The sequence below is a fragment of the Choloepus didactylus genome, assembly GCF_015220235.1.
Source record: "Choloepus didactylus isolate mChoDid1 chromosome 25 unlocalized genomic scaffold, mChoDid1.pri SUPER_25_unloc1, whole genome shotgun sequence".
Taxonomy (NCBI): domain Eukaryota; kingdom Metazoa; phylum Chordata; class Mammalia; order Pilosa; family Megalonychidae; genus Choloepus; species Choloepus didactylus.
Window position 1 is genome coordinate 8,367,385 of NW_023637606.1, and position 72,089 is coordinate 8,439,473.

The window sequence follows — 72,089 nt, forward strand, 5'->3', positions numbered from 1 at the left end:
ATATGAGAACATTTTCATTACAGCTGAAAAGAAATTTTAAAAATCCCATACCCTTCCCTTATATGCCCCTATTATTGAGGTTTACCATTGGTATAGTGCCTTTGTTGCAATTAATGAAAGAATATTACAATTTTACTGTTAACTGTAGACCTTAGTTTGTATTTTTCCCCTACCTTTCCATTTTTAACACCTAGTAATGATGACATACATTTAACCTAGTTTGCATAACAACTTTCTTAATGTGTACAATTAACCACTGCCATCACTACTCTAGGTTTTGCTGTTGTACAGTCCCTGTTTACATCCTTTAGCTTTCATTCTGGTGACTTACATGACCATAGCCTTCCTCTTTCAACCATACTCATACTCAGCTTTGTTCATTATACTTACAATATTGTGATACCATCACTCACTTTTGTGTTATCTATTTCTGAACATTTACAATCAAATTATAAAACATTTGTTACTCCTCAAGCATCAATTTCAAAATCCCTACCCTCTTTCTATCTCCTGATAACTTTACTCTCAAATTTAATTCTCAGGGCTTGCTCGTTACAGTTAATTTATATTAGTGAGACCATACAATATTTGTCCTTCTATTTCTGGCATATTTCACTAAACATAATATCCTAAACATTCATCCACATTGTTGCATATATTATGATTTCATCCTATCTTACAGCTGCATAATATTCCTTTGTTTGTGTTTACCACAATTTGTTTAACCACTTGTCAGTTGATAGACATTTGAACTATTTTCATCTATTGGCAATCACAAATAAAACTGCTATAAACATTGGTGTAAAATGTCTATTTGTGTCCCAGCATTCAGGTTTTCTGAGTATATACCTAGTAATGGAATTGCTGGATCATATAGCAATTCTATACTCAGTTTCCCAAGGAACTGCCAAACTGCCTTTCAGAGCAGCTGCACCATTCTACATTCCCTTCAACAGAGAATAATTGTTCTTATTTCTCTACATCCTCTCCAGCACTTATAGTTTTCTGTGTGTGTGTGTGTTTTGTTAATGGCCTTTCTAGTAGGTGTGAGATTGTATTTCATTGTGGTTTTGATTTGAATCTCCCTAATAGCTAGTGAAGTTGAGCATCTTTATATATATAAATATATACATATATATGTGTATATATATATTTATATACATATATATTAGTCATTTGTATTTCCTCTTTGTAAAAATAATCCATTTATTGTGCCCATTTTTTAACTGGATGTTTGTTTTTGATTTATTGACATACTATGGATATTAAACCCTTATTGGTTATGCAGTTTCTGAATATTTTCTCCCAGTGAATACATTGCTCTTTTATATTATTGACAATTGATGCACTTAAGTAATTAATTTTAAGACGATTCTATTTATCTGATTCTGCTTTCATTGCTTGCACTTTGGGTTTAAGGTCTAGGAAACCACCTCCTATTTATGATCCTAGCTCTAATGTTTAGGTCTTGAATCCATTTTGAGTTAATTGTGTGTAAGTTGTGAGATAGAGATCTTCTTTCATTCTTTTGGATATGTATATCCAGTTCTCCCAGCACAATTTGTTGAAAAGGTTGTTCTATTCCCATTGATTGCAGTTGGCCACCTTGTCAAAAATCATTTGTCCATAGATATGAGAGTCTATTTCTTAACTCTCAATTTAATAATATTTGTTTGTATGTCTATCTTTAGACTAGTACCATGCTGTTTTGATAACTATAGCTTTGTAATAAGCTTTAGAGTCAGGACATGTGAGACCTCCAACTACATTTTTCTTTCTTAAATTATTTAGTTATTTGTGGCCCCCTTCCCTTCCAAATAAATTTGATTATTGTTTTTTTTTCTATTTCTGCAAAGTAAGTTCTTGAGATTGTAATTCGTATTATATTGAATCTATAAAACATTTTGGGTAGAATTGACATCTTAAATATATTTAGTCTTCCAATCCTTGAACATGGTATGGCCTTCCATTTGTTTAGGTCTTCCTTGATTTCTTTTAACAATGTTTTGCAATTTTCTGCACATATTTCCTTTATGTTCTCAGTAAATTTATTCCTGAAGTTTGATTCTTTTGGTCACCATTGTAAATTGTTTTTTTTTTTCTCTTGATTTCCCCCTCATTACAAATGTATAGAAACACTATCAACTTTTACATCTTGATCTCATATTCTGAAACTTTGCTGAACTCATTTAATAGTTCTAGTAGGTCTATTGTATATTTTTGAGACTTTTTACATGTAGAATTATGTCATCAGCAAACAGTGAAAATTTACTTCTTCCTTTACAGCTTGGATGCCTTTTATTTCTTTTACTTGCCTAATTGCTCTACTTAGAACTTCCAGCACAATATTGAATAACAATGGTGACAGTTAGAATCCTTGTCTAGTTGCAGCTCTTAAAGGGAACGCTTTTGGTCTTTCTATTTTGAGTATGCTATTAGCTGTGGGTTTTTCATATATGCCCTTTTTCATGCTGAGGAAGTATCCTTCTATTCCTTTTTCAAAGTGATTTATCAAGAAATGATGCTGAAGTTTGTCAAATGCCTTTTCTGCATTAATCAAGATAATCATGTTTCTTCCTCTTTGATAGATTGATATGGTGTATTACATTAATTTATTTTCTTGTATTGAACTCCTCTTGCATACCTGGAATAAAACCCTCTTGGTCACTGGGTATAATTCTTTTCATCTACTGCTGAACTTTATTTGCAAGTATTTTTTGAGGATCTGTGCATGTATATTCATTAGAGACACTGTTCACTGTTCTGTAATTTTCTTTTCTTATACCTTTATCTGGCTTTGTTATTAGGTGATGTCAGCTTCATAAAATGAGTTAGGTAGCTTTCCTTCCTCTTCAGTTTTTTTAAAGAGTTTGAACAGGATTGGTACTCATTCTTCCTGGAATGCTTGGTAGAATTCACATGTGAATCTATCTAGCCCTGGACTTTTCTTTCTTGGGAGGGTTTTGATGACTGGTTCAATCTTTTTACTTGTGATTGGTTTGCTGAGGTCTTCTGTTTCTTCCTGAGTCATTTGTTTCTAGGAAGCTGTCCATTTCATCTAAATTTTCTACTTTGTTGGCATATCATTGTTCATAGTATCTTCTTATATATTTTGTTTCTGTGGGGTAAGTAATAATGTCACCCCTCCCATTTCTTATTTTATTTATTTGCATCCTCTCTCTTTTTTTCTTTGTTAGCCCAGCTAAGGGTCCATAGATTTTATTGATATTCTCAAAGAACCAAGTTCTGGCTTTGTTGATACTCTTGTTCATCCAGGTGTGAAGTTAAATCCTTTGTTTTTGATCTTTCTTCTTTTTTAATATGGCATTTAGGACAGTAAATTTACTTATCAGCACTGCTTTCACTGCATTCCATAAGTTTTTTTTTTTTTTTATGATAAAACATTTTTAATAAATTCAATCTATCATAGACATACAAATTTTTACATTCTTACATAATGAACTTAACTTTACTATTGCAATGATTTAAATATATGTGCCATAAAAGGAAAGAACAGTTATAAACATACTCTGAATTTTTTCTTGCACAATAATATTTAAAAAGAGACTTCCACAACCTATTAATCCTTAAGAAATAAGAGCCTAAGTACGGAACATAATAAAATAAATATCAACAACCTGGAGGCCTGAAGAAGAATATATAATACCAAATGTCATAAATTCAGTGTATTAATAATCTGCTATTTCAGTGTTAAACTTCAACTGAATACAGTAAGGTTTGTTGCTACTATATATAAGCTTCCAATTAGGGCACCTGCCATTCCTATGAGAAGGACCTGGATTTTTTTTTTTTTTTAAAGGGTACATGCCCTGTAAAACTCTTTTTTCTTTCATTCTTATTTCACTGCAGATATCATCAGTTTTATATCTCTAAGTTTTTGTATGGTGGTATATAAATATTTTTGAACATATTTCCTGAATATAGTTCAAATGTTTCTCCATGATACTTCGATAAGTTAATAAATGTATATGATACTTTAATTAAAGATATGATACTTTAACAAGGAAACAGGCAAAATCAAATCAAGATGGATGGCAAAGAACTAACCATAATATAACGTAAAGAACTAAATATAAGATAAGAAGTTATGTAATAACTTCTAAGAAAAAAATTATACTGAAGGGACAGTGACTAAGAGCAGATCTTGGCCAAGTCACTTAACTTCTCTGAGCCTCACTCTTTTCACGTGTAAAATTTAAATAGTATCTGTTCTCTCAAGGTCACAAGGCTGTTGCGAGGATCAAATGAGATGATTTTAAAACATCTGACAAACTGTGAAGCACTGTACAAAAAAAATGGTATTACCATAAGTCAAAGTATCTCAAGTTTCTGATATTCTCTTTGTCTAATAAATGATGTCATGGCCTGCTCCTTTGCATTCACTTGAAAACTCCTTCAGTTGTGATCAATTCAATAGCTATGGAATGAATGGTGTAAAATTTTATGCAAAAATAAAAACATCTCTAGACTTTAGCTTCCAGAATTTTTATAAACTACAGTTGGCTGTAAGTGGGGAACCACACTGCTTGATGTGGCTCAGGGTTCCTCTTGACACTTCTTAAAGATAAAGAGGGAGTAGATTTCTCAGACACTCCTGGCCTTTCCTCAGTCTCTCTCACTGTCTGCTATCATGTAGCACACAGGCTGATCCATTTAAAGAACCATTAAACGTAATAAGAAAGAACCATAATAGCAGAAAGAGCTTTAAGAATATAAAGAAACATTGCTGAGGTCAGTCATAGGTACATTAGTCAGTTTGGCACAAATGTGAAATGGTTCAAAAATCCCTTCCAGTTTGTCCTTTTATTAGTCCTCAAGCCCTTCTTACACATGTAAATGGTTCTAGGCCAGCTTCTTCCAAACTGTGTTCTGAAGAACACTGGGTTAGGTGAGATGTTTACAGGTGAAAAACACATCTGAGTTAAATAAGTTTGGAATATGTGGAGTAAAATAAGTTTATGTACTGCAAACTTTCTCAGAATATTTGATGTACTGACTACACATTCTAAAGGGGAATGCAGTGTGTTGTTAGTTTGGACACTGAATCCCTTTTTTCCTACACAAAATTATCTAGAGGTGCTAACAGCACTTGGAAATGCTGTTTTAGCTAATTTCTCCCTGATCCTAAACACTCCAGGGCTAAGTCTGGTTAGTTACCCTTTTAATCTCTGAAGAAATAGAATCATTTTCTATTTTAACAGATGCCCCTTTTTAATTTTCTGTTCAAAATAGCTACTTACAAGGTCAACCACCAAGATAATTTCCAGGATTCCATTCCCTGAGCATCTCTCCCAAAGCAACAAAGAACTCAGTTCTTCTGCTTCATAATTAGGAGTTCAAAGAAGTTATTCTCAAGTTAATGAGAATTATAATCTTCATAAGGAAATCCCTACATTCTTCCCTCAAACATTAAAAATACAAAGATATAATTCTAGATCTTAGGACCTAGAATCACAATTATTTTGAGAAGATGGGAGCATTTTATCACAACACCACTGCAATTATTATTATCAATAATAATTATTATAATTAGTAACAGCAGTAGTATTGGCTAACACTTAATGTGCACCTTAATCCTCATATATACTCTATGAGGTAGGAATTACTATTATACCCATTTTAAAGATAAGAACACTGAAGTTTAGAGAGATTAACTGACTTGCCAAAAGTCACACAAAGTAGTAAGAGCAGAATCTTAAACTCCTATCTGGTCCATCACCCCAAGCTCTTAACCACTAGTTAATGCCATCTTACATTTCAGTAATAAAATAAAAGCATTTAGCTTACACTCTGGTTGTTAATGGGAAAATTAGTGTACTTATAGAAATCCAATGTGATGGAAATTTGGTTTTGGGTTTCCTTTTGAGCAAACTCCTATTTTCTTAAAGAAGATACTTGAGGTACAAAAGCAGAGAGAGAAAAACAGACTGCTATTTACCAATGAGAGGTTAAGATATGGGGAGGGTTTTAGAAATCTGCATCCAAGGTGAAGACATTATCTGTGGTTTCTGCCATAACGGCAAAACGTTGATACTCTGCAACTCGTTTCTCAAAGAAATTTGTTTTCCCCTCTAAAGAAATGTTTTCCATAAAATCAAAGGGATTTTCTGCCTGAAACACCTTTGAGAATCCGAGTTCCACAAGTAATCTATTGGCTACAAACTCAATGTACTGTTTCATCAAAACACAATTCATTCCAATGAGGCCAACTGGCAAGGCTTCTGTTAAAAACTCCTGCTCAATCTCTACAGCATTAATAATGATCTCCTTGACCCTTTCTTCTGAAGGTTTATTTACTAAGTATTGAAACATCAGGCAAGCAAAGTCACAGTGAAGCCCTTCATCTCTGCTGATGAGTTCATTGGAAAAAGTGAGTCCAGGCATAAGACCTCTCTTCTTTAACCAGAATATAGCAGCAAAAGATCCCGAGAAAAAAATACCCTCTACAGCAGCAAAGGCCACAACCCTTTCCCCAAAAGTAGATTTTCTATCTGCTATCCATCGCAAGGCCCAATCTGCTTTTTTCTTAACGTATGGCATTGTTTCTATTGCATTAAATAAAAATTCCCTTTTCTTGGGATCTCTGATGTAAGTGTCTATTAGCAAACTGTACATCTCTGAGTGAACATTCTCGATGAGAATTTGAAAGCCATAGAAACAGCGAGCCTCTGGAACCTGTACCTCCTGGCTAAAGCGCTCCACCAAGTTTTCGTTTACAATTCCATCACTGGCTGCAAAAAAGGCTAAGATGTGAGAGATAAAATACTTCTCTTCTGATTTAAGCTTGTTCCAGTGAGGGAGATCCTTTGATAAGTCAACCATACATTTATCCACAGTGTACAATCAGTTGTTCATGGTATCATAAAGTTGTACATTTATCACCACAATCAGCACTTGAACATACTGATTACTCTTCTGCTGTCCAGAAGGATGCCTGTGCCTGTTTATACATTTTCCAAATATTGGGGTACTGGATTGGAAAGATGACAAAACGGCGAGAACTCTTTCTTAGGAGCGGCTCTTCACTTGACTTCGCCTCATTTTCACTGGTATCAATGTCTCCGCCCATCACCATACCTCTCCAAAGCAAGTGTGCATCATAATATCCAGGGACAGGGCAGATGAGGCTAAGGCAAGGCAAGCTCATCATGCTCGAGCCCGGCCGCTTCCGGCCTTTCCGGGTCGCCCATCGCGCAGACTCCGCCAGAACTACAGCATCTGAGGTAACCAAGCGCCGCCGCGGGCCTCCTAACACAACTCAGCTGGGCGCCGGGTGTCCTACCCCTGCAGGCCCCGCCTCTCGCCTCTCCATAAGTTTTTATATGTCATGTTCTTGTTTTTATTTGACTCAAGATATTTACTGATTTCTATTGGAATTTTCTTCTGTGACCCATTGAATGTTTTAGTGTGTGTTATTTAGCATCCAAATATTTGTGAATTTTCCAGGACACCACCTGTTATTGATTCCCAGCTCCACTCCATGACCATAGAAGAAAGTGTTTTGTATAATTTCAATTTTTTAAAATTTAGTAAAACCTGGTATGTGTTCCAACAGGTAATCTATACTGAAGAATGATCCATGAGCACTTGAGAAAAATTCAAAAAATTTCTCAATGAGGGAAAGGTGCCTTGAATTGCAAAAAAAAAAAAAAAAAAAAAAATCTAAAAAAGAAATACAAAATGGGAAGACTTGCACTCCCTGCCTTTAAAACTTACTGTAAAGCCACAGTAGTCAAAACAACATGCTACTACCATAAAGATAGATATATTGATCAATGGAATTGAATTGAGAATTTGGAGATAGGCTCCCAGTTCTGCAGATGACTGAACTTTGATAAGGCCCCCAAAACCACTGAACTGGCACGTACCTGTTTCTTCAACAAATGGGTCTGGGAGAGCTGGATATCCATACCCAAAAGAATGAAAGAGGATCCCTACCTCACACCCTACACAAAAACTAACTCAAAATGGATTAAAGGCCTTAATACAAGAGATAGCACCATAAAACTCCTAGAACATAATGTAGGGAATCATCTTCAAGAACTTGTATTAGGAGGTTTCTTCTGAGACTTTACACCCAAAACACAAGCAATGAAAGAAAAAAATAGATAAATGGGAACTCCTCAAAACTGAAAGCTTCTGTACCTCAAAGGAATTTGTCAAAAAATGAAGAGGCAGCCAAATCAATGAGAAAAATATTTGGAAACCATGTATCTGACAAAAGACCGGTATCTTGCATATATAAAGAAATCCTACAACTCAATGACAATAGTATAAACAGCCCAATTATAAAATGGGCAAAAGATATGAAAAGACATTATACTGAAGAGGAAATGCAAATGGCCAAAAACAGATGAAAAATTTTTCATCTTCACTAGCTATTAGGGAGATACAAATTAAGACCCCAATGAGACCTCATCTCACACCAATTAGGATGGCTGTCATTAAGCAAACAAGAAGCTACAAATGCTGGAGGTGATGTGGAGAGTTTGGAACTCATTCATTGTTGGTGGGACTGTGTAATGGTATTGCCACTCTGGAGGACAGTCTGGCAATTCCTTAGAAAACTAGATACTGAGTTACCCTTTGATCCAGCAATTTCACTTCTCAGTATGTACCCAGAAGATCTGAAAGCCATGACATGAACAGATATTTGCACACCAACATTCATGGCAATGTTATTCACAATTGCCAAGAAATGGAAATAGTCCAAATGCCCCTCAACAGATGAGTGGATAAACATAATATAGTACATATACATGATGGAATACTATGTGGCAGTAAGAAGGAAAAAGGTTGTGAAACATATGACATGGATGAACCTTAAAGACATATGCTGAGTGAAATAAGCCAGACACCAAAAGAGAGATATTGTATGTTATCAGTAATATGAACTCCATGAAAATGTAGAATAAATATTTTATATTGTTGAATTTAGGGGACCTAGAGATAGACAACTAATGAAGGAGGAACAATAATCTAATATGAACAGATAAGCTATTGAGGGAAATCTCAATGTGGGAATGCTCAAGAATGATTACAGTTTGCAATTTTTCTTGGGGTTGGGTAGGAGCATGTTGGAAGCAATGTAATTATTCTAGGTTATTTCTTTTTCTTATTCCTTTGTTTTTTATGATTTGTTAATTTTCTTGGGATATGGTAGGGGCATGTTGGAAGTAATACAGCTATTTTAGGTTATCTGTTTTTCTTATTCCTTTGTTTTGTTTTGTTTGAATTGCTTTTTTGAAATTTTTGACAAATTATAAAAAAAAAGCTATTGCATAGAAAAGGTAAATATATAAAAAAAATACTCAATGAGGCAGTGTCCCAGTACCAATATATAACCCTTGGTGATCTTGCTCTGGAAGATATGGAATGCTTAGATAAAACACATGTTCAGTTACCCTCCAGCCCAGCAATTGTATAGTCAGACAACAGTACAATCATTTAATACTATAATATGAGTAGTAAATTTGTCAGATTAAAAAATTAGACACATAAAAGACAGTGATACAAATATTTAAATTTAACCTAGTTAAAATTCTGCAAAAATTAAGCAGTTAATAAAAGAGTGGTATATGGGAAAATGAATCCAGTGCAAACTGGACTATAGTTGATAGTATTATTTTAATATTTTGTCATCAATATTGACAAATGCACCACCCAAGTTCAAGGAGTCAGTAACAAGGGGAGCAAGAGGTATAGCATGTTTTGGGATTTTGTGGGGGGAGTAATGAAAATGTTCTAAAATTGATTGTGGTGATGAATCCACAACTAAGTGATGATATTTTAGCCATTGACTGTGTATTTTGGATGAATTGTATGGTGTGTGAATGTATCTCAATAAGATTCCATTATAACAAAGCCAATGATCAAGTGTTCTCTGTTAATGTTTTGACAGCATTGGGTGACTCTAAGAAAGCACTAAATAATATAGGAATGAAAATACAGGAGTAAAGAAGCAACATGACAGAAAACACTACTTCATCACATTACCAGGTTATTTCACTATTTTCAGAACAGTAAGGCAATTATGAAAGCATCAGGAGAGAATTAATGAAAACCTCAAGATATACAAGGTTATATTTCCTCCACCTCCACATGTTTTTCAGAACTCAGTAATTCCTATGGGGACTCAAAAAGACTACTTTCCCAGAGCCAGGCTACCTCCAGTGATTCTCCCTCTGGACATCACAACTATGTCAGTTTTATCTCCTCTAAAGGTTTACCAGATCCTTCCATAATGCTTTTTAGCACTAAATTTACATTCACTGTTATATTAATACTCTTAAAAAGCATCGACCTTCAAAGTGATGGAGCTGTGAAAAACATGCATTTTCTATAATACTGTAGAAAACTGTTTCCCTTAAGGAAACCCCTTAATTTAAGTTCTGCCTCTTAGGAAAACCTTCTTGGGTTCAAAACCCAGCAAAACACAAACCAGCTATGCAAACTCAGACAACATCCTTAACTTATAAATGGCTCAGTTTCCTTATGTCAAACATGGGCTAATTTTATAGTTCATGATGTTTTTCAGAGACCTAAATTAATTAAGATGTTTTAATGTTTGAGCACAATGTTGACACATGATAAATGTTTTATATAAGTGTATGAGCATCATTAATATTTTTATTATTTTTATTGTTACATAAGATATTCTTCAAGAACAATCATGTTAGCTGAAGAAAATTAGAGTACTGGAGCCACATTCATCCTCTTGGGCTTCTCAGAGTACCCCACCCTCCAGGATACTCTCCTCCTGTTATTTGTGACCATGGTGGGGAATTTGGGCATGATCATTATTATCAATTCCAAATTCCACATGCCCCCATGAACTTTTTTCTCAGCCAGTTGTCCTTTGCTGATTTCTGTTATTCCACTATAGTTACACCCAAAATCTTGGACAACTTGGTTATGCAATACAGGACCATCTCCTTCACTGGGTGCATCATGCAGTTCTTCTTAGCTTCTATATTTGCAGTGGCAGAAACATTCATGTTAGCAGTGATGTCCTATGACTTTTGTGGCTGTAGCCCTCTGCTCTACACACTTGTTATGTCCCCAAAGCTCTGTTCATCCTTAGTGACTGGACCCTATATATGGGGTATAGTCTCTTCCCTGATAGTGACCTATTTTCTCCTAAAATTTTCTTTTTGTGGGTCTCACATCATAAACAATTTTGTCTGTGAGCACTCTGTCATTGTCTCTGCCTCTTGTTCTGAACCCTACATTAGTCAAATGTTTTGTTTTGTCATTTCCATATTCAATGAAGTGAGTAGCCTTGGAATCATCCTCACTTCTTATATTTTCATTTTTGTTACTGTCATAAGAATGACTTCTGTTGGTGGGGAACAAAAAGCTTTCTCCACCTGTGCCTTCCATGTGACAGCCATCACCATTTTCCATGGGACTTTCCTGCTCCACTATTGTGCACCAATTCCAAAAACTCAGGACTCATTGCCAGAGTAGGCTCTATGTAATATATGATGGTGATCCCCATGCTGAAACCTTTGATCTACAACCTCAGGAACAAAGATACAAAGGAGATTTTCAAGAAGTTAATAAATCAAACATTAAAATGGTGTTGAGATTTCTTTATTTCCAAAGGAGTATGATTTATTATGTTTAGGATTATTCAACATTTCTGTTCCAGTCTGGATGCATTATGGCCCCCAAAACACCATTAAATTTGATGCAAACTTGTGGGGGCAGATTGATTATTTTTGATTAGAGTGTGGCCTTTTGATTGGATGTTTCCATGGCCACCCAACTGTGGGTGATGACTTTCATTGGATAATTTCCATGGAGTTGTCATCCCACCCATTCATGCTGGGTCTGAATTAAATAACTGGAGCCATATAAATTTGCTGACAAGCAGAAGGAACTCAGTGCAGCTGTGAGTAACTTTTTGGAGAGCAACTGAGAATGATATTTTGAAGAGGAGCTGCAGCTAAGAGAAGACAAAACACCCCAAGAGCAATATTTTGGGGAGCACCATTTTAAAAGGCAGCCTGGGAGCAAGCAGATGCCAAGCCATGTGACTTCCCAGCTATCAGAGGTTTTCTGGATGCCAATGGCCAAACTTCAGTGAAGGTACCCCATTGTTATGCCTCACCTTGGACATTTTATGGCCTTAAGAATGTAACATGGTAACCCAATAAGCCCTCTTTATAAAATCCAATCCATTTATGGTATTTTGCATAATGGCAGCATTAGCAAACTGGAAAAGTTTCCAATAGAAATGATGAATCAACATATTTTATTCATTTCATCTGGACAGATTTTAAAATCTATTGTAACAGACTGGATGTGTGATCATTTAATTTCTAAGTTCAATGTTTAATAAATTAAATTTGAATCACATGTGAAGTAATACAAGTATAGTGGAGCGAATAATGCCTCCCCCCAAAAAATATCTTGTACATGAGAATATCAGATTGTGAACTTTTTATAAAATAGGGCCTTTTAAGATGTAATTAAGATAAGAATCCAGATATCATAATGTATCATTATGATAGCTGGAAAGGACACACAGACCCATAGGAAAGAAGGCCTCGTGCAGATGGAGACAGAGATGAGTGTTAGGCTGCCACAAACGAAAGAACAGCAGGAGCAAGCAGAACATGGAAGAGGCAAAGAAGCCTTCAACTCTAGAACATTTGGAGAGAGTGCAGTCCTGCTGGCAACTTTATTTTGTACTTCAGCCTTCAGGACTGTGAAAGAATAAATTTTTGGTGTTTGAAGTCACAAAGTATGTGATAATTTGTTGGGGCTGCTCTAGGAAACTAATACAGCAAGTAAATATCAGACCACAGAACCCAAATCTCTTGGCTCATTTATTGTCATGATAAATGATGTTTTTTTTTTTTTTTTTTTTTTTTTTTAAGAGAAGATATTGATGCTTTATTCTCAGACTCAGAGATCTGGGCACTTGGAAATAGATTTCAGTTACAGCATATGGATTCTAGGTTAAATACAGGTATATATACATACACACAAACACATAAAAATAAACATAAATATGCACATAGTTTTTCTTTCTTAACAGAGTAAGAACTGGTCATGTTGGGCCCGAAATATTCAATATAGTCCCGTCTGAAAATAGGAGAATGAACTAGATGACTTTTTTTTCAGTACTCCCAGCTCTAAATTCTGATTTAAAGTATGCATTAGTTCTTAAAGAGGGCAAAATCCTGTTATTAAATAGCTAATAGAAACTTTTCAGATAAAGAATATGAATGCTTGCTAGAAGAATTAGAACTGTTTGTTAAAAAGCTCATAAATCAAAGAACCATAAACCCAAATGCGTGCTAGAGTTTTTAAAAATATTTTTGATTGTTGCTTCATCATGTTCAAGTTTTAAGCAAAGATTTCAAATATTGACTTGTACTTAATGTTTACCCTACTATGTTAACAATTCAATTTTGCATACGAAAGACTTATACCTACCAAGCAGACCTCAAATTTATTCAACACTGTTCTTCTAGGTCTCAGGCATTGGAGATGGGAGACTGCTGTACCCATATTCTGTAGGGATGTTTTTCATGTCCTTTTACATAAAGGGAAAATAGATCTTCACAGCATCCTATGTGTTGCTTTTCTTTTTTTTTTTTTTTTTTTTTTTAAATATATACATATATTTTTATTTTTATTTTTATTTTTTTTTTAATCATCATTTTATTGAGATATATTCACATACCACGCAGTCATACAAAACAAATTGTACTTTCGATTGTTTACAGTACCATTACATAGTTGTACATTCATCACCTAAATCAATCCCTGACACCTTCATTAGCACACACACAAAAATAACAAGATTAATAATTAGAGTGAAAAAGAGCAATTGAAGTAAAAAAGAACACTAGGTACCTTTGTCTGTTTGTTTGCTTCCCCTACTTTTCTACACATCGATCCATAAACTAGACAAAGTGGAGTTTGGTCCTTATGGCATTCCCAATCCCACTGTCACCCCTCATAAGCTACATTTTTATACAACTGTCTTCGAGATTCATGGGTTCTGGGTTGTAGTTTAATAGTTTCAGGTTTCCACCACCAGCTACCCCAATTCTTTAGAACCTAAAAAAGGTTGTCTAAAGTGTGCGTAAGAGTGCCCACCAGAGTGATCTCTCGGCTCGTTTTGGAATCTCTCTGCCACTGAAGCTTATTTCATTTCCTTTCACATCCCCCTTTTGGTCAAGAAGATGTTCTCCATCCCACGATGCCGGGTCTACATTCCTCCCCGGGAGTCATATTCCACGTTGCCAGGGAGATTCACTTCCCTGGGTGTCTGATCCCACGTAGGGGGGAGGGCAGTGATTTCACCTTTCAAGTTGGCTTAGCCAGAGAGAGAGGGCCACATCTGAGCAACAAAGAGGCATTCAGGAGGAGACTCTTAGGCACAAATACAGGGAGGCCTAGCCTCTCCTTTGCAGCAACCGTCTTCCCAAGGGTAAAACTTATGGTAGAGGGCTCAACCCATCAAACCACCAGTCCCCTATGTCTGTGGTCATGTTAGCAACCATGGAGGTGGGGTAGGCGAATACCCCTGCATTCTCCACAGGCTCCTCAAGGGGGCACTACATCGTTGTTTTTTTTTTTTTTTTTTTTCCTTGTTTGTCTTTTTTCTTTTTTTTTTTTTAACTTTCCCTTCTTTTTTCAAATCAACTGTATGAAAAAAAAAGTTAAAAAGAAAACAAACATACAATAAAAGAACATTTCAAAGAGACCATAGCAAGGGAGTAAGAAAAAGACAACTAACCTAAGATAACTGCTTAACTTCCAACATGTTCCTACTTTACCCCAAGAAAGTTACATACTATAGCAACATTTCAGTGAACTTGTTCATACTACATCCATCAGAAATTAACAGACCATAGTCATTTCTGGGCATCCCCAGAACGTTAAATAGCTTATCTGTTCTTCTTGGATTATTGTTCCCCCTTCCTTAATTGCTCTCTACTGCTAGTTCCCCTACATTCTACATTATAAACCATTTGTTTTACATTTTTCAAAGCTCACATTAGTGGTAGCATATAATATTTCTCTTTTTGTGCCTGGCTTATTTCGCTCAGCATTATGTCTTCAAGGTTCATCCATGTTGTCATATGTTTCACCAGATCATTCCTTCTTACTGCCGCGTAGTATTCCATCGTGTGTATATACCACATTTTATTTATCCACTCATCTGTTGATGGACATTTGGGTTGTTTCCATCTCTTGGCAATTGTGAATAATGCTGCTATGAACATTGGCGTGCAGATATCTGTTCGTGTCACTGCTTTCCGATCTTCCGGGTATATCCCGAGAAGTGCAATCGCTGGATCGAATGGTAGCTCTATCTCTAGTTTTCTAAGGAACTGCCAGACTGACTTCCAGAGTGGCTGAACCATTATACAGTCCCACCAACAATGAATAAGAGTTCCAATTTCTCCACATCCCCTCCAGCATTTGTAGTTTCCTGTTTGTTTAATGGCAGCCATTCTAACCGGTGTTAGATGGTATCTCATTGTGGTCTTAATTTGCATCTCTCAAATAGCTAGTGAAGCTGAACATTTTTTCATGTGTTTCTTGGCCATTTGTATTTCCTCTTCAGAGAACTGTCTTTTCATATCTTTTGCCCATTTTATAATTGGGCTGTCTGTACTATTGTCATTGAGTTGTAGGATTTCTTTGTATATGCAAGATATCAGTCTTTTGTCAGATACATGGTTTCCAAAAATTTTTTCCCATTGAGTTGGCTGCCTCTTTACCTTTTTGAGAAATTCCTTTGAGGTGCAGAAACTTCTAAGCTTGAGGAGTTCCCATTTATCTATTTTCTCTTTTGTTGCTTGTGCTTTGGGTGTAAAGTCTAGGAAGTGGCCTCCTAATACAAGGTCTTGAAGATGTTTTCCTACATTATCTTCTAGGAGTTTAATGGTACTTTCTTTTATATTGAGATCTTTGGTCCATTTTGAGTTAATTTTTGTGTAGGGGGTGAGGTAGGGGTCCTCTTTCATTCTTTTGGATATGGATATCCAACTCTCCCAGCCCCATTTGTTGAAAAGACCATTATGGCTCAGTTCGGTGACTTTGGGGGCCTTATCAAAGATCAGTCAGCCATAGATCTGAGGGTCTATCTCTGAATTCTCAATTCGATTCCATTGATCTATATGTCTATCTTTGTGCCAGTACCATGCTGTTTTGGCAACTGTGGCTTTATAATAAGCTTCAAAGTCAGGGAGTGTAAGTCCTCCCACTTCGTTTTTCTTTTTTAAAGTGTCTTTAGCAATTCGAGGCATCTTCCCTTTCCAAATAAATTTGATAACTAGCTTTTCCAAGTCTGCAAAGTAGGTTGTTGGAATTTTGATTGGGATTGCATTGAATCTGTAGATGAGTTTGGGTAGAATTGACATCTTAATGACATTTAGCCTTCCTATCCATGAACATGGAATATTTTTCCATCTTTTAAGGTCCCCTTCTATTTCTTTTAGTAGAGTTATGTAGTTTTCTTTGTATAGGTCTTTTACATCTTTGGTTAAGTTTATTCCTAGGTATTTGATAATGATGTTTTAAACATTCTTCCACCCCATTTAAGCCATGAGAATGTCTGGACTATTTCTGGACTCTCAGTTATGTTCCTTTTATCTATTTGTCTATCAATACCCCAGTGCCATTTGGTTTTGAATACTGATTACTGATTTAAAAAGTCACTCTCTTCCATTACATTAGTGGTCAGTAAGTGATTGGATAGATAGTTCCTTAAATGCCTGGAACATTAGTCTTTCCAGATGATTTTCATGTGTGTCGATGCATGCCTTCAACACAGCCAGGCTTAACTTAGCCTAAATATCAGCCTGAGAAGAGAGGTCAGTGCCCTCTCAGGTCTTTCCCGAGCATCACCCAGGCTTGGACATGCACATGGCTGTCTATATTCCTATAAACATGTATGAGCTTTTCTAAACCTCTCTTGACCCAGCTGTCTCCCAAGATTTTATGTGGTCTATTACTTTCCAACTGTAATCTATTTCCATAGGTAGCGGTGGCTAATACATTTGAATTTGAATGTTTTCATTCTGTGGATAACCACCTCAACACTGTAAAAATCCTAGGAGAGGAGGTATCAAGGCAATATACAAAATGTGGGTTGTTTTTTTTAATGGGGATTTATTATGCTACAAATTTACAGTTCTAAGTCCATGAAAATTTAAAATTAAGGTATTAAGAGGTAGATACCTTTCCTGAGGAAAAAGCTGATGGCATCCAGCACACCTCTGTCAGCTGGAAAGGAATGTGGCTGGTGCCTTCTGGTCCTTTGCTCCCAGGTTTCATTGCTTTCAGCTTCTGATTCCAATGGCTTTTCCCTTAAGCATCTGTGGGTTCTCACTTAGCTTATCCAGGGCAAACACTGGGTTTCATCTTTTAGCTTAGCAATTCCAAATGTCTGGGTATGTGTCAGCTCTTAGCTATTTTAAGGACTCCAGTAAACTAAATAAGACCCACCTTGAAAGATCAGGGTCACATCTCCATGAAAATAATCTAATCCAAAGTCCTGACCCAAATAGTTCTTCCCTCAAAAGATTGGATTAAAGAGCATGGCTTCTCAGGGAGACATAATAGATCCAAACCAGCACATTCCACCATCTGGACCCCAAAAAGTCTTGCTCTTTCAATATGCAAAATGCATTCATTACATCACAATATCACAAAAGTTTACATCAATTCAGTAGCAATATTAAGTACAAAGTCTTGTCAAAAACAGTTATAGGCATGTTCTATCTTAAGGCAAAGTTCTCCTCTGGCAGGGACCTGTGAAACTCAGAAAAAGTTATCTGCTTCCAATATACAAAGGAAGGACAATCGTAGGATATTCTGGTTGCCTAGGGAGAAATTGAAAGGAAAACAGGGGTCATGTGACCCAAACATTTCCTAAAATCCCTAGGGCAAACTCCATTAGATTTCAAAGTCTGAGAGTCATTTATAGAATGATGTTTTATCCTCAGAGCCTGAGAGAGCAGCAGTCCTGCTCTTTCCAAAGTCTTACACAGTGGCTATGTCCTTTCCAAACATTGGGTTGATTGCTCCAATATATCCACAGATTGTGAAAACCACCTTGTTCTTGGCCCAAACCTCTTAAAGCATCAGGATGCCACCTGGACTCTGTCATCTCCAGGGCAAAGTCTCTCCCCTCCCTGAGCACTGGGGTGGTGGCCAGGCTCTCCCCAATACCTGGAGAATGTGCTCCACCCTCTTCGAACTCTGGGGCAAACTCAGATGCATGGGTAGGCCCACTCTCCTGGACTGAGGTGTCTTAACACCAGGCCTTGACTTCCTTCCATGGTTCTGCCTTCTTTGAAGATTTTTTCTTTCAATCTGTCCCTTTTCTGTAACTTTTAGTCAAGACTGGCAGTGGTTACATTTATTAAGATCTCACAAAAAATTTGTTGACTTGGCATGCAGCATATAGGGGTCAAAACCATTCAGACAATAGGACTTTCCACAAATCCTTGCTGGATAACTCCATCTCCAATACTGTCTTATGCTGAAATGGCTGGCTGGTTCCAGGTTTTGTTAAATCCTTACATGGGACCCTATCCTCTGGGGTATCACTTCTGGAAGACCAGAATTTTCCAGACCATCAATTTCTGGTTTATTTGTACCTATATTTCAGTTCTCAGCTTATTTCTTTCTTCTTGCATTTTACTATAAGATATAAGGAGAGGCCAGGCTGAATTTTCCACATTTAGTTTGGAAATCTCTTCAGCTATGTATCCCAGCTCATCACTTTCCAATTCTGCCTTCCTTCCAACACCAGGACTCAATTTTGCCAAATCTTCTGCCATTTTAAAACAAGGATCACTTTTCTTCCAGTTGGCAATGGCACATTCAGCATTTCTGTCTAAGGTCTCATTGGAAGTATCTTTAGAGTCCATGTTTCTACCAATAATCTCTTCAACACAATATTGGACTTTTCTATCCTGCTCCTGGCAATTCTTCCAAAATCTTTTTATTATCCATTTAAAAAGCCATTCCCACATGTTTGGTATTTTCAAACTCAAGAGCACCCAACTTCTCTAGTATCAATATCTATTCCAGTTTACTAAAGCTGCTGAAAATGCAATATGCCAGAAATGGATTGGCTTTTGCAATGGAGGTTTATTAATTCAAAATTTCATAGTTCTAAGGCAATGAAAATGTCCAAATTAGGGTATCAAGAGGTAGATAACTTCTCTGAGGAAAAGGCCAATGGTTTCTGGAACACCTCTGCCAGCTGGGAATGCATGTGGATGGCATCTGCTGGTCCTTTTCTCCTAGGCTGTGTTGCTTTCAGCTTCTGATTCCATGGCTTTCTCCTTAAGCATCTGTAGCCTCTCACTTAGCTTCTCTGTGACAGATTCCAGGCTTCATTTCCTGGCTTAGCATGTCCAGATATCTGAGTCTGTGTTGACTCTATGGTCTGTGTTGGCTCTGAGCTCTCTTAGGGTCTCCAGTAAACTAATTAAGACCCACATTGAAAGGGTAGGGTCATATATCAATGGAAAAAAATCTAATGAAAAGATCCCACCCACAGTAGGCAAGATTGGATTAAAAGAACATGACTTTTCTGGGGGACATAATAGATTCAAACCAGTGCATCCTCCTTGCTGGAAGTTTTCATTAGCATTCAGAATTCCAAAGAAAGTTTATTTTGGCAGATTTTTCCACTATACTCCTTGCTATTGTGGAGGGATGGACCTTTCAATTCCCTACTTTGCCATTTTTCTTGCATCATTCTTTAAGAAGGAACAATGCAAAAAAATGAAAAAATTCATGTAAAAGAGAAATTTTCAGTAGGCAAAGAAGATACAAGAGCAAGAAAACTGAATCAAGACATTAAGAAAATGGTTCAGGGAATGGAGTAACCACAAAAGACTTGTGGCTTCAAGTTTCCTCCTTCACACTAATAGTCTGGCAGTTCCATCAGTTGAGAGGACCCTATCTGAAGCTCAATGAAATGGGAGTTTGGGTGACACAGCCCATTGATAACAGCCTTCTGGAGCTCATAGTGACAGGAACAAGAGCAGAAAGTGGACATAGAGAGGCAAATGTAAAACAATAAGCATAATAGGTATTAAAAAATGTACTGAATTTATAGGTGAATTAAAATCTATCGTTCTATTCTTCTAATTATTTAGCACCCTGATAAATATACAGAAGATCTTAAATACTGCATGTTCTGTTTGCTAATGCTACTGTTATGCAAAGTACCAGAAATGGATTGGCTTTTATAAAGGGGGTTTATTTGGTTGTACAGTTACAATCTTAAGACCATAAAGTGTCCAAGGTAAGGCATTAACAATCAGGTACCTTCACTAAAGGATGGCCAATGGCATCCAGAAAGCCTCTGTTAGCTGGAAAGGCACATGACTGGCATCTGTCCAGAGTTCAGCTTACAAAATGGATTTCTCCACAATGTCAGTGTCTGCTTCCAATGGCCATCTTCAAAGTGTGTCTCTCAGCTGAAGCTTCCTCACTGCATATAGGCCTATGTGGCTTTTTTTAAAGTACTCCAGTGATTCAGTTAACACCCATGCTGAAAGGGTGGGTAATATTTCCATGGAAATTTTACATCAAATGTTTCACTCACAGTTCATTGAGTTACATCTCCATGGAAATAATCTGAAGGTTCCAACCTAATAAAAACTCATATATCTGCCCCCACAAGATTACATCAAAGATAATGTGTTTTGGGGGCCATAATACATCCAAACTGTCACACTGCATCTCACCATCTAGGTAAAACCAAGTGATTTTTCTGAACTTTCCTTTTTAAAAAAATATCAATTATCAGTTGTTCTTATACTTCAGTGATCATTAGTGTCACCCAAATTCTTTCTTTAACGTAGACATTATTGGATCCAATTGCTAGGAATTCTTATGCAGGAAATCTTACTTAGACCTGGAAATCTTCATAACTCAGAACTTCAGTCAATTCTGGTATAGATGATGTAGGGACTACCCCTTGAGATATCCTTCTTTAGCTTAGTTTTATTAATTTCAGAGATCATTTTAATGATATACAAATAAAGCCTGGTAGTCAATTTCATGTTTCAAATTTTCTTTGTGTTTTCAAGAAAGTTCTAGTCATTAAAAAGAGTATTAGATACCCAGAATTTGCCTTAATTACTTGATTTGAGACTTGTGAGGAATGAGTTGCTAGTGATTCTCCAGAGTTTGAGCCCCAAGGACTATAGAGTTAGGTATAAGATGCATGATGCCCCAGTTATACTCAGCTTACAGAGAAACAGGAGGCAGTGGCTCATTTCTCTGTAGCATGAAAGTTGCTTCAGATTTTCTTAGAAACAGTGAAAATATGATTTTCCTGATAGAGTAACTGGGGTCTTTAATTTTCCTTTTATGTTAAGTTACTGTAATTACTATCCAAAACTGGACCAAATCATATTAAATAAGAAGTTGATACTTTGGAAATGATTGGCTTTATTATCTGCTAACAATCATTTCACAAAAATATAATAAACTTGCCATCTAGAAATGGATATTTATCTGTATCCTATTCATACACATCTTAAATGGGTGTACATAAAATTTCATAAAAATTAACTCAATGTGCTATAATTCCTATACAAAGGTAACTTTCTGGTTAGGATTGCTGGAATGTTTGATAAATCTTGGCATTCAAAGGTTTTATATATGTATATATATAAAGTAGATACTTCCATTTTGAAGTCAAAGGAGGCCATTGCCTTCCTTAGTTAGCATCAACCCCTCAGCAACTGAGGTAATCAATGAGAGAAGTAGTCTTTATGTAATGAAAGTTGCTAATGGGATTGCTAAACTTTCTTCACATGTTCTACCATCTTATCTTATTCTTTGGAAAAAAAACTTATTATCCTAAATATTCTATTTGATGCAAGGATATAGAGAAAATAGCAGCAGCATATTTTGTTCTTTGAGCAAATGTTCTTCAAAGAACCCTTCACTAGGTTATGGATTTATGCACAAACATTTGCTCAGATAATATGAATATTCTGTTTTACATAGAAGGGAGAAATCAAAATGTCAGAGATCAAATACATGGCTCAATTGTTTTACATCTAGTAAGTTACAGAACAAGTTCTCAGAGAAAAATTTGTTCTAATAACCCATTTCTTAATGCAATTTAACCACAAGCCTGGGCTATAATCACAAGCCCTGTAAATTCTACATGATATACTAAATGACTGCATGAGCATGAAGAGCTTTTGAAATAGCAAGGATGGCTGCTAAGGCAGAAAGTAGTTGTTGAGGCCCACTTTGCAGAAAAAGAAGTGCATGACCCAAGCCTGGAAGACAGAATAAAATTTAGTTCAGTTGATTGGGGAAAGGATCTTGAAGGTAGGGACAATAGCAAATGCAAATTACCACACAGTAAAATATCAGAGTGTTTTCATGAACTTCTGTGTGGCTGAAGTGGGTGGATATAGGAAGTGTGATTTGTGTAGTAGAAAACTGAACATAATCTGGGCTGCAGTATCAGCAGGTCCATTCTCTCCTGTCCATTGCCCATGTAGTGCTGGTGGTTACTTTTATTCTCCACAGATATTGTAAATATTATTATTATTATTATTATTATTATTATTAATTTCTTTGTCAGACTCTATACTAAATGGTTTATGAGATTTTGCCATTATGTAATCCTCACAAAGACTGTATTTGTATTTACAAATAAGAATCCTGAAGTTTAAAAGATTGCCCCAGGTTCCACAATTAGACCACCTATATTTACATTGAAACCCAGGTCCATCTGAAACTGACATCTGCCCTCCTTAACTATGATCTATGGACTGGACTGATTCAGTGAACTTAATTTCCTTAACTCTGTATGGAGAAAGTAATGATTCATGGGCTTTTTGTAAAGATGGAATGTGATAATCTATATTAAAAATTTCCTTGACAATACATAACAGGTATAGTTTACTTCCTGAAGTAGATAACAATTTGCCAATAAATAGCACCTGATGAATATTTGCAGAATTAAATCTGTGATGTCAACAACTCTCTAAAGAGCCTTATGCCATTTGAATGAATTGCATTCCCCCAAATGCCATTATTTTTGATGTTATCTAGTGTGGGTGGACATAGTGTTGATTAGATTGTAACTCTTTTGAGTATTTCCATGGAGATGCAACCCACCCAACTGTGGGTGATAACTCTGATTGGATGATTTCCATGGAGGTGTGGCCCCACTCATTCAGCATGGACCTTGGTTAGTTTGCTGGATCACTATATAAGCTCAGACAGAAGGAGCAAACTTGCTACAGCCAAGACGGACACTTCAAAGAATGCACAGGAGCTGAGAGAGGAGCTGCAGATGAGAGGTACTTTGAAGACAGCTGTTGAAAGTAGACTTTTGCTCCAGAGAAGCTAAGACAAGAAAAACATCCAAAGAGGAACTAAGAATCACATTTTTGAGGATCTGCAGCCTAGAGAAGAATCCTGGGAGAAAGCCATTTTGAAACCAGAAATTGGAGCAGACACCAGCCTCATGCCTTCCCAGCTAACAGAGGATTTCTGGACACCATTGGCCATCCTCCAATGAAGGCACCTGATTGTTGATGCATTATCTTGGACACTTTATGGCATTAAGACTGTAACTGTGTAACCAAATAAACCCTCTTTTATAAAAGCCAATCCATTTCTGGTGTTTTGCATTCCAGCAGCATTGGCAAAGAAGAACAAGCCTCCTTCAATAATGTGTCCAGAGGTATATGCATAAATTAATCTCCATTCAGAATTTTAGCTGTAATGTGACTGAATCCATGGCAGAACAAGAAGGTCTAAATGATGTACTTCAGGATTTCTGAGCAACGGATGTGGACTCTTGTCCAGTGTATCCAAACATTAGTCCATAAACAGGTACAGGTTCATAGAGATAGGTAATTATCTGTGGTAGAATTTTAAAAATGAAGATAAAAGAATAATGCTGTTTTTCATATTATTAAAAATTAAGGAATGGCACATCATTTTGATATTGTGCTTTCTATTTCATGGTGTTCAAATATTTATTCCGTGTGAGGTAAGTATGCCAGTAGAAGGAATTTGTGTTTATATCTTCATGTGGGTTTAATTAATTAATTATTTAAAATTCTATTTCAGTATTCTAACCTGGCTAAACAATGAGTTGGCAGAAGTTGGTTGTGAGCCAAAAGTTATTTTGAAAGTGAAATGTATTAAAATCCAAAAGCTGGGCATCAGGCTTCTAATAATCCTGTATCAGGAAGTCTAGATTATTTGCGATAACACAATACCTGGTCTTTTTGTTATCAGTTTCTTAAAACAATTCTATTTCATCTGAGAATTCTTTTAAATGGATCTATTTAAACTGTCATCCACAGAGTCAATAAATCCTATGAGTGACTGGATTGAATGTGTGGAATACAGTTATTTAGAGGATGGTATTGACTCACTGTAGGAAAGGGCTTTCTGATTCATTAATGCATATGATAATGAGTGATTTGCCTTTGAAGTTTCACTTGTCACTGGTGATTCTCAAACTCATGTAAGAAGCACTGAGTCTTTGTTGAGAGACACAGGTGGGTGTGCTATGTGGTAAAAGGAGAAACTTTTTTGACGCCTTCATTCCTTACCATCCTGAGGTTCTGTGAATTCCATGAATGAGTGTCCTCACCACTGAGACAGTAACTTCTTATGTTTGAGGAGAACACAAGGCAAGTACACTGTTATACCTGATGTGTGGATACTGCAATACAGGATTGAGGACATTGTCATTTCCACAAGTTCATATAACTAGAAATGACTGAGTTAAGGCAGGGACTTAATGCTTTGAGCCCAAATTAAGTGCCCCTCACTATATTACCTTGAAGCACTCAGTCTGAGAAGTCAGAGAAATTAATTTGGTCCTTCAGAAATAAGTCCATTTCAATATACCGAGATTATGGCTAACTAGTATTGACTCCAAAGGCTGCATTCCTAAGATTATTGGACCTGAAAATCTCCTCAAGTTTTCTCTTCTCTAATTCACAGCTATTAGTTCCAGGATGAATGCAATAAATCTTTAGGAGAGGATACTGAAGCGTTCATACTTCAAAATGTCTGAACCAAATTTCCTATGAAAGAATAAGCAAGCACAAAATCCAGGGAAAAACCCTAAAAGTTAAAACAAATTAGATCAGGAAGGCTAATCTTCACAAATTTAAAATAAATTATTGAAGTTCTGAATATCAAAACAATGCTACACTGGGAAAAATAGGTAACTATATGAAGAAAAAGATAGAATTGACCTGTTCTTTGTTCCACATACTGAACAAGAGTTCTAGAAAATGAAGATTAAAATTTAGATTAAGTAAATGTAGCAAAACTTCATGGAGAAAACAAAAGTAAAGAAGTTAAAATGACAAATGAATGATTGAGGAAAATATCACCATATTTCACATACAGTGGAAAGGTAAACAATCAACAATCCTTTAGAAAAATAAACATTTGATTAAATAAAAGGAATACAAATGGCTCTTAAATACATGAAAAGTATTTAAACTTCATTTGTAATTAGAAAAGCAAATGAACACTCCCCTGAGATATCATTTCCCTCTGTGTCAGATTGGCACAAATATACAAGAGTTAAATGACATATCCTGTAAGTGAAGCTGTGGGGAAATAGATATTTTTATTCACTGTGGTCATGGTAGTAACAAGCTACAATTCCTACAGAAGGTGACTTTAAACACTTAGAAAAATTAAACATGCAGTTATCCCTTTTCAATGCAGTCACAAAATTAAGAATCCATTCTAAAGATAGTGCAGCAAAATATATGAAGTAACATATCAACAAGCATTATTTATAATACTTGGATGGATAAATTCAGTGTGAAAATGATTGGATAATATATGGGCCACAATCAAATACAATATAACTGTAATAAAAGAAAGGGAACTATTTTTATATACTGCTGTGGTGTAACCACCAACATGTATTGTTAAGTGAAAATAGCGAGATGAATAAAAGTGTTTATAGTATAGAAAATTGTAGGAAAGAGGAGGTAAAGGAAAATCAAAAACTAAATAAAGTGGCAAAGTAAGAATGAAAATTTCTGGGAATGCACCTTATAATACAGTTTCAATTCAGGAAAAGGCAATATTTTACATATTTTTTAAAAATATATTTATATTAAAAAGTAAAAAAAAAATAAATCTATGTCAGTTGAAAACAAATCAAGATAAATTAACCTATTATGTTGCAAACACACCCTTAGAGTAAAACATTTTTAAGGGATCTTAAAAACAGTATTTGCCTGTACCTCACTATAACATAATGTTTATTTTAGTATAAAGTATATAAATAATTATATACATGATATTGAAATAAAAATTGTCCACATAAGAGAAGAGTTACAGCTACAATATCAGAGAAGGTACGTGTGGTAGCTTGGAGTTATGTACCCCAGAGAAACATGCTCTTAATCTTAATCCATTCCTATGGAGATAAACCCATTGTAAACAGGATACTTTGATGAGGTTACTTCAGTTAATGCATGGCCCAACTGAATCAGAGTGAGTCCTAATCCTATTACTGAGGCCTCACAAAGAATGGCCACAGAGAGAGAAGCCATGGGAGAAGCAAGAAGCTGGATGTCAATGGGACCCAATATATTTGCATAACTTGCTCCCTCACCTCATAAAGGTCTCTGTTAAACAGCATCTCATTGTGTTCTTGCCTGACCTTCCTACTAAAAATGACGACTCTGGTTAATCTCTTGAGCACTCCTCATTACTGAAAATAGTCACATATTAGTTTTTTTTTTATTTTTGTTTTCCCTATTCAATGTAAATTTGATTAAGGGAGGAACTTTGCTTCCCTTTTCCCCAAAATCTAAAATGGTGTCTGACTCATGTTCAACCTATTATAAATATATAGTTATTGAAGGAATGACTACATTAATTAATACATATCTAGCATTATTATTTACTCAACCTCCTTTCCCTGGTTCCCTTTCTAGGAAACAAATGTCACAAAATAGTAACTGTTTTAATACTGATTAATGCATGCATTCTCTTCAATCAGTCTATGATCAATGGTGTTTATCATTACTACAAAGAGGTTATATATCTTTGTGAGAAAAATTTAAATGTAATTCATTTCTCTACTTTTCTTATATTAATAGCATATCTTTGCATATCATAGCTATGCAAAAATATTTGTTGAAGAATGGATGCAGTAAAACTTAACTTTTGTAAAAAAATTTCCAGTAACATATATACAGCCTAAAATAAAAATATGCAATGCTTAAAGAATTTGCCTGTCATCCTTGCACAGGGGCATGGATTGTGGCAATTTTACTATATGTGCTGCTGAAGTGAGCACCACAATAAAACTTTGGCAAGGCTACTTTTTGCCAAACTTTCCAAAGGAGAATATTTGAGATCTTGGTCTTCATTTGTAAGTCATTTCATTTGCATGTCATTAAATCATTTAATTTAATTTTAAAATTCAATATTTCTATTTTAATAAACCTGACAAGGGCTAGGAAATCAAGCAGAAGGGATATTTTGTTTTGTTTTACTTTGATTCCCCAATTTCAATAATCACTTCTAAAACCAACTTAATTTTTCTTTGTTGTTTGAACCATTTCTCTTCACAATCAAGTCCCTAGAGTTTTTGATGTTTATGGCTCTATCCCTAGTCCCATGGACGATCTTATTTATCACTCAGTAAATATTCTGAAAACATTGATTTTGTGCTAGCCACTGTCTAGGAGCTTGAAATAGAGCAGTATACAAAAGAACTGAAATTCCCTGCTTTCCTGGAAATTTCATTCTAGCTGGTGGAAACAGAATGTATAATAAAGGCAATAAAAATATATATGAAGGTTATTAGATACTCTAATCATTAAAATTGGGTACTAGGGTGACACCTGGAGTACATTAGTGTTCTCATGGAAGTGTTGTTATTGACTAAACAGGCATTTGAGAATAAACTTAAAAGGCGAGCATTCCAGTCGGAGGAAACACCAGTGGAAAGAACCATAAGAAAGAGGGTGCTAATTTATAAAGGAATTGTAAAGAGGTCAGAATAGCAGGAAAAGACAGGGGGAGAAAGAGTAATAAAGTAGAAAAGAGATTTAACAGAGACAAGACCATTTTTCCAATTGAATATTTACTACTGTTAAGTATTTACTGTCAATAATTCACAATCACCTGAAAGCTGGCTCATCACACTTTCCAATACGGTTTGAGTGGATGGTATGGAGGAAGAGAGTTATGCCAGTATAGCATCTTAGACAAGATGTGCTCATGATAATAAGTCCAGTGGTTTGAAATTATGAGGTAAGACATGGCACTTTTTTTGGACAAGTGCAGATTAATTACATACTTAGTTGTAGGATACATGTAGGAAGATGGCAACTGTAAAATGATGAAGGTTATGATTTTTAGTATTATAGTGAAGTATAGTTAGATCTAGGCTAAAGTTTTATGCTACTGTGAATGTCAGGTAGGCTACTTCTGGTTAGAACTGGCTTTATCTATCACAATGAGGTGAGCTGGCTCAGTTTCTTCATTAATAAACTTTAGGGGCCTGTTAGCTGAGTCATAACATTCCAAGTTACAAAAGAAGGTAAGAAGATAAGTCCAGGGCCACAAGATTATTAGGAGGCTATTCAGTGAGTTACAAAGCAAAGCATCAAGGAACCTGGGTTATAGTTCAGTGAGTTACAATGCTTACAAGCATTTGCTGTTGGCACAATATATCATAAGGCTGATAAATAACTGAGCCCTAATTCAATAAGTTATAATTATTATTTGTTAGCTCTTGGCTGCACTACATTTTCCTCCAAGTTTTCTAGAACACAAAAATCACATCAAGGAAAGGTGATTAATTTTAATTGTTTACTTTGTGATCTCTGGAGAATAGGCAATAGAAAGTCTCCAGGATCCATGTGCCAACAGTTGTGACTATAGATATAAGATCACAGGCATCACTCCCAACCAAGTTTTCCAGAGACAAGATAGATTGTGCCTTTGCCATCAACAGGTTTGCTTTAAGATTCTTAAGATGTACCCTTATGAATTTCAGTGTAGGATATCTAGAACACAACTTGGGTGGGGGAGGAACTTACTCTTTGGAGCAAGACAGTTTTGGAGAGAGATTCAGTGATTACAATACCTTCATATATGAACATGCTAGGAACAGGAAGTGGACTCTTTGTAAACAGAGTTTTACATAGAAATGCTGGCTCAGCTCACTCTTAAATAGCAGTGCCATGAACAACAGATACCTGGGATGGAGGCATAGAAGATACCTGAGAGTTTTAGAAATATGTATTTTCTTTCTTCTGTAAATTTTTAGAGTTGTCAAGGTAGAAAAGTATATGAGTAGAGCTGAATAAGCAGAGATTGAATGAATTCTTACATGAAAAAAAAAATTAAAAGGGACCCAGCTTTAATTAAGATTATAAATCCCACAACAATTGTTGGTTCCTGGGAGCAAAGTAAACATTAAAATGGGAAGAAATTATAGGGAAGAAGATTTTGACTAACACATTTCTTGGGTGCAAAGATATAATGAATATTACCATCAACTTAATAAGAACTGTTGAAACAGAAAAGAGCCAGTATATTAAACATAAATGTTTCACTCTTAAATGTATTAGATGAATGAAATATTGTGTTAAGGAAAAAATGTAGTAATTAGAATGCTAGTTGTGTGATGGATTGCCTTTTGAGGTTGTCTTTAATTTTCAGATTTGTTAGTACAAATGGGACCATTGAGAGTCTCAGTCTTCCATATAACCAGACTGATGTCTTTATTGATAGGATATTTGAAAATTAGGACTAGAGATAATGTTACACTCATCTTTTATGAACTCATAATGTTAAACTCCTTTAAAAAAAGAAAGTATTCTGTGATGATTTCATTACTTATCATAACCATCAAAACCATTGCACACAGTTTCCTATATTTTTATATATTAAAAATTACAGGCAAGAATTTAAACTAAAAAGAGTCCAAAAATTGTAATTCATTTCCCTTAAGAAAATTAAAAAGATGACTAGTTACCATGATATAAGATTTTAGACATTCATCATATTCTGTATAATAAACACATAAAGAGATTCTGAAATATATATGTCAGGTCTCACATTCTAGTATCAGCAAGAGATAGTAAATCAAGTTTCCTATGTGCTCACTCGTCTTAATATTTTTGTTTCCAGGATTGACTTTCAGATTTCAACAGACAGAAAACATGCTATTGTCAGAGGGAAATAAAAGTGGAGCCACATTCACCCTCTTGGGCTTCTCAGATTACCCAGAGCTGCAGGTTCCTCTCTTCTTGGTATTTCTGGCTATCTACAGCATTACTGTTGTAGGAAATCTTGGAATGATTGTGGTCATCAAAATTAACCCCAAACTGCACACCCCCATGTACTTTTTCCTCAGCCATCTCTCATTTGTGGATTTCTGCTATTCCTCCATCACTGCTCCCAAGATGCTGGTGAACCTAGTTGTAGAAGACAGATCCATTTCATTTTTAGGATGTATAGTACAATTCTTTTTCTTTTCTACATTTGTGGTGACTGAATCCTTTTTATTATCCATGATGGCCTATGACCGCTTTGTGGCTATTTGCAACCCTCTGCTCTACACAGTTGCCATGTCCCAGAAACTCTGTGTCATGCAGGTAGTTGGATCATATGCATGGGGATTAGCATGTTCCTTGATACTCACATGCTCTGCTTTCAATTTATGTTTTCATGGTTTCAATACTATCAATCACTTCTTCTGTGAATTCTCCTCACTACTCTCTCTCTCCTGTTCTGATACTTATCTCAATCAGTTGCTACTTTTCATATTTTCCACCTTTAATGTGGTGAGCACACTGTTCATTATTCTCACCTCTTACATATTCGTCATTGTCACCATCCTGAAGATGCATTCAGTAGATGGGGGCCGCAAAGCCTTCTCCACCTGTGCCTCACACTTAACTGCCATCGCCATCTTCCATGGCACCATCCTCTTCCTCTACTGTGTTCCCAACTCCAAAAACTCCAGGCACATCATCAAAGTGGCTTCTGTGTTTTACACAGTAGTGATCCCCATGTTGAATCCCCTGATCTACAGTTTCAGGAATAAGGATGTGAAGGACACTGTCATTATGATAATAGGCACTAAAGTCTTTTCTCACTAAGCATATTATTTTAGAAAATTTTGTTCCTGACTTGTAAATAAGTTGTGTCCAAAGAGGTTGTTTTTAAAAATGCATTTAGAAATAAGTAAAAAGTAAATGTTTTACAATAGGAAAGACATTAATTTGGGTTTAAGGAGACTAAACTTGGTCATGTCTCTTACTTGCTGGAGAAGATCAATTAACTTAATTTCTCTCATTTTGAGTTTTTCATCTACAAATTTGCAGTAACATGACCTTACTAATAATCTGATCATGAAGATTAAAAAAGAATAAAGATAGAACAGGGGACACCTTGTGTATACTATATAGATATTAATTTCTTCTTTCTTATAAGTTACTTGCTATATAATAGGTTCTCACTAAAAGTATTTCCTCTTATAAAGCAAAAATTGCTGTTAAAATAAGACAAAGTCTTTGTCTTCAAAGAATACAAAATACAGTGGTAATTGTAGGCCATCAAAGGAAGATGCTATTTGATGAGGCAGATATAATAAGAATCATGAGGGCATTTTGTAAAAGGAAAACTTCATATCCCATTTGGGGACATTAAAATGAAGTCTTTAAAAGGTAGATATTATTTGAAAATGGACTTGTAGAATGAGCAGGATTTTATAAGACATGTTTCATTGAAAACGGAGTTTTATTAGAATACCATGAACACAATCAAGTGTTGAGAAGGTAATATTGTCAATGATCCAACAAATTTTTTAGTTAGTTACTATCATGTAATGTGCTTGCACAAAAGAATGTGTGCATGTGTGTTATATTAGAGAATAGAATATGCAGGTTACTTTGGCATGAATGCAGTTTTTGCTTTGCCAAAGGTATGTTCTGTAATCTTAATGAATTTTACAACAGAGCTGCAGGGTAGCAGTATGGTAAAATACAACAGACTGCACCAGAACCTTAGAAATGTTAGGATCTCAGAAAATATTATATGCATAATGCAAGTGGGGGTTTAACTGAACAAACATCCAGTCAGCCATTTCAGTGGAAATGCATTTCAGATTGGAAATGCAGTTACGCAGGAAAGATCTATGGAAGGTTCATTGTCTGATGGCTTGGACCCCTGTGGACTGCTTGTAATGCCAGCAAGCTTTTTGCAAAATTTGTATGAGCAGAACCACTGAAAACCTGGAATGAAAGGGAAAGAAAATGAATGCATTGCGGGAAGAATAACTTCAAAGGCAGAACCATATAAGCTGAGGGCTGAACAGAAGAAATCTCCTCAGGTCCAGAGAGTTGCCCCACCCATGTATGTGGAAAAGGTAGGTTTCCCCCAATCGTGTTTGGAAGGGGCAGATCATCTGCTTTGGAATTTGGAGAGAATGGGCCTTGCCCCCTTTTATCAGGGAAAGTGATGCCACCCAAATGCAGAGGGTTGGTCTGTGCCCCAGCCTTCATGGAGAAAATTGCCACCATTCTAATGCTTCAAAACAGAGGAGGCTTCACCTTATGATTCAGAAAGAGCATGGTCACTGTGCAAGCACTTGGAAAGTGTGGGGTTGCCAATCCATCTGGCATGGAGGACAAATATCAATCCACGGATGATTGTCAGACCATGAAATCTGATGGAGTTTGCCCTGATGGGTTTTGGAATTGTTTGGAAACTGTGACTTCTGTTTTCCTTCAATTTCTCCCCATGGGAATGGGAATATTTATCTTCTTCCTGTTCTGCCATTTTATATTAGAAGCAGATATCTTGTTCTACAGATTTTACAGGTCCACAGACAGAGCGGAATTGTGCCACAGAAGATACCACACTTATGGCCAATTTTAGTGAGACTTCATATTTAGCACTATTACTGCGATAACTTACAGCTTTTGGGATATTGTGATGGAATGAATGTATTTTGCATGTGGATAGAACCACAGAAAACATGTTCTTAAACTTTATCATTTCCTTTTCATGTGGACCAATTGTAAATAAGATCTCTCCAAGATGTTACTTCAGTTAAGGTGTGGCCCAAATGAATCAGGTTGAGTTTTAATCCAGATTACCAGAGTCCTTTATAAACAGAAGGAGACTCAGACAGATAAAAAGCCATAAGAGTGGCCAGAAGCTGAAGATCAGTGGAACCCAGAGGAGAAGGGAGAAGCCATGAGGTCACTGTGTTCACATTGATTTTGGACTTCTTCCAGCATCAAAACCATGAGCCACCAAATCCTTGTTGTTTAAGTGAACCCCTTGGATGATATTTGATTTGGCAGCTTGGGAATTAAAACTGCAAGGATGGTAGGATGGCAAGTGCCCAATCTTGTGTGTGTTATCATTTGCCATCCATCCCATGCCATCACAATGGATCAATCCTTAATGAATATTTTTCCTAAACTTGGGTATAATCTCTGTATTCTTCTCAATAGAACTCTTATCCAACATAAAATTAAAAAGTGATTAGAGTTGCAATGTTATTGAAAGCTAACTTCCTGCATGTAATTAATCAAAATTAAGCAAAAAAAAAACATGCAGTTATTAGCATGAAAGCATATTTAAATTGACAAATTCCAATTATCAAATCTTTCTTTAATAACTCAATTTTGCTTAATAACTTACCTTCATTTTTTTTCTATTCAGTATGTCTAGATATAATTCCAAGGAAATCAGTAATATTTCAGGGAAAATAATTTGCCAGCTATTTTAGCAAAGAAGAAAAATATAACCTAGGGAAAAATTTTGTATTTGTCCAGTGAAATTATTTGGGATGGCAATGTGCTTTTGAACTTTTGATAATTAATTAAAGTCTTTGTTTTCAGTTCATATACATTGCTCAATAAGGGGTCCATTAAATAATGTAAAGAAAAAGTGGAAAGACAAAGTAAGAAACATTGTTTTAGTTATTGTGCTGGTTTGAATCTGTTTTGTACCCCAGAAAAGCTTATGTTCTTCTAATCCAATCTCATGTGGGCACACCTACTGTAGGTGGGACCTTTGATCAGGCTGTTTCCATGGAGATGTAACCCAGCCCATCCAAGGTAGGTCTTCATCCCCTTGCTGAAGTCCTCTTTGAAAGTATAAAAGGCAGATATTTTTGGAGAGTTTAGAGAAGCTAAAAAAGAAAACACCCCAGGAGAAAGCCATTTTGGAACCAGAACCTAGGAGAAGAAGGACCAGCAGACATCATATATGCCTTTTCATGTGACAGAAGAAATCTGGATGCCAGCAGCCTTTCCTCTGAGAAGGTATTCTCTTGCCAATGCCTTCATTTGGACATTTTCATGGCCTCAAAACAGTAACCTGTAACATAATAAATCCCTATTGTTAAAAGCCAACCTGTTTCTGGTATATTGCTTTTGGCAGCCTTAGCGAACTAAAACATAATGATTGTCCAAAAAATAATGCTTTCTCCCTTAACCTAATTTTTTCACTTGGTTTTTAAATATAATTTTACTGTCATTACACATCTGACACTTATGAAGTTTCTAATTTTATTTGAAATTAAAAAATTAGTTGTATTAACCATAGTTTGAATTATGGTGATAATCCTACAATTTACATCCAAAATATGTAATTTATATAGTGAAAATGACAGATTAACTTCTCTTGCTTCTCTGCTGACATGGCAAGCAATGATGCTATTGTATGATGGAACTGAAACAACCCAGTTAGTTTTTATTTTTTAATGCAACTTTATTGATATATATTCACACACCGTATAATCCATCCAAAGTATACAATCAATGGCTCACAGTACCATTATATAGTTGTGCATTCATCATCACAATTTTAGAACATTTTCATTACTCCAAGAAAAGAAAAGAAAATGAAAAAAGAACACTGAAAATATCTCAAACCTTGTATCCCCCCATTATTTATTTATTTTTGTCTTTATTTTATTACTCATCTGACCATACACTGCATAAAGGGACTGTCCATCAGAAGGTTTTCACAATCACATGGTAGCATGATAAAAGCTATACAGTTATACGATCATCACAAAGAATATGGTCTACTGGATTATAGTTCAACAGTTTCAGGTATTTCCTTCTAGCTATTCTAGTACACTAAAAACTAAAAATGGCCTCTCAACTTTATTTGAAATCTCTTCACTGCTGATACTTTATTTTGTTTCATTTCATTTTCCCCTTTTAGTCATGAAAACATTCTCTAACCCATGAATCCAGGGATAGGTTCATCCCTGGGAGTCATGTCCCATGTTGCCAGGGAGACTTAAACCCATCGGAGTCATGTCCCACATAGAGAGGAGGGTAGTGAGTTTATTTGCAGTTTTGGCTTAGAGACAGAGGCCACATTTGAGCAACAAGAGAGGTTCTTTGGGGGTGACACAGGCACAATTATAGTAGGCTTAGCTTTTCCTTTGCAGGAATAAATTTCATGAGAAAAAGCACAAAAATCAAGGGTTTGACTTATTAAATTGGGAATCCCTAATGCTTGTGAGAATATCAGGAATTCCCCAGGTGTGGACATTTAATATTTCCACATTTTCCCAGTCCTTCAAGGGGAATTTGTGAATACTTTTTTTGTTCTCTTTCCAAAACTCTGGCGTTTATTGGGGTATTACATTAACCTGTACAAAATAGCAAGATGTCATTCCCTATTCTCGGTTCCATGTAACTATGTTGTTTAAATAAAGTGAACATACAGGTTAAATTATATAGTGTGCTTCAGAGAATATAAAGTTTGTACCAAATAAACATCTCTTAAATAACAGTTTAAAACTCAGGAATAGATGTGACTGATGTAAGACTGTACAATTTAGAGACTTTTACAATAAGTTTTATTGAACATTCTGTACTCCTTCATCATCAATTGCCCAACCCCTGCCCATATTCCATCCCCTGATAACCTATGCTTTCAAATTCCATTCTTAGCATTTGCTCATTATGGTTAGTTTATATTAGTGAGGCCTTACAACATCTGTCCCTTCATTTCTGGCTTACTTCATACAACATAATGTTCTCAAATTTCATTCAACCAATTGCATGTCTCACAATTTCATTCCTTCTTGCACACACTCAATATTCCATTGTGTGTATACACCACAGTTTTCCTTTCTGTTCACCCATTGATGTACCCTTAGGCCACCATCATCCATTTCAAATCATGAATAATGCCACCATAAATACCAGTTTCCAAATTCCTATTCCTTTCCCTGCTTTCAGTTCTTCCAAGTGTATAATAAATAATGGGGTTAGAGGATCATATGGCAACACTATACTTAACCTCTTGTGGAACCACCACACTGCCCCCAGAGGTGCTGCACCATTTTACTTCCCTACCGAAAGTGAATATATGTATCTGTCTGTCCACAACTTCTCCAGTACTTGTATCTTTCTGTTTATGTTTTAACAATTATATTCACATACCATATAATCCATCCTAAGTGAGCTATCAATAGCACCCAGTATAATCACAGTTATGCATTTACCACAATTTATGTGAGAACATTTTCATGTCTTCTTCAAAGAAAGAAGAGGAAATATTATAAAAGAATAAAGAGTAAAAAATAAAAAAAGGAGAAACAATGGCAACAAGAACAAGAATCCCACGCCTCTCGCTTATATCCCCCTCTTATTGATATTTTGTTTGGTATATTGCTTCTTTTATAATTAATGGAATAATATTACAATGTTACTGTTAGTTATTGACCCTAGTTTGCATTGATTTTATTTTTTTGCATATGACATCCCATTTTCAATTCCTTGTGATGGTGACATTCATTTGTTCTCCTCATGTAAAAGCTTTCTAATCTTTGTACATTTAATCATCATAATTGTCAAATCTAGTTTTCACTAAGTTATTCAATCCCAGTTTATATTTGCTATCTTTCTTTCTGGCATCATACATACACCTAGCATAACTCTTTTTACTATACTCACACTTAGCTTTATTCATCATATTTACAATATTGCCCTGAAATCAGATAGTACTGTGCTATCCATTTCTGGAGCTTTACAATCAATCCTGTTGAACATTCTGTACTCCTTCAGCCCCAAGTGCCCAATATTTACTCTCTTTCTAACTCCTGAAAATCTGTGTTTTAAACTTTAACTCTCAGAGTTTGCTCATTATACTCAGTTCATATTAGTGAGACCATACAGCATTTGTCCTTTTGTTTTTGGCTAATTTCACTCAGCATGATGTCCTCACGGTCATCAACATTGTTGCATGCATCATGACTTTGTTCTGTCTTATAGCTGTGTAATATTCCATTGTATATATATACCACCTTTTATTTATCCACTAATCTGCTGATGGACATTTCAGCTTTTTTCATCTCTTGGCAATCATGAATAATGTGCTGCAAACATTGGTGTACAAATGTCAATTCATGTCCCTGCCTTCAGTTACTCTGATTTATACCTAGTAATGGGATTGCTGGATCATACTGCAATTCTATACTAAGCTTCCTGAAGAATTCCCACCTGCTTTCCAGAGCATTTGCACCATTCTACTTTCTCACAAACAGTGGATAATTGTACATCTTTCTCCTGATCTCTCCATCACTTGTAGTTTCCTGGGTGTTCTTTTGGTAATGACCATTCTAGTAAGTGAGGGATGATATCTCATTGGGATTTTGACTTGCATTTCCCTAAAAGCTAGTGTAGTTGAGCTTATTTTCATATACTTTTGAGCCATTTGTATTTCCTCTTTGGAAAAGTGCCTATCCATGTATTTTGCCCGTTTTAAATATTAGGTTATTTGTCTTTTTGTTGTTGAGGTGTTGGATTTCTTTATATATACTGGATATTAAACCCTTTTCCAATATATGGTTTCTGAATATTTTCTCCCATTGCATTGGCTGCCTTCATACTCTCCTGACATAGTCCTTTGATCTACAAAAGTATTCATTTCTGAGGAGATCCAATTTATCCATTTCTTCTTTCATTGCTTATGCTTTGGGTATAAGGTCAAGAAAACTACCTCCTAGCACAGTGTCTTTTTATCCCTTCATTTTCTTATAAAAGTTTTATGGTCTCAGCTGTAATGTTTAGGTTTGTGATCCATTTTGATTTAATTTTTATATAACGGGTGAGATAGGGGGCTTTTTCATTCTTTGGAAATAGCTACCTAGTTTTCCAAGCAATACTTGTTGAAGAGGTTATTCTGTCCCAGTTGAATTGACTTGACTGTCTTATCATCAGTTGATTGTCTGTAGAGGAGAGGGTCTATTCTGAACACTTAATTTGATTCCATTGGTCTGTATACCAACCATTATGCCAGTAGCATGCTATTTTGACCACTGTAGTTTTGTAATATGCTTTAAAGTCAGGTACTGTGAGACCTCCAACTTCATTTCTGCATCTCAAAATATTTTTACCTATTTGGGCACCTTGATTTTCCAATTACATTGATTATTTTTTTATTTCTGCAAAATAAGTTGTTGGGATTTTAGTCAGTATTGAATTGAATCTATGGATCACTTTGGGCAGAATTGACAAATTATCTATATTTAGTCTTACAATCCATGAACACAGTGTATCCTTCCATTTATTTCAGCCTTCCTTGATTTCTTTTGACTTTTACTGTAGTTTTCCCTGTATACAAATTTTTATGTCCTTTGTTAAATTTATTTTTAAATACTTGCTTATTTTGGTTGCTATTGGAATTGGAACTTTTTTTTTCTTGATTTCCCCCTCAGATTTCTCTGTGCTAGTGTATAGAAACACTATTTATTTTTGCATGTTGATCTTATATCCTTCCACTTCACTGTACCAATTTATTAGTCCTAGTGGCTTTACTGTAGATTTTTTGGGTTGTCTACATGCAGGATCATTTCATCTGCAAACAGTGAAAATTTTACTTCTTCATTTCCAATTTGGACACCTTTTATTTATTTTTCTTGCCTAATTTATCTAGCTAGAACTTCCAGCACAATGTTGAATAATTATTGTGACAGAGGGCCTCCTTGTATTCTTCCTGATCTTAGAGGGAAAGCTTTCTGACTTTCCCTTGAGTATGATTTGGTGGTGGGTTTTTCATATTTCCCTTTATCATGTTGAGTAAGTTTCCTTCTATTCCTATCCTTTGAACTATTTTAATCAAGAAATGATGTTGAATTTTGTCAAATGCCTTTTCTGCATCAACTGAGATAATCGTGTGAATTTTCCCCTTTGATTTATTGATGTGGCATATTATATCAATTAATTTTCTTTTGTTGAACAAACCTTGCATACCTGGAATAAAATCCACTGGTTCATAGTGTATAATTCTTTTTTTTTTTTTTTTTCAGTGGGACAACTGACAAAATTTAATCAAAGTTTGTTCCTGTTGTTTGTAACCAAGAAAGCGGCTAGTACATCAATAGCACAATGTTGGATCCAAACAGAGTTCCCTGAATTTTGTATTGTTATAGTTCATATTTATTGAGCAGTCACAAACCTTAGAATGTGTTATCCCACTGAATGCTAATTTTCACAAACCTGGGGGTGTTACCAACATTATGTAGACTAAAAGCTCTGATTCACAGAGATTAAGGGATTTGCCCAAAATTCTTCAGCTAGCAGGTGGTGAATCAGTGAACGGAATTCATCTTTATGACTCAACACATTTTAATCACAATGCCTCTTGCCAATGGCCTTCTCAGACAACTTTTTATTTCTTTTATTTTATAAAAGAGAAACTGTTGCATATTCATTCTGTCATGAAAAGGCTAGAAAGAAACTACCCAAGTCCCAGGTTGGAAGGCTTGATGCCACTCAGCAGGGATGGCCATTAACTCCATTTGCTACATCACTTGGAAATTGCTGGTTTGATCTTCCATTAAAAAGTTAAGTTTATGGCTTCTATATTATTAGGTACCAATGAAAAGGTTTCAGAATATCATTCCTTCAAAAAAGATATGGCCAAAGAAAATAACAATGGATTCCATATTATTCTTAATAGAATTAGGTCATAATCAATATCTACCACATGTAGGATCTCAGCTATTTTATAAACCTGGAATATGCCACCAATTACAAGTAGAGTGATTGGGTTTTCTCTGTCAACATCAGTGGAATAGTCTGTTGTGAGTCTGGCTTGCCTGGTCCAGTATTTTCTTTCTCCTGCCTCTGACACAAATCTCGACACACTGTGATTTATGTTCCTGAACAAATTAGACTTAATTTAAGAGCAAATCATCAGCAATAGGTGCAACAATCTTGGCAGAACATTTGTTTTAATTAATTGCTTTTTGCCTAACATAGACATAAGGATACTCATGCCATTTTCCCCATAAGGATTAGTGCTGTCATGTAACCACTTTTTTTCTTCCCCTAGAACTTAAAGTCTCATCAGTTTTAAATTACAAAGGCATTGGTTTACTTCATATTTAATCATAACAATCTAACTTCTACGGCAATGTTTATATAAGAAACTTGTGAAAGAAAAATGAATTTTAACCACTCTGCAGCATTCTAGATTTCCACTCACCAAACACAGGCCCTGTTGGGTTCCATGGGGGTCAGAGTGGGAACTGTTTCAGAGCTAGGCAGCTGGAAAACCCACAAACTTGGCAAGGGGGTAGGGGTGGAGGGGAATACTTGAGTGATTTTATAACAATGTTTTTCTTTGTTTTAAGAGTTGAATATTAGCCTATTATTTCTAGTTCAAAGAGAAGCAAAAAGAAAACAAAAATTTCCCCCACTCTATGGAGGTTTAACACTGTAATTGTCACAGGCATCCTGTAGAAAGTGGTAGAGAAAACAACTAAATAGACTTCATCTTCTCAAATCTGCCAACGTCAGTGTTTTTCATAGAAATGATTTGATGGTCTTTCCAAAGAGGCACAAACCGCTAAACTAAATCCAAGTATGGGTCCTGGGGGCAAGCTGCTCAACTCTCACTACAAAAATAATTCTGATAACATAATCTTTTAATTTAAAATTCTAAGTCTTTTAAGAAATAAAATTGTAACATTAAGTCTTTACCTTAGATAGTCCCTTATATTCAGACCAATTAGCTGCTTATTCATGTCTTTAAAAATTCTATAGGAAAACTTAAGCCTTTCCTACTTAGTCAAGTGTGAATTTATAATCTCTGTATAAATTCAGTAACAAGAATGGCAATTAAAATGCCTTACTTATATTGGTACTGAATCCCAGGAGGCAGTGAGAATAAACAACAAAAAAGGCATGAAATCATTTATATAACAGACAATTCTGATTAAATAAAACCCTGTTTAAGGTTTTTTTACAATATAAAACAGATTAAGTAGTACTGAAATGACATGAATACAGAATCATTAACTTTGTTTGTCATTCTTTATAGACATTGGTCCACTTCCACTTAATATTCTATAGAATGAAGCTGTACCGCAAACCATGGAAGCGTACACAGGGGGAAAAGTTAATGAAATAAAAATACTTTATAGTCATGCCCCAAAATGTCCCCCCAAGATTTGTTTTTGTATGTATAATTACAAGCATCAATACCTTCACAATGCTAGTTTCTTTTTAGATCAATGTAGCATTTTTAAAATCCACACCAGACCATATGGATCACCAAACTTGCAGCAGAGTTAATTGCCATCCTCTGTCAATCAGAATACAGTTCCAAAACTAAGCAATTGTGTAAGCACATCCATATTTTAGGGCTGCTCTAGGTTAAAAATCTTTCCTCTCATTTCAAGACATATATACATCAAATTAAGACACTTACAAATGCTTCATAGTATACAGCAGTCCAAATAGGATTTTCACCAATCCCTTGTTAAGGAAGTTAAGTAGTCATTAAGTTTCTCTAGTAAATTCAGTGCATTTTTCCAACATAAATAACATGAGCCATTCTAAATGGTTTACATTTATTTCAGTGCATATTTCCAAATATTAAATGGAATGAAATTATATTATTAATGGTTATATTATATTTGAGCATATTTGGACTCTATATCACATAATTTGATTCACATTAATACTATAATTCACTCTAAAAAAAGCCACAGGCACACACAAAATAGAGAACAAAATTTGTTTGTTCTTGTAAATTCATAGTACACTACACTAACTACTTTAAACCACACTAAATGATTTATTTTAACAAAACAGTTAATTTCCAAACCCGTTTTCTAAGTCTAGCATAAGGAAAGTTCAATCCATTAGAATCTTCTGGTTTGTCATCCTATAAATGGTGCTATCATATCCAGGATCCATGTTCCAAATACTGTAAGAGGTAATAATCACAGCCAAGGCCAAGGCGATCATTATCCAAAGTACCATGTTGAAAACCACTGAATATTCAAAATTATACTTATATGCAAGGTTATAGGGACTTGCTGGGTTGCCCGTTGGTTTTGCCTCAAGGATAGTCCTCATCTTCCTCATAAGAGCCGTGTCAAATGACTTTATAGTCACTAATTCTATCACTGCATTCCCACCATAAAGATTGTACATGTCATCTGCAAACTTTTGCAGTTCATCAACAAGAATCTTAGAAGCATCTCTGAACTGTTCAGAGTCTTCCCCGTAACGTTTCCCAATTTCATCCAAGCCTGCCAGCTCCAGTGAATATAAATCAGGAGAATGATCCTTGGCTAGATGCTTATGTCGAGACAACAAACTTGAAATATCGTGCAGCACTTGCCGTTCAGAAAGAAAGAGTAGGTCAACTTCATTGTTCCTGCTCAGAGAATTGAGGGGAAGTGAATTGAGAACAGAGTTCTCTTGAAACAGGCGATTATGGAGCTGTCGTAATGTTATTGAAAGTTCTTCGAAAACAGAGTTTGCCTTCCCCACCATATACACTCTTTCCTCACTGGGAGCCAACTGCAAAACTACAGGAGTTTCTTCCGAAAATAGGGAATGAATGGAATTTGCAACGCTGTCAAGACTAAAAGGAACTGCGTTCTCCAAAGGGTATGAGATGACACTACCTGGGGGTAGAGCCAGCTTGTCCACTCCCTTCACCATCACCATAACAGTAGCTCGAGGACGATGGAGTAGGTTACCCACTGCAAGTCCCGGCCAAGAAAGCTCTTCTTTCACAGAGAAGCCCATGGACAATGCAGCCACATCCGGGATGCGCTCTGCAGGTATCGGCCAATTTCCATCTCGGAAAACAACAGACCCTGGTGATCTTAATATACTAAACTCATCCCCCAAAACACCCATCACCACCAGGGACAGGAGCACGAGCACAACCATGGTTCCGCGGCAGCCTCGGAGGTGCAGGGCGAGACGGCCACACTGGCAACATAGTAGCGGCCACTGGAGCGTGAGGGTGGACGCGCGCGCGCTAGTCCCGACTCCCCATAGTGTATAATTCTTTTATCATGCAGCTGGGTTAGATTTGCAAGTATTCTGTTGAGGATTTTTGCATCTATATTCATTAAGGTATTGGTCTGCAATTTTCTTTTCTTTTTTTTGTTTTTTGTAGTATCTTTCTCTGACTTTGGTGTTACAGTGAGGGCTAAGTAGAATAAGTTAGGTAGCTTTCCCTCCTTCATTTTTTTTTTAAGAGTTTGAGCAGGATTCTTTCTTGAATGCTTGGTAGAATTCACATGTGAAATCATCCAGTCCTGCACTTTTCTTTTTTGGGAGGTTTTTGATGACTGATTCAATCTCTTTACTTATCATTGTTTTGTTGAGGAATTTTGCTTCTTCTTGAGTCAGTATCTGTTGTCCATGCTTTTCTATGAAGTTGTGCATTTTGTCTAAGTTGTCTAGTTTGTTAGTGTATAGTTCCTCACAGTATCCTCTCATTATCTTATTTTCTGTGGGGTCAATAGTTATGCTTCCCCTCCCTTATCTGATTTTATTTATTTGTATCCACTATCTCTTTTTCTTTGTCAGCCTAATTAAGGGTCCATTGATTTTTTTTTATTTCTCAATAAAATATCTTTTAGTTTTGTTGGCTTTCTTTATTGTTTTCACATTCTCAGTATCATTTATTTCTGCTCTAGTCATTGTTATTTCTTTCCTACTGTTTGATTTTGGGATTAGTTTGGTGCTTTTACTCTAATCCCTCCAGGTTGTGCTGTTAATACCCCATTTTTTGCTCTTTCTTCTTTTTTAATATATGTGTTTAGGGTAATAAATTACCCTCTCAGCCCTCCCTTTGCTGCATCCCACCTGTACTGATATGTTCTCATTTTCTTTTTCCTCAAGATATTTATTGATTTCTTCTGTAATTTCTTCCTTCAACCACTGACTATTTGAGTACATTGTGTAACCTCAATATATTTGTGGATTTTCCAGACTTCCACCTTTTATTGATTTCCAACTTCAATTCATTATGATCCAAGAATGTGTTTTTATAATTTGAATATTTTAAAATTGAGACTTGTTTGTGAACCAACATGTGGTTTATCCTGTAGAATTATCCATGAGACTTGAGAAAAATGTGTATACTGCTGTTGTGGGGCAAAATGCTCTTTAAATGTCTGTTAAGACTACTTTATTTATCAAAGTATTCAAAATGTTGTTTTCATGTTCATCCTCTGTATAAATGTTCTACCTATTGATGAGAGTGATGTACTGAATCTCCAACTGTTATTTTAGGGATGTCTACTTCTCCTTTCACTGTTGTCTGTGTTTGCCTTATGTATTCTGAGGCACTCTGGCTCAATGCATAAACAGTTTTCATTGTTTTATCTTCTTGATGAGTTGTCACTTTTATTAATATATAGTCTTTTTTAAATTGTTTTACATTTTTAGTCCAATTTGTCTGATATTAGCTTGACTTTCCCTGCTCTTTTCTGATTGTTGTTTGCATGAATTTTTTTTTTCCAACCTATCACTTTCAACCTATTTTTGTCCTTGGGTTTTAAATGAGTCTCTTGTTGACAGAATATACATGAGTTCTTTTATTTAATTCATTCTGCCAGTCCATGTCCTTTGATTGGGGTGTTTAATTCATTAACATTAATGTTATTACTTTCTTCAACCATTTTGAATTTTGGATTTTATATGTCATGTTTTATTACTTTTCTTTTTACCCTTTTAGTTGTCCTTACTGGTACTCTTCATTTCTACACTCTGATCCAAGCATCTTCCTCCTGTCTTTTCCTATCTGCCTGTTGTGATCTCTTTAGTATTTCTTGTCGAGCTGGTTTCTTGCTCTCAAACTCTTTCAGTGACTGTTTGTCTGAAAATATTTTTAAGTCTCCCTTATTTTTCAAGCACAGTTTTGCCAGATATAGAATTCTTGGTTGTCAGTTTGTCTCTTTCAGTATTTTAATATTATCATACCCCTTCCTTCTTACCTCCATGGTTTCTGCTGAGAAATCTGCACATAGTCTTACCAAGATTCCCTTGTATGTGATGGATTGCTTTTCTCCTGCTGCTTAGAATTTTCTTTTTGTCTTTACATTTTACAATCTGATTAATAAGTGTCTTGGAATAGGTCTATTTGGGTCTATTCTGTTTGGGGTACACAGGACTCCTTGGCTCTGTTATATCTGTCATTAGATTTGGGAAATTTTCAGTGATTGCTTCCTCCATTATTCTTTGCGTTGTTTTCCCCTTTTCTTCTCCTTCTGGGACAGCCATAATACATATATTCATGTGTTTCATATTTTCATTCAATTCTCTGACACCCTTTCATGTTTTCGCATTCTGTTCCCGTCTGTTTTATTGTGTGTAAGTTTTCATATGTCCTACCCTCTAGTTCACAAATCCTTTCATCTGACTCTTCAAATCTTCTGTTGTATGTCTCCATTGTGTGTTTGTGTGTTTGTGTGCTTGTATGTGTGTGTGTTATCTCTGCTGTGTGCCTTTCATTTTCATAAGTTTTGCCAGTTATTTTTGTAGGCTTTTTAGTTCTTCTGTATGGTCACCTTGTTCCTTTATATCCTTCATTTCTTTTGCCATATTTTCCTTCAACTCATTGATTTGATTTAGGAGATTTGTTTTCATATTTTAATTAGTTATTTCAACTCTGTATGTCTTTTTGAGTGTGTTTTTTTTCCCTCTGGCTGGGCCATAGCTTTGTGTTTCCTAGTATGACTCATGACTTTTTGCTGGTGTCTAGGCATCTGATTTCCTTGGTTGGCTTATTCTGCAAGTTGTTTTCTCTCCTTTTTTTCTTACTGTTTTCATGTTGGTTGGTTTTGTTCTCTAATGTTCTTGGACATTCAGTTCAACTTATTCTACACCTCTACCATAGCTTCTGTTTAACTGATCAGAATTTTTCAACTCTTATTTTTCTGTTTCTTGCCCTGTGTGTAATTTTTGAGGAGGGTCTTCCCCAATAGGATTGATAGGATTGACCCTAATCAGATTTTTGCAGACAAGACAGTCCCTCAGGAGGAATGTGGAATCCATATCAAGGTTCTCTGAAAATGAAAACCAGCATGGTGCATCTATCCTGTGAATCTTCTTGGTTATGTGATTTTCCTATCTTGCTCATAAGGTGGTGATTTTCAGCCCACAATCCCCACAGGCATAAAGTTGTATGGCACATTTAATTCTTATACAGACCCTGTTCCTACCAGGGGCATGGTTGAGACTGAGATTGAGGTAGAGTTTGGGCTTAAACTGTTTCTGTTTCCCAGCTCCTGGAGTCTGAATTCTCTGAATGAAAGCCAACACTTATGCTGAGCCCTGCCCACCCATTTTCTTGGGGAATATATGTCCTTCAAGGAATTATCTCTTTCAACTGACTAGTTATTTTGTCTTTCAGACATACCTTAACTCTGTCCTTGCCTATGGCACTGCTGACAACTGAAATTGTCTGCTGCTTTCTTTAATGGGCTGCTAAAAAGTAAAAAGAAAAAAATCCTGAGTGGTCCCCAGGGTCCTGGTTTTGTCAATCAAGAGCTGGAATTGGTAGCTGGCTCTATGTGCCCCTTTACTTTTGGCAAAGCTCTTTACCAGTAGTCTGAACTCACCCTAGTCCTGAAGTCTCTTTTTTCCAAACATTCTTCCTCTCCCTCTGCTAGAGGATTCCTTTTGTGCCTTCTCTGGGTTATCTGCTTGAAAATTGTATACAGCATCCAAATTTGTAAATTAAATCCACAGTTGGGGCTTGGTTGAGCTACCTTCTTTGGCTCCTAGCAGAGACTGCTTCTTTTTCCCATAGGAAAATGAATCCAAAACAGCCTGCCATGCTTGTGAAGGAGAGGTGCTAGCCTCCACTTCAAGAGTAATTTTACTAACAGTTCTGCACTGTAATCTTGGTCCTTTCACCAATTCCAGACTGATGGATGATGTGTATCTTGTCACAGATGTCCCTCAAACAGTTGTTCTAGACAGCTCCTGGTCATTTACTAGCTGCCCTAGAATATGAACTAAATTCCACACCTCCCTAATCCACCATCTTGCCCTGCTTTCCCCAATAAGTTTTTTCTATTCTACTTTTAAAAATACAAAGAAGCAATTTTAATAATCAATGCACTTGGTAAAAATCAATATCAGAACTTGGCCCAGTTAGAAAATTTAGAAAGTAACATACATTTAAAAAAAATACATCCTCACAGATAAAGAGATTAATATCGATGAGATGCACAGCAAATTAAATTGTATTTAAAAACTCACATATGAGTATGGATGAAAAAAGAAGATTAAGGTCACATCTGTCATCAGAAGCAAAGCTGGATGATACAAACTAGCACTGTATATCTTAGTGAAAACTAGAGTGGATGGTGACAGTATTTGGTTGCACAAAGTTAAGAAAGTTTTTACATAAACTAGAACAAATATATATCACTATTGCAAGGTGTTAATAATGGGGTGGTATATGGGAAAATACAATTAATGCAAAATAAGGTTTATAGTTAACAGTAACATTGTAATATTGTTTAATTAATTGTAACAAAGTCACTATAAAAAGCTAAATTTCAGCCATAAGGGGATATAAGGAAGGGGTAGGGGATTTTTTCTTTCTTTTCAGAATAAATGGAAATGTTCTTACACAGATTGTGGTGGTGAATGCATAACTATGTGATTACACCAGGAGCCCTTAATTGTAGACTTGTGTTGTTTTGCATGGTATGTGAGAAAAATTTTAATTAAAAACAACCTCATAGATGAAAAATAAATTAAAATTCAGAAATATAGAACAGAAAAAAGAAAATATGAATGTTTTGGAAGGTGTCATTAGGAAAAAAAGGTGACAAGTCTGTATTAGTGTTCTATTACTGTAACAATTTACCACAAACTTAGCAGCTTAAAACAATACACATTTACTATCTTGTAATTTCTATGTGTCAGGAGACCACAGCTGTTCTGGGTCCTTGGCTCAAATTTCTAAAAGGTTGCAATTAGGGTGTCAGCCAGGTTGCATTCTCATTTGGAGGCTCAAATGGGGAATAATTACTTCCAAGCTAATTCAGGTTGAATTCCTTTTCTTTCAACCATAGGACTAAAGTCCCCAGCTTCTTAAAGACTGTCAATTTAAGGCCACCCTCATATGGCCCTTTTCTAAGCCCTCTCACAACTGGGCAGCTTACATCTTCAAGACTAATAACAGTTTATCAGGGGCTGGCAATCCAGCCAATTTATGGTATTATACAGGGAAATTTAACTTTTGCCATAATATAACATAATCTACTCAAGGTTGTGGCATCCACATCCTATTGACAAGAAGCAAGTCACAACTTCCTGCTCATATGCAAGGGGAGATGATGGCTCAGTAAGGATCACCATTCATGTGTCCGCCACCAGTCTCAAGTATTTACTACAAATGTTTCCTTCCTGCAGGGTGCACCATCCCTGCATAGGGATAACACTAACACCTTCTAGATCAAATGCAAAGTTTAGAAGAAGGTTCCCATGTCTGCTTCTGAAAGAAGTGCATACAAGTCTAATTAATCAGCTATTGTCCTTTCTTAATGTTGCTCTGTAGCTATATTTTAATAATTAGTAGGCGGAAACACCTCATATCCCACTTGTTAGTTCTAAAAGAAAGATGGAAGGAAAGAGGGACATATTTCAATGAAGTGAAATCTATGAAGAGAATGTTGTGAAGGAGATGGAAGTGTGGAAAATAAAAGTCACAGAATTAAGCATGAAATTTCTGAAAGAAGTATTCAGAGGAAAGTTTGATCTTATAAAATTGAATTTGAAGGCTTTCAAGAAACCATTTAAAAGATGCTTATAAGTGTAAGAAAAATAGAAGAACTGAGACAAAACAGAAATGATGGTCTTCACAAAATTTTAAAGATGCAAGAGTTTAGAGATCATGTGTAATGTTCTACATTTTAAAAAATCCTTGATTTAAAGCCAACGTAAAGAAAGAAGTCACAATGCCAAGAAAGAACAGTGTAAAAAAGTTTATAAATGATTTTTAGAGTCTTATTTTAAAAATTTGTTCCTCAGAGAAGGGTATATCATAGTTGCCAAGGAAGATTTTAAGTAGTCCTATTCAGTGTGAAAAGAAAAGAAAAAGGAATACTGATCACAAAAATGAAGGTTTTTCTGAGGTAGCAGAAGTATTCCAGAGACTAAAACAATTGAAAATTGAGACAGTGAAACAGGAGATTGGAAAACAAGTAATATTTGAGAATCAACTAAGGTAAAAAAAAAAAATACTAATAGAAGAGTCTGTGAAAATTTGGTGGGTTTTTCTTCAGTGAAAAAAGATTATAATCATATGAAAACATATGAGGGATAAAATAATTATTTATTTAAAAATGGAGAGGCGTGGCAAGACGGCAGACTGGTGAGCTGTATGTTTTAGTTACTCCTCCAGGAAAGTAGGTAGAAAGCCAGGAACTGCATGGACTGGACACCACAGAGCAATCTGACTTTGGGCATACTTCATACAACACTCATGAAAACGTGGAACTGCTGAGATCAGCGAAATCTGTGGGTTTTTGCGGCCAGGGGACCCGCGCCCCTCCCTGCCAGGCTCAGTCCCGGGGGAGGAGGGGCTGTCAGCTCCGGGAAGGAGAAGGGAGAACTGCAGTGGCAGCCCTTATCAGAAACACATTCTACTGATCCAAAATCCAACCATAGATAGACTGAGACCAGACACCAGAGAATCTGAGAGCAGCCAGCCCAGCAGAGAGGAGACAGGCATAGAAAAAAAACAACACAAAAAACTCCAAAATAAAAGCGGAGGATTTTTGGAGTTCTGGTGAACATAGAAAGGGGAAGGGCCCTGAGGCGCATATGCAAATCCCGAAGAAAAGCTGATCTCTCTGCCCTGTGGACCTTGCCTTAATGGCCCTGGTTGCTTTGTCTCTTAGCATTTCAATAACCCATTAGATCTCTGAGGAGGGACCATTCTTTTTTTTTTTTTTTTTTTTTTAATCCTTTTTTCTTTTTCTAAAACAATTACTCTAAGAAGCCCAATACAGAAAGCTTCAAAGACTTACTATTCGGGCAGGTCAAGTCAAGAGCAGAACTAGGAGAGCTCTGAGACAAAACGCAATAATCCAGTGGCTGAGAAAATTCACTAAACACCACAACTTCCCAAGAAAAGGGGGGTGTCCGCTCACAGCCATCATCCTGGTGGACAGGAAACACTCCTGCCCATCACCAGCCCCATAGCCCAGAACTGCCCCAGACAACCCAGTGTGAAGGAAGTGCTTCAAATAACAGGCAAACACCACAAAACTGGGCGTGGACATTAGCCTTCCCTGCAACCTCAGCTGATTGTCCCAGAGTTGGGAAGGTAGAGCAGTGTGAATTAACAAAGCCCTATTCAGCCATCATTTCAGCAGACTGGGAGCCTCCCTACACAGCCCAGCAGCCCAGAACTGCCCTGGGGGGACGGCACTCACCTGTGACATAGCACAGTCATCCCTCAACAGAGGACCCGGGGTGCACGGCCTGGAAGAGGGGCTCACTTGCAAGTCTCTGGAGCCATACGCCAATACCAAGGACTTGTGGGTCAGTGGCAGAGACAAACTGTGGCAGGACTGAACTGAAGGATTAGACTATTGCAGCAGCTTTAAAACTCTAGGATCACCAGGGAGATTTGATTGTTAGAGCCAGCCCCCCTCCCTAACTGCCCAGAAACACGCCCCATATACAGGGCAGGAAACACCAACTACACACGCAAGCTTGGTACACCAATTGGACCCCACAAGACTCACTCCCCCACTCACCAAAAAGGCTAAGCAGAGGAGAACTGGCTTGTGGAGAACAGGTGGCTCGTGGACGCCACCTGCTGCTTAGTTAGAGAAAGTGTACTCCATGAAGCTGTAGATCTGATAAATTAGAGATAAGGACTTCAATTGGTCTACAAATCCTAAAAGAACCCTATCAAGTTCAGCAAATTCCACGAGGCCAAAAACAACAGAAAATTATAAAGCATATGAAAAAACCAGACAATATGGATAACCCAAGCCCAAGCACGCAAATCAAAAGACCAGAAGAGACACAGCACCTAGAGCAGCTACTCAAAGAACTAAAGATGAACAATGAGACCATAGTACAGGAGATAAAGGAAATCAAGAAGACCCTAGAAGAGCATAAAGAAGACATTGCAAGACTAAATAAAAAAATGGATGATCTTATGGAAATTAAAGAAACTGTTGACCAAATTAAAAAGATTCTGGACACTCATAGTACAAGACTAGAGGAAGTTGAACAACGAATCAGTGACCTCGAAGATGACAAAATGGAAAATGAAAGCATAAAAGAAAGAATGGGGAAAAAAATTGAAAAAATCGAAATGGACCTCAGGGATATGATAGATAATATGAAACGTCCAAATATAAGACTCATTGGTGTCCCAGAAGGGGAAGAAAAGGGTAAAGGTCTAGGAAGAGTATTCAAAGAAATTGTTGGGGAAAACTTCCCAAATCTTCTAAACAACATAAATACACAAATCATAAATGCTCAGCGAACTCCAAATAGAATAAATCCAAATAAACCCACTCCGAGACATATACTGATCACACTATCAAACACAGAAGAGAAGGAGCAAGTTCTGAAAGCAGCAAGAGAAAAGCAATTCACCACATACAAAAGAAACAGCATAAGACTAAGTAGTGACTACTCAGCAGCCACCATGGAGGCAAGAAGGCAGTGGCACGATATATTTAAAATTCTGAGTGAGAAAAATTTCCAACCAAGAATACTTTATCCAGCAAAGCTCTCCTTCAAATTTGAGGGAGAGCTTAAATTTTCACAGACAAACAAATGCTGAGAGAATTTGCTAACAAGAGACCTGCCCTACTGGAGATACTAAAGGGAGCCCTACAAACACAGAAACAAAGAAAGGACAGAGATACCTGGAGAAAGGTTCAGTACTAAAGAGATTTGGTATGGGTACAATAAAGGATATTAATAGACAGAGGGGAAAAAGATGACAAACATAAACCAAAGGATAAGATGGCTGATTCAAGAAATGCCTTCACGGTTATCACGTTGAATGTAAATGGATTAAACTCCCCAATTAAAAGATATAGATTCACAGAATGGATCAAAAAAAATGAACCATCAATATGTTGCATACAAGAGACTCATCTTAGACACAGGGACACAAAGAAACTGAAAGTGAAAGGATGGAAAAAAATATTTCATGCAAGCTACAGCCAAAAGAAAGCAGGTGTAGCAATATTAATCTCAGATAAAATAGACTTCAAATGCAGGGATGTTTTGAGAGACAAAGAAGGCCACTACGTGCTAATAAAAGGGGCAATTCAGCAAGAAGAAATAACAATCGTAAATGTCTATGCACCCAACCAAGGTGCCACAAAATACATGAGAGAAACACTGGCAAAACTAAAGGAAGCAATTGATGTTTCCACAATAATTGTGGGAGACTTCAACACATCACTCTCTCCTATAGATAGATCAACCACACAGAAGACCAATAAGGAAATTGAAAACCTAAACAATCTGATAAATGAATTAGATTTAACAGACATATACAGGACATTACATCCCAAATCACCAGCATACACATACTTTTCTAGTGCTCATGGAACTTTCTCCAGAATAGATCATATGCTGGGACATAAAACAAGCCTCAATAAATTCAAAAAGATTGAAATTATTCAAAGCACATTCTCTGACCACAATGGAATACAATTAGAAGTCAATAACCATCAGAGACTTAGAAAATTCACAAATACCTGGAGGTTAAACAACACACTCCTAAACAATCAGTGGGTTAAAGAAGAAATAGCAAGAGAAATTGCTAAATATATAGAGACGAATGAAAATGAGAACACAACATACCAAAACCTATGGGATGCAGCAAAAGCAGTGCTAAGGGGGAAATTTATAGCACTCAACGCATATATTAAAAAGGAAGAAAGAGCCAAAATCAAAGAACTAATGGATCAACTGAAGAAGCTAGAAAATGAACAGCAAACCAATCCTAAACCAAATACAAGAAAAGAAATAACAAGGATTAAAGCAGAAATAAATGACATAGAGAACAAAAAAACAATAGAGAGGATAAATATCACCAAGAGTTGGTTCTTTGAGAAGATCAACAAGATTGACAAGCCCCTAGCTAGACTGACAAAATCAAAAAGAGAGAAGACCCATATAAAAAAAATAATGAATGAAAAAGGTGACATAACTGCAGATCCTGAAGAAATTTAAAAAATTATAAGAGGATACTATGAACAACTGTATGGCAACAAACTGGATAATGTAGAGGAAATGGACAATTTCCTGGAAACATATGAACAACCTAGACTGACCAGAGAAGAAATAGAAGACCTCAACCAACCCATCACAAGCAAAGAGATCCAATCAGTCATCAAAAATCTTCCCACAAATAAATGCCGAGGGCCAGATGGCTTCACAGGGGAATTCTACCAAACTTTCCAGAAAGAACTGACACCAATCTTACTCAAACTCTTTCAAAACATTGAAGAAAATGGAACACTACCTAACTCATTTTATGAAGCTAACATCAATCTAATACCAAAACCAGGCAAAGATGTTACAAAAAAGGAAAACTACCGGCCAATCTCCCTAATGAATATAGATGCAAAAATCCTCAACAAAATACTTGCAAATCGAATCCAAAGACACATTAAAAAAATCATACACCATGACCAAGTGGGGTTCATTCCAGGCATGCAAGGATGGTTCAACATAAGAAAATCAATCAATGTATTACAACACATTAACAAGTCAAAAGGGAAAAATCAATTGATCATCTCAATAGATGCTGAAAAAGCATTTGACAAAATCCAACATCCCTTTTTGATAAAAACACTTTAAAAGGTAGGAATTGAAGGAAACTTCCTCAATATGATAAAGAGCATATATGAAAAACCCACAGCCAGCATAGTACTCAATGGTGAGAGACTGAAAGCCTTCCCTCTAAGATCAGGAACAAGACAAGGATGCCCGCTGTCACCACTGTTATTCAGCATTGTGCTGGAAGTGCTAGCCAGGGCAATCCGGCAAGACAAAGAAATAAAAGGCATCCAAATTGGAAAAGAAGAAGCAAAACTGTCATTGTTTGCAGATGATATGATCTTATATCTAGAAAACCCTGAGAAATCGACGATACAGCTACTACAGCTAATGAACAAATTTAGCAAAGTAGCGGGATACAAGGTTAATGCACATAAGTCAGTAATGTTTCTATATGCTAGAAATGAACAAACTGAAGAGACACTCAAGAAAAAGATACCATTTTCAATAGCAACTAAAAAAATCAAGTACCTAGGAATAAACTTAACCAAAGATGTAAAAGACCTATACAAAGAAAACTACATAACTCTACTAAAAGAAATAGAAGGGGACCTTAAAAGATGGAAAAATATTCCATGTTCATGGATAGGAAGACTAAATGTCATTAAGATGTCAATTCTACCCAAACTCATCTACAGATTCAATGCAATTCCAATCAAAATTCCAACAACCTACTTTGCAGACTTGGAAAAGCTAGTTATCAAATTTATTTGGAAAGGGAAGATGCCTCGAATTGCTATAGACACTCTAAAAAAGAAAAACGAAGTGGGAGGACTTACACTCCCTGACTTTGAAGCTTATTATAAAGCCACAGTTGCCAAAACAGCATGGTACTGGCACAAAGATAGACATATAGATCAATGGAATCGAATTGAGAATTCGGAGATAGACCCTCAGATCTATGGCCTACTGATCTTTGATAAGGCCCCCAAAGTCACTGAACTGAGTCAAAATGGTCTTTTCAACAAATGGGGCTGGGAGAGTTGGATATCCATATCCAAAAGAATGAAAGAGGACCCCTACCTCACCCCCTACACAAAAATTAACTCAAAATGGACCAAAGATCTCAATATAAAAGAAAGTACCATAAAACTCCTAGAAGATAATGTAGGAAAACATCTTCAAGACCTTGTATTAGGTGGCCACTTCCTAGACTTTACACCCAAAGCACAAGCAACAAAAGAGAAAATAGATAAATGGGAACTCCTCAAGCTTAGAAGTTTCTGCACCTCAAAGGAATTTCTCAAAAAGGTAAAGAGGCAGCCAACTCAATGGGAAAAAATTTTTGGAAACCATGTATCTGACAAAAGACTGATATCTTGCATATATAAAGAAATCCTACAACTCAATGACAATAGTACAGTCGGCCCAATTATAAAATGGGCAAAAGATATGAAAAGACAGTTCTCTGAAGAGGAAATACAAATGGCCAAGAAATACATGAAAAATTGTTCAGCTTCACTAGCTATTAGAGAGATGCAAATTAAAACCACAATGAGATACCATCTAACACCGGTTAGAATGGCTGCCATTAAACAAACAGGAAACTACAAATGCTGGAGGGGATGTGGAGATATTGGAACTCTTATTCACTGTTGGTGGGACTGTATAATGGTTCAGCCACTCTGGAAGTCAGTCTGGCAGTTCCTTAGAAAACTAGATATAGAGTTACCATTCGATCCAGCGATTGCACTTCTCGGTATATACCCGGAAGATCGGAAAGCAGTGACACGAACTGATATCTGCACGCCAATGTTCATAGCAGCATTATTCACAATTGCCAAAAGATGGAAACAACCCAAACGTCCTTCAACAGATGAGTGGATAAATAAAATGTGGTATATACACACGATGGAATACTATGCGACAGTAAGAAGGAACGATCTCGTGAAACATATGACAACATGGATGAACCTTGAAGACATAATGCTAAGCGAAATAAGCCAGGCACAAAAAGAGAAATATTATATGCTACCACTAATGTGAACTTTGAAAAATGTAAAACAAATGGCTTATAATGTAGAATGTAGGGGAACTAGCAATAGAGAGCAATTAAGGAAGGGGGAACAATAATCCAAGAAGAACAGATAAGCTATTTAACGTTCTGGGGATGCCCAGGAATGACTATGGTCTGTTAATTTCTGATGGATATAGTAGGAGCAAGTTCACAGAAATGTTGCTATATTAGGTAACTTTCTTGGGGTAAAGTAGGAACATGTTAGAAGTTAAGCAGTTATCTTAGGTTAGTTGTCTTTTTCTTACTCCCTTGTTATGGTCTCTTTGAAATGTTCTTTTATTGTATGTTTGTTTTCTTTTTAACTTTTTTTTCATACAGTTGATTTAAAAAAGAAGGGAAAGTTAAAAAAAAAAAAAACAAGGAAAAAAAAAAGATGCAGTGCCCCCTTGAGGAGCCTGTGGAGAATGCAGGGGTATTCGTCTACCCCACCTCCATGGTTGCTAACATGACCACAGACATAGGGGACTGGTGGTTTGATGGGTTGAGCCCTCTACCACAGGTTTTACCCTTGGGAAGACAGTTGCTGCAAAGGAGAGGCTAGGCCTCCCTATGGTTGTGCCTAAGAGCCTCCTCCCGAATGCCTCTTTGTTGCTCAGATGTGGCCCTGTCTCTCTAGCTAAGCCAACTTGAAAGGTGAAATCACTGCCCTCCCCCCTACGTGGGATCAGACACCCAGGGGAGTGAATCTCCCTGGCAACGTGGAATATGACTCCCGGGGAGGAATGTAGCCCTGGCATCGTGGGACAGAGAACATCTTCTTGACCAAAAGGGGGATGTGAAAGGAAATGAAATAAGCTTCAGTGGCAGAGAGAATCCAAAGGAGCCGAGAGGTCACTCTGGTGGGCACTCTTATGCACACTTTAGACAACCCTTTTTAGGTTCTAAAGAATTGGGGTAGCTGGTGGTGGATACCTGAAACTATCAAACTACAACCTAGAACCCATGAATCTCGAAGACAGTTGTATAAAAATGTAGCTTATGAGGGGTGACAAGGAGATTGGGAAAGCCATAAGGACCACACTCCACTTCGTCTAGTTTATGGATGGATGAGTAGAAAAATAGGGGAAGGAAACAAACAGACAAAGGTACCCAGTGTTCTTTTTTACTTCAATTGCTCTTTTTCACTCTAATTATTATTCTTGTTATTCTCGTGTGTGTGCTAATGAAGGTGTCAGGGATTGATTTGGGTGATGAATGTACAACTATGTAATGGTACTGTGAACAATCGAAAGTACGATTTGTTTTGTATGACTGCGTGGTATATGAATATATCTCAAGGAAATGAAGACTAAAAAAAAAAAAAAAAGACATAATGCTGAGCAAAATAAGCCAGGCACAAAAAGAGAGATATTGTATGTTACCACTAATGTGAATTCTGTGAAAAATGTACAATGTTTTATACTGTAGAATGTAGGGGACCTAGAGATACCAATTAGTGGAGGGGGAATGATAATCTAATAAGAACAGATCAACTATGGAGGGTAATCTCAATGTTACGGGAATGCTCAGGAATGATTATGGTTTGTAAACTTTCCTGGATATAGTAAGATCATGTTGGAAGCAATAGAGTTATTTTAGGTTTTTTTTTTCTCTTATTCCTTTGTTTTCTTAGGGGTTGTTAATTTTCTTGGGATATGGTAGGAACATGTTGGAAGCAATGTAGTTATTTTAGATTATTTGTTTTTCTTACTCCTCTGTTTGGACATGGTTTATTAATTTTCTTGGGGTATGGTAGGAACATATTGGAAGCAAAGTAGTTATTTTAGGTTATTTGTTTTCCTTAATCCATTGCTTTGTTTGAAATGTTGTGGGGTTTTTTTGGTTGTTGTTTGCCTGTTTGTTTTTAATTTTTTGATAAACAAAGTTAAAAAATTGAAAAAAAATCAGTAGAAAAATGGGAGTAAAAACTAAATGACAAATAGGGTGGGATGGGGGGATAGTTTGGGTATTCTCTTTTCACTTTTATTTATTATTCTTATTCTGATTCTTTCTGATGTAAGGAAAATGTTCAGAAATAGATTGTGGTGATGAACACATAACTATATGATCATACTGTGAACAGTTGATTGTATACCATGGATGACTGTATGGTTTGTGAATATATTTCAATAAAAGTGAATTAAAAAAAAAATGGAGTACAGAGGTGGAGGGCCAAGATGGTGGCATAGAGAAGAGTGGAATTTCATTAGTCCCCTGGAACAATAGTAAACAACCAGTAACAAGTAAATAATTTGGAATAACTGCTGGGGAACAAATGTGACTGCCCAAGCATCATACACAAACATGGTTTGGGAGGAATGCCTAAGACTGCAGCATGGAATCTGTAAGTAAAAGCTGAGGAAACTTGCTGGGAGACCCCTCCTCCCACAGCAGGCTGAGCAGCAAAGCATTGCTGCGGTATAAAGCAGCACTCTTTAAGTGAGCAAATATAATCAGCTGAGCTTCGACTGGGGTTTTAATTAGCAATTGTGGACTGCTGAATACAAGCTACAGCCCTCCAACCAGCAGACACAAGCTTTGAGTGATGATTGACCTTAAAAAACCCAGAAGACTCATTTGCCCCAGAAGAGGGAGACCAGAAGACCAGGTATTAATTCTGACCAAAGATTGAAACTCATGGGCCATGTACAGCTCCAAAAGTGACTTTCTGTCCCTTTTTCTCTCTCTCAACATGAGGAGCTCTGAGGGAAAAGCCTCAGCCATTTTCAGTTCAGAGTGCTGTGACCCAGGGAGGGTTGGAGATAACAGACAGAGAGACAATTCAAATGCAGGTGATAACTCCCTGGGGGGTGTATCTTCTCTAAGAGTAAGGAGGTGGGGTGCAGCTTTCCCTTCAGAACCAGATCCCAGAGCCTGGAGGAAAACAGTCAAAATAGAAACTGAAGGGGCCACACTTCCTTACACCAGTCATGAGTGACAGGCTGATGGGAACCACCTGTTGGGAAGGTTAGGAAAACACAGTGACTAGAGACCTCATAAGAAAGTCTGTCATTCTTCTAAGATACACCCTGAATATACCCTATTCTGAGACCTGAATCTATGCTGGTCTAGGAAAATCTGATTGGGGAAACCAAGGAAACCAGAAGCCTAAACAACAGAAAACTAGGAAAAATGAACACATGGCCCTGACATAGGAAAAAAAAACTTACAATTCAATCAAGATACAGTTCAGGTATTGTTTCATGTTAATGAAACAATATATTAAATATTTTCAAAAAAAATATGCTAAATCAAATAAAAACCAAAACAACAAGTTCAGGGAAGGTATAACAGAAGAACTGGAGACTATAAAGAAAACACTGGGTGAACATAAGGTAGAAATCAAAGTTTGAAAAAACAACTGGAAATGGAAATGAAAGGCACAACACAAGAGATGAAAGACACAATGAAAACATACAACAACAGATCTGAAGAGGCAGAAGAAAACACCCAGGAACTGTAGAACAAGACTTCTGAAATGCTATACATGAAAGAACAGATAGGTAAAAGAATGGAAAAATATTTGTAATGTCTCAGGGAATTGAATGACAACATGAGGTGCATAAATGTATGTCATGGGTGTTCTGGAAGCAGAAGAGAAGGGAAAAGGGGCAAAAACAATAATAAAGGTATTAATCTATGAAAATTTCCAAATCTTATGAAAGACATAAAATTACATTCAAGAAGAACAGCATGCACCAAACAGAATAGATCTCAATAGACCTATACCAAGACACTTAGTAATCAGATTATTAAACATGAAAGAAAAAGAGAGAATCATGAAAGCAGCAAGAGAAAAGTGATGCATCACATACAAAGAAAGCTTGATAAGACTATGTAGATTTCTCAGTAGAAACTGTGGAGGCAAGAAGGAAGTGGGGTGATATATTTAAGATACTGAAAGATAAAAACTGCCAACCAAGAATACTATACCTGGCAAAACTGTCCTTCAAATATGAGGGAGAATTTAAAATATTCTCTGACAAACATACAATGACAGAGTTTATGACAAATACATGTGCTACAGGAAATGCTAACGGGAGCACTACAGATAGTTAGGAAAAGACAGGAGTGAGACGTTTGGAACAGAATTTTGGGTGATGGTAGCACAGCAAAGATGACTGTGAGTATGGTTGAAAGAGGAAGGCTAGGAGCATGTGGGACACCAGAAGGAAACAGCAAAGATAAAGACTGGGACTGTATAACTCAGTGAAATGAAGAGTGCTCAACAATTGTGATAAAATGTACAAATGTTTTTACATGAGAAAGAACAAATGAATGTTGACCTTTCAAGGCTTTAAAATTAGGGTGGTTTGGGAAAAAAATGCAATCAATGCAAACCAGAGACTATAGTTAACAGAAATACTGTATTATGCTTCCTTTATTGTAACAAAGGCAATACACCAAAGCTAGATGCCTATAAGGGGGAGACATAAGGGAGGGGTATGGGGCTCTTGGCATTGGTGATGTTGTCTGACTCTTTTATTCTACTTAGGATTAAGTCTATCTTTCCTTTCATTGATTTTTAGCTGTCATGTTTTCTCTTTATCTCTTTATTTTTCTTTTGCCTCTCTACCTTCTTTTACTCTTCCTCTGTCTTTTTGGAAGAAATGGAGATGTCCTCATATAGAGAGTGGTTAGGGTGGTGAATACGTAAATACATGACTACACAGGGAATCATCAATTGTTTACCTATGACAGAAAGTATGTTAGATGAACAAAACCATCTTAAAAAAATGGGTTCATGAGGAAACTTGAGGGCACTGCATTGAGTGAAATAAGTCAGACACAGAAGGATAAATATTGCACGGTCTCATGGATATGAACTATTTGTAATATGTAAACACATAAGTTAACAGGATATGGAACAAGGCTAAAGATTGGGGAGCAGTTGCTTATGAGCAGAATGTTCAACTAGGTTGAATTTAAGTTTTTGGAAGTGGACAGAGGTGGTGGTAGCACATTATTGTGAGAATAACTAACAGTGCAGAATGGTGTGAGAATGTGGTGGAAAGGGGAAGCTCAGAGTTGTGCATGTCACCAGAAGGAAAGTTGGAGGTTAAAAGATAGAAATGTATAAAACAGTGAATCTTGTGGTGGACAATCTCCATGATTAACTATACAAATATTAGAAATTTCTTTCATGAACTAGAACAAATGTAGGACACTATAACTAGAAGTTAATACTAGAGGGGTGTATAAGGAATAATATACCTATTGAAAATACATATAAAATGTATTTTAACATTATTTCTTCAACAGTAACAAATGTACTATACTGATACTATGAGTCAATAATGGAGATGGAGTGGTTAGGGATATGGGAGGAATTGAGTTTTCTTTTTTGTCTTTACTTCTTTTCTGCAGTAATGAAAGTATTCTAAAAATTGAAAAAAAAAATAATTGTGGTGACAGATGCACAGTTGTTTGATGGTACCATGGGCAATTTATTGTACACTTTGGATATTTGGATAATTTTATGGTACGTGAGCACTCTCAATACAATTAAATTTTAAAAAACAGAAAAAAATTGAGTATAAAATACTTTGTATATGTTAAAACACTCTGATAAAGAAAAATAACTACACACATGTCTTTGAATCTACTGCTGGTGTTGGAGTGGCTGCTGTACTGACATATGCTTTCTCTAATGACCCTTTTTCCCAGCAGTGACTTGACAGTTAGAGTCAACCAGAAATTATCTTGCCTGAGAGACTTCTTGTAGTTCTCTGATAACTACATGGTTTCAAATCTCTTTATTTCACAATGATAGATTTGCTTTTGTTGTTCACAAATTTCCTTAATTTTTTTAACTTTATTTATCAAAAAAATTAACAAGCAATTTAAACTACATTCCCAACAAAACCAAAACAAAGAAATAAGAAACATAAATAACCTAATATAACTACATTGCTTCCAACATGTTCCTAGCATTCCTCCCAAATTAGCAAACAATAGTCATTCCTGAGCATTCCATTACAATTAAGATTACTCTCTATAACTTATCTGTTTGTAATAGATAATTGTTCCCCCTTCACTGTTTGCCATCACTAGGTTTCCTACATTCTACAATATAAAATATTTATTTTATTTTTTTCAGAGTCCACATTAGTGGCAACATACAATATCTCTATGTTCCTTGCTTATTTCACTCAGCATTATGTCTTCAAGGTTCATCCATGTTGTCATATGTTTCACAACCTCACTTCATCTTACTATCATGTAGTATTCCATCATGTGTATATACCACATTTTCTTTATCCGCTTATCTGTTGAAGACTTTTGAATTGTTTCCGTCTCTTGGCAATTGTGAATAATGCTGCTATGAACATTGGTGTGCAAATATCTGTTCATGTCACTGCTTTCAGATCTTCTGAATTTATGCCAAAAATTTAAATTGCTGGATCAAAGGGTACCTCAATACCTAGTTTTCTAAGGAACCACCAGACTCTCCTCCAGAGTGGCTGTATCATTATACAGTCCCACCAACAATGAATAAAAGTTCCTATTTCTTCACATCATCTCCAAATGTCTGTTTGTTTAAAGGCAGATATTCTAATTGGTGAGATGATATCTCATTGCAGTCTTAATTTGCATTTCCCTAACAACTAGGGAAGATGAATATTTTTTCCTCTATTTTTTCTTTGGCCATATGTATTTCTTTTTCAAAGAAATGTCTTTTCATTTTTTTGCCCATTTTATAATTGGGCTGCTTGTATTATTGCCATTGAGTTGTAGGATTTCTTTATCTATACAAGGTATCAGTCTTCTGTCAGATACATGGTTTCCAAATATTTTTCCCATTGAGTTGGCTGCCTCTTCACTTTTTTGACAAATTCATTTATGGTACAGAATCTTTTAATTTTGAGGAGTTCCAATTTATCTATTTATTCTTTTGTTGCTTTTGCTTTGCATGTAAGGTCTAAGGAGTGACCTTCTAATACAACACCTTGAAGATGTTTCCCTATATTATTTTCTAGGAGTTTTAGGGTATTGTCTCTTATATAATAAAACTTAAATAAAACTTAAATAAAATAAAAACTTCTAGGAGTTTTAGGGTACTGTCTCATATAATATATCTTATATCTTATATTTAGGGTACTGTCTCATATTATTTTATATAAATAAAAGAAAATAAAAAGATCAGACAACAACATCAATGCCAAGAACCCCATACCTCTTTCTTATATCCCCCTCTTATAGACTTTTTTGTGTATATTGCCTTTGTTACAATTAATGGTTGTGTATTACAATGTTGCTGTTAACTATAGACTCCAGCTTGAAATGACTGTATTTTCCCCAATACCATCCCATTTTGAACACCTTGCAAAGTTGACATTCATTTGTTCTCCTTCTCATAAAAACATTCTTGTATTTTTACATTTAATCACAACCATTGACCACTCTAGGCTTCACTAAGTTAGTTATAGAGTCCCAGTATTTATCTTCTCTCTTTCCTTCTGGTGTCATGCATAATACTAACTTTCTTTGTTCAACCATACTCACAGTCATCCTTGTTCAGTATGATTACAATATTCCATCACATAGTATTGTACTATCCATTTCTGTACTCAGTCAATCCTTTTGAACATTCTATTCTCCTTCAGCTTCAGATGCCTGATCTCTGCCCTCTTTCTACCTCCTGATATCTTCATTTCTACACTCTTCACGAAACACCTGTCTCCTGAGTTTTCCTGTCTGTAGCACTTTAATATTTCTTGTAGAGGGGGTCTCCTGTTCATGAACTCCCTCAGTTTTCTGTTTATCTGGAAATATTCTAAACTCTCCCTCATTTTTGAAGGAAGCTTGCTGGATATAGGATTCTTGATTGGTGTTTTGTTTTTTTTTTTTTCAGTATCTTGAGTATATCATACCACTGCCTTCTTGCCCCCATGGTTTCTGCAGAGATCTGCACTTAGTCAAATTCCCTTGTATGTGATGGATCACTTTTCTTCAGCTGCTTTCAGAATTTTCTCTGTCTTTTATGTTTGAAAATCTGAATAGTAAGTGACTTGGAGTAGGTCTATTTATATCAATTCTGTTTGGTGTATGCTGTGCTTCTTGGACCTGTACTTTTTTATCTTTCATAAGATTTGGAAGTTTTCCATTGATTTTTTTTCCTCCATTGGTCTTTCTGCCCCTTTTCCCTTCTCTTCTACTACTGGGACACCCATGAAATGTACATTCATGTACTTACTGTTGTCATTCAGTTCCTGAGACTCTGCTCATATTTTTCTATTCTTTTTGCTGTCTGTTCTTTTGTGTGTAGGATTTCAGAAGCCCTGTTCTCTAGTCTATTGATTCTTTCTTTTGCCTCTCCAAGTCTGCTGTTTTATGACTTTATTGTGTTTTTCATCTCTTCTATTGTGCCTTTTGTTCCCATGATTTCTGAGATTTGTTTTTCCAAGCTTATGAATTCTTCCTTATAGTCACCCAGTATCTTCTTTATAGCCTTCATCTCTTTTGTCACATTTTCCTTCAAATTATTGATTTGATTTAGAAGATTTGTTTGAACATCTTTAATTAGTTGTTTCAACTACTGACTCTCAATTGAGGTGTTAGTTTTTCCTTTGAATGGGCCATATCTTCATGGTTCCTCCTGTGACTTGTGATTTTTTGCTGTTTAGGCTTCTGATTTTCTTAATTAGTTTATTCTGGAGGTTGTTTTCCCTGTTTTTTCTAGGGTTTTATCATTGGTTGTCTTTGATCTCTATCTTTTCTTTGTTTCTGTCACTGGCCAGATGACAGATTGTCTCTGCCCCCAGTGTTTCCCTAAAATTCAGATGCCCACTGTGGCCTGTTACAGGGATGGAAGGTAGACACTGGGCGCCCCAGCAAGTTCACTGTGTGATTACAAACCTGTTGGCTTCTCATTGTGCTCTGTTTTCCATCAGCCAGCAATACCTGGGTTTGTTTTAGAGCCCTGCCTTAACAGTTGGGTCTTCTCTATTTCTCAGCCAAAATAGGCCCGAGTTTCCATACAGAGAATGTAGACTATATCCTGTGGTCCTAAGAAAGGGTCTAGAGTATCAATTTAGAAATCTTTCAACACCCTTTCCTTTCTGAACTACCCAGCAGATGGTGCTGTTCAGTAACTTAATTGTCCTCAGAAAGTGCTTTGCCTCTGAGCACAGGCTGTATGTACACAGGTGAACTGAAACTGCAGGATTCATATACCCTCATTTTGCTGGCCAAAATCTGTCTTAACGTGGGCTCCACTTCTGCCAAGTTTTTCTTCAATTGACCCACTACTCCAGCCATCCCCAAAGCAAGTAAATATCTGTGGACTGCTGCTTCTCTCAAGGGTGGGTGAAGGGCTTTCTGACCCAGGGCTGGAAGCACAGTCTCTGTCCATGTTTCCTCAGTCTCTTTGTCCCTTATTGATCAAGGCCTTGAAATGTTTTCCCCTATCCCCTATCTTCAAACAGTGGGGTTAAGTCTCACAGCTGGGAGAGATTTTATAGTCTGTGTCTGTGGTGGGAGGTGTAAAGTCTGCTGATTCTGTTCCTTTACCATAATGAGACTGACTGAGGGGGAGGGGAGAAGACCAGCTGGTTGGAGACAGAAGATTCTTATCTGATATTTCTTCTGTTTGTTCAATTCAGCATTTTCAGGGTCTTTCTCCAGTCTATATCCTCCTCCAGAGTTTCAAGCAATTCAGAATTTTACTTTTTTTTTCATTGAATCTCTGGAGAGAAGTTTTCAGTAACTTTTGATGTCACCATGTTGATCACCCCAAACAATATAATTTTAATAGATTTATATCTTTCCTTCTTACCCTTCAATCATACTTAAATTTCACTTGTCCTAAAGAGCATTATGATTTCATGAATAACAATCATGTTTTTATTTCTTATAATCAAATGCTTTCCTTCAGTGTTATAACAATTTTTTAATTGTTTATTAAACTAGTATTGTAATGACACATTCCTATCTACACTGCTATTAAGAAATGAAATTTGTGTACATTTTCATAAAATATGAACATTAAAATTTAAAAATGATAGGAAATATTAATTTTTTATTATAAGATTGACTTTGGATTGTTTTGCAATTAATTAACATGTCCATGCTAGAACACAACCATATTAGTCAGGATCCTGTAGGGAGACAGTCTTACACGAAAGTGGGGATGAGCAGCTCCTAATTCTGTAGGGCAGCTGCAAGCTGGGGAGGCTGATGGAGGTTTTGATGAATTCCCCAGAAGAAGCTGGCTGGCTGAAGTAGAAATGTAAATTCTCTTTTCTGACTGCTAAAATTATTTCTCATTTTAAAGCCTTAAATTAATATGATGAATGTCTCATTGTTGAAGGCAATCACCTCAGTTGCTTGTAGATGCAATCAGCCATAGATGTAATCAACATACTGATTATTTAAATCCATGAAATATCCTCACAGTAAGTGAGGCCAGTGCTTGTTTAGTCAAACTACTTAACCTGGCTGAATTGACACATGAACTTAACCATCACAATCACTTAATGCTAGAAGGCAAGAATGTTGAGAATCAATTTTAATTCAACTTTCAAATTGCTGAAAATTCTGAGACATGTTGAGTATACTAAAATAACAAAGAATAAAAACACTGCTGAAAATTATATAGTCATAGCAAAGTTAGTTAACACTCTCAAATCTATCGAAGTTAGGTGCCAATATCTCACATTGATTTTTCATCAAAAATATTTTTCAGAATTCATTAAACTGTTAGTTTGTCGTTCACTATTGCTGAAAGTCCAAAATTTGGAAATGGCCTGTCTTTCATAAAGAATTTTTAGCCAACATAGTAATTTGCACAATTGGTCCAGAGTCTCCCCTCTCTTTATACCCCAGACCTTTCCCAATGTGACTTTGCAGCTGTTCACAACAAGTAATGGCTTTTGTTTCTCCACTCCTTGAACATAGGCTGCTCTTGCAATTTGCTATGCTTAACAGAAGGTGATAATGTGCTGGTTCCAAACACTTGAGAGGCCTTAAACATTTTCATGTAAACAAACATGAAATAAACTAATACAAAATAAGAGACCAATAGCCCAGCCACCCTTTCCCCATATCATACCAGCTGACAACCAGCCAATAGACTAGAGACTAAGACTTTCTAAACTGATCTTATACATTTGAGCAAACCAAACCAAGATCAGCCAAGCTGGGTGTAGATTAGCACAACTGCCCAGCAGACTCCTGCAAGAATGAGAAATAGTAATCGGTTTTTGTTTGTAGCTAAAATGTTCTCCAGTGACATGCTATGCAGTTATGAGGGTCACTCACTGTGCCAGTTTGAATGTATTATGTCCCCCAGAAAAAGCCATACTCTTCAATGCAATATTATGGGGCAGATGTTTTAGTGCTGATTAGATTGGCATCCTTTGTTTCCATGAAGATGTGACCCACCCAACTGTAGGTGATAACTCTGATGAGATAATTTCCATGGAGGTGTGGCCCCACCCATTCAGCATGGGCCTTGATTACTGGAGTACTATATAAGCTCAGGCAGAAGGAGTGAGCTTGCTACAGCCAAGAGGGACACTGTGAAGAATGCACAGGAGCTGAGAGAGGAACTACAGTTTACAGAACTTTGGAGATGACCTTTGAAAGCAGACTTCTGCTCTGGAGATACTAAGGGAGGACAAATGCCCCAAGAGCAACTGAGAGTGACATTCTTGAGAGAAGCTGAAGCCTAGAGAGGAACATCCTGGGAGAAAGCCATTTTGAAACTTGAACTCTGGAGCAGACACCAGCCACATGCCTTCCCAGCTAACTGAGGTTTTCTGGACACCATTGGCCATCCTCCAGTGAAGGTACCTGATTGCTGATGTGTTACCTTGGACACTTTATGGCCTTAAGACTGTAACTGTGTAACTAAATAAACCCCCTTTTATAAAAGCCAATCTATCTCTGGTGTTTTGCATTCCGGCAGCATTAGCAAACTAGAACACTCATTTTCTCAAGCTTTGGAAAGTTTATCAAAAGACTTTTCCAAGATTGATCATATGACAGTTAGGGACCTTTGTTATTTTTCCACTTAGAGATACCTTGTTTAAAAGATCCAATAGTGAATTCGGGAATATCAAAACATTGTTGATTTCATTGAATGTTGCAGGTAAACTTTTATTAAAATTGCATTATCTTATTTTTAACTACATTTTCGTGAATAGCATGGTGTTTCACATTGAGATAATTCAATTTATGTGTAATTAGCATGAAATCAATTCCACACAAATTTCTTTTTAATTTGAATCAACATTTAAAAACACCTTACTGTTCCTGAAGTCTAAAATAAATAGACAAGCAAGGCAAATTTGGTGTGAGTGCATTGCCCAGATGATGTAAGCCATTAATGCAAACAATGAGTTTTAGAGGTGCTCTTAGTGTTTTGCTATCATGGGACTCTCTCCTTCAGAAGAGACATATCCTATGGCAATAATATGGGAGTGCACTAAAAAATAAAGGAAAGGATGTTGAATATAATCATCACTCTATTATATATCTGATTTCAAAACATCACCCCATATGCAAAAATATATGTCTAATGCCATTCCTTTCCATGGAAAGTGTCAGTTTCCTGGCTGGTAAAACAAATACCATATAATGGGTTGGTTCATGGATTTAATGCTAGGAGAATCCAAAATCAAGACGTCAGCAAGGCAATTACCTCTCTCCAAAGACTGCCACTATCTGGGGCTCTGTGCCAGCAATCCTTGGGCCTAGTCTTTTCTGCTGGTTTCTCTTTTGTGTCCAATTTCCTTTGCTTGTAAAGACTTTAGTCATATTCATTTAAGGCCCACATTCATTCAGTTTGGCCACACCATACCTAATAACATCTTCAAAGTTCCTATTTACAAATGGGTCTGCCCACAGGGCAAGGGTTTGTGACTTGAAAATGCTTTTTGGGGGGAATGTGATTCAATCCCCAATAGAAAGTTATGAGAAAAAATCAGGAATAAAGAAGTCATACCATGATTTGAGGTTATTTAATTAAAGAAAGCCTCAAGATGACATTTCAAGGTCTTTTTTTTTATTTTATAAGTTAATTTTGTTTTTCAATGTTTGTCTCATGATGCATTTCATCATGGTAGTACATGAATTGATAAGAATAGCTTGAATTTTGTAAAATGAAAAAATAGGAATTGTAAAAGATGCTATATAGGAAAGGAGAACCCAAAATGCTTCCCAACCTAAGGGCATTCTCAGATTAATGTTAGGAAAAGACATATATAGTTGTTAAGAATTGGGATGTAGATTCACCGATACTAATTATATCAATATAAATCCTGAAATGGTTGGTATATTTAGGACACACAGACTGTGGTGTGAACACTTTGGGGTTAGGTAGATGTTATTATTCAGCAAAGAACTAGACTTAGGAAAGATCTTTGAAGCACTACCATTCAAGGGACTTTGGTATTGTAAATTCCCACTAGAAAGTATGCCATCCTGTCACCCTTCTGTCCTAATGCTCTTCATGCAGCCATATGGGTGGTGAAAACCAGAACACAGCACAGGGCCTCTTCCTACCTGTGATTTCTTGCATTATTCTGGGCAATTCACAGCCTGTGCCTCAGTCATCTAATTTTAAAGGGGACATGAAAAAAAATCTATTTCACTTATTCTTATAAAGAAGTGAGTTAATTCTTGTATTTAGAAAAGAACTTAGTACATAGGAAATGCTCAATAATGTGAGCAATCATTAAGATTATTATTGTTATTACTGTTTTTATTTCCATTAAAGAAGCTTATTACTCCCACACCTTCCTGGTGTTTGATGGAACTCTGCTGTGACTTTAGACATTATGTCATGCTGGAAGTTAGGGGATTTTGAATATAAGACAGAAAACTTGTAGGACACATTTATAGTTGGGATAGATTTTTGTTTTTTGTTTGTTTGTTTGTTTACCCCCACCCACTTATCTGCATAGACATAAATAATTGAGTTTGCCCCAAGACAGGGTTATTTTCTTGATATCTTGTTGCTATGCCACAGAGAGAAATGATTGTTTCAGAAAGGTTAAGGAGCATGGCCCCAGGGACAGACTAAAATACATAAAGCCTCTATATTTTCCATCATAGCATCTTGAGAAATGGGGGAAGCAATCTCTGTCCCACAGGTTGGTCATTTGGACTAAACTCTGACTATTTGAGAATGTATATGAATGATATTTGGGGGGAGCTTGATAGTCATTTTCATTTTTTCCCCATAAGGCTACTTAAATATAGTCATATATGAGAAAATATTGGAGGAGTTGAATTAGAATTTTTTCTTACAAATCTTTATTTTATCTTTATTTCAATTAAAGAATGTTTTAAGAAAAAAACATGTTTTGGGACACACATTCATAGAAACATTTTTCTCTTTGAGTATAGTTAAATACTTTTGATAGGAAATGGATATATTTGAATTTGCAGAATACAGAATCTAGTAACAGCTATTAGTATGAGAAAGAAAAGAGTATAAACACAGTGCATTCTTCTTCTTCTTCTTCTTCTTCTTCTTCTTCTCCTTCTTCTTCTTATTATTATTACATCTCTTACACTAACACCACCCCATGGAACCTGGAGCAGAAAGCATGGATGTTCCCCTAACAGTCACCTTGATGGTGAAGGTGGCAGTAAGAGACCCTCAGGACTGTTCATGGAGAACCAGACGTGAAAAACCTCTGAAGTGGAAAGGAGAGGAAACATTTTGGCCTTGAAAAACATGCTGTGAAATGCCTTTTGATGGCAAAGGCTTCTCACACTTGGTACCATATTCACATTTTTGCCAGATCATTCTTGATTGTGGGGGACTGTCTGTTACATACCCTGTAGGGTGTTTATCTGCATAGTCACCTTTATCCACTAGATGCCAGAAGGACTTCACTGGCTTACGGTTTTAACCAAAAATGTCTCCAGATATTGCCAATGACCTTTGAGAAGTAAAGTCACTCCTCAGTGAGAACCTCCGCTTCATGGGTATGCAACAGCCCAATTTTTAACCTCTAATCTTGAAAACAGGAAAACAGTAGTAAAAAGTTATATACTACTTTGAACTCAAGGAAAGTTAAATAACTCAATTTTCCTGATCAGGGAGAAGAGAAAACTGTATCATCAGCGTCACTCTTTGTTTTCAGGCAGGCATTTCTCTAGTCATGTATCTTTGACCACTTCTAAATCAGCTGAACTTTGGGGGAAAGTATGGTTTTGTTGACTTCTAATCCAGATTCTTTTTCCACCATAATAATCCAACAGATGCTTCTACAGATGTGCATATACTAACCCGGGTCAGGAAAGGAGAGGGTCCTTATTCGATATTTGCATTTGCTGTATTGTAGGACTAGAAGACATCTGCTGATAAAATAAAATTGCTACACTCCTTAGCCTCCACCTCATGAATATTTACGTCTCAAAGATGTTATAAGGATTAAATATACATTGCAATTTATATATGCATGCATAATATTCTGCCTGTGAAACATGGCTTAATATTTTTTAACTTCCAATGTTATCACAGTCATTTTCAGGTCATTAAAATTCTTCCAATTTATCATTTTAGTAACTGCATAGTTTTCCATCATATTTATGTGCCATGGTTTTGACTGTTTTCCCCTTATTTGACACTTAGGTTACCTTTAAGTTTTAATATCATAAATAATGCTGCAATGAAATGGTAGGCATTTTTGTTAAGAATTTCCTATTCACATATTTGATCAGTTCTTTCAATAGATTGAATGCACTGAGGTTAATTTGTCAAAATATCTTTTTAAGGCTTCAGGGTCATAGTTACAAGAAGGATCACAGTTATAGGAAGATATTTAAGAGTATCCAATTTCTAAACCTTTGCCAACTGTGAAGAGCATAATCCATGAAATCACTTTGTTACAGTTTTATAAAAAATTAGTACAATGTATAAAAGCTATTTTCTAATGTCTACAAGTATCAACAAAAAT

At 36.2% G+C, this 72,089-nt stretch overlaps 3 protein-coding genes and 2 pseudogenes across 3 annotated transcripts; 2 read left to right on the forward strand and 3 right to left on the reverse strand.

Annotated features, from left to right (window-relative positions):
- Nucleotides 1-5,347: 5,347 nt before the first annotated feature.
- On the reverse strand, nucleotides 5,348-7,211 carry LOC119525395 (ribonucleoside-diphosphate reductase subunit M2 B-like). Its single transcript, XM_037824105.1, has 3 exons — nucleotides 7,163-7,211; nucleotides 6,933-7,086; nucleotides 5,348-6,841 (listed from the first exon to the last, which is right to left on the reverse strand). The coding sequence occupies exons 1-3, from the start codon at nucleotides 7,209-7,211 to the stop codon at nucleotides 5,989-5,991; spliced, it is 1,056 nt and encodes a 351-aa protein (XP_037680033.1). The 3' UTR covers nucleotides 5,348-5,988.
- A 2,776-nt stretch (nucleotides 7,212-9,987) lies between these two features.
- LOC119525348 lies at nucleotides 9,988-11,609 on the forward strand (annotated as a pseudogene).
- A 15,656-nt stretch (nucleotides 11,610-27,265) lies between these two features.
- LOC119525503 lies at nucleotides 27,266-27,358 on the reverse strand (annotated as a pseudogene).
- A 2,881-nt stretch (nucleotides 27,359-30,239) lies between these two features.
- On the forward strand, nucleotides 30,240-31,181 carry LOC119525459 (olfactory receptor 5D18). Its single transcript, XM_037824236.1, has one exon. It carries the CDS (start codon nucleotides 30,240-30,242, stop codon nucleotides 31,179-31,181), a length of 942 nt encoding a protein of 313 aa, XP_037680164.1.
- Nucleotides 31,182-41,859: 10,678 nt separating this feature from the next.
- Nucleotides 41,860-43,262, reverse strand: LOC119525428 (renin receptor-like). The gene has a single exon (XM_037824177.1). The coding sequence runs from the start codon at nucleotides 43,260-43,262 to the stop codon at nucleotides 42,210-42,212; it is 1,053 nt and encodes a 350-aa protein (XP_037680105.1). The 3' UTR covers nucleotides 41,860-42,209.
- Between the last annotated feature and the right edge of the window lie 28,827 nt (nucleotides 43,263-72,089).

Excerpts from the sequence above, each read along its gene's own strand:
- LOC119525395 (XM_037824105.1), bottom strand. The coding sequence starts at position 7,211 with ATGGGCGACCCGGAAAGGCCGGAAGCGGCCGGGCTCGAGCATGATGAG. Across the intron at positions 7,087-7,162 it reads CGGGCTCGAGCATGATGAGC|GCGGAGACATTGATACCAGT; the intron begins TTGCCTTGCCTT and ends GTATGGTGATGG. Across the intron at positions 6,842-6,932 it reads TCCTTCTGGACAGCAGAAGA|GGTTGACTTATCAAAGGATC; the intron begins GTAATCAGTATG and ends GGATAAATGTAT.
- LOC119525459 (XM_037824236.1), top strand. The coding sequence starts at position 30,240 with ATGCTATTGTCAGAGGGAAATAAAAGTGGAGCCACATTCACCCTCTTG.
- LOC119525428 (XM_037824177.1), bottom strand. The coding sequence starts at position 43,262 with ATGGTTGTGCTCGTGCTCCTGTCCCTGGTGGTGATGGGTGTTTTGGGG.